Source organism: Elgaria multicarinata, chromosome 12 (genome assembly GCF_023053635.1).
Source record: "Elgaria multicarinata webbii isolate HBS135686 ecotype San Diego chromosome 12, rElgMul1.1.pri, whole genome shotgun sequence".
NCBI lineage: Eukaryota > Metazoa > Chordata > Lepidosauria > Squamata > Anguidae > Elgaria > Elgaria multicarinata.
Window position 1 is genome coordinate 21,213,123 of NC_086182.1, and position 58,551 is coordinate 21,271,673.

Here is a 58,551-nt window from a genome sequence, read left to right on the forward strand (position 1 = left end):
GACAATAACATAGGTGCTCTGTCTGTATGTGTGTTTATTATTACAATCTGTTATTACTATCACAATCCTATTCTTGAGGATCATTCAATAAATAGTCCATGTTTGGGCTAAAGAAGGGTCTCAAGTCTGAATCAACTGAGGGCTACTAAGTCTAATTGGGAGACATTTGCAGAAATCCCATTTCCCCCATTAATATGACTGGCTCGGGTGGGGCAAATTTGCCAATAGTAAAAGTCCAGGAAGCTACACAGAAACCAGAACCACCACTGTTAAGGAACACAATTCCTTTTCAAGGCCAGGGAATGCAAATGTCTCCCATGATTCCTCTCATTCGCCTGCCAAAACATTCACTTCAGAGAATCGTGGGTACAGCGTGGCATGGGTCAACATCCCTACGAACTGTGGGAGAGGCTATATAGGCGAAAAATCTGGAATTTTGAGCCTCCTTGTTATGAGGCCTTTGCTGTGGTGTTGCCTTGGAAAGTTGTTTGGGTATATTGTCTGCGTGTCTTCATTTTTTAAAGTATTTTTTTTAATCCCTTGAAACTGAGGATGTAGGGCTCATGAAACCAGAAAATATCAGGTCTGACCAAAAGAGAAGAAAAGGAGGGGGGGAAGAACCAAGAACCACCCCACCACAACACACAGAGCTCTGTCTATTGAAAGAGGACTTGGCAGAGTTCAGTGGTGGAAGAACAACTCCAAGCGGTACTAAGGGACGTGCCCGGAGTGGACAAATCATGCTAATTGTGTGCGAGAAGGATCTAAAACTAAACCCAAAATGAAGAGAGGAAGGGAAGTCTTGTCCAGAGTTCTCAGTGTTTCGGGTTTCGTGCACGTAGCTTGCCTTCTTATAATCTACTATACAGGTAGGAAACCAGCACTCTTCATAGGGCTGGAGCAGAGCTGTGGGATTTGGCAAATACTCCCGCAAGGGGATGAGGGTTCAGTTCAGATGCTGAATGCCTGTCGGGGAGCTGCGTAGCTCCTAGGCAAAGAGGTGAGAATAACTCAAGCGGCCCCTGAGCACCTTCTATGTCTTCTCGCAGAACAGGGTCTCTGGCAATGGAGAGCAATGCCTTCCCTTGCATTTCAATGGAGTGGTTCTTTATAGAGCAGGTTATTGATCCGCACGCCTCTGAAATCCGGGGGAAGCACTTTGAACCTTGTGCCTTTTGAATGCTCCTTCTGCTCCAGTGGGTTTTTTTTTTTAAAAAACAACTTCAACAACAGGCAGTTTGATCTTGCAAGTTCATCTGGAATGTTTGAGGGAAGGCGACGAGAGTTGCCGGAGAGATCCATCATTCAACAGTGGCTGTGTTGAAAAAATACTGTAACGCTCAAAGAAATTGTGAGTTCAAGAGCTGATGCTTTGAATGGCAGCCCTAAATTGTGGCTCAGGCTTTTAACACCCCAAAACATAATTGTAGGATCTGAAAGCAATTTTGTTTTCAGTAGTACCCTAGATCCTTTAAAGAATAATAGCATAACGTCCCCCCCCCATACCAAAGAATAAAAATCAGCGGAGTTGGTGTGATGTAGTGAGTAAGAGATTGTGCAAGAATCAGGAAGTTCTTAGATTGAATTCTGCTACTGCAGTGGAGTTACTTAAGGCACTGTCTGACGGCCTCCCATCCCATTCTCCACATCTGCGATAAAGGGACAATAACAGACCAGCCTTACAGAGTTATTGCAAAGATTTAGACAAGATGATACCTGTAAAATGTATTGAATACTCAAAATCAGTATATAAATACTAAGTTCTGTTATATTAATTTCTAATAAGCTGATCTGAGACTTAAATGTGTGGGGCACATTGCGATGAGATAGCAGTGTGACGTAATCCTCATTAAAAATGACGTAGCGGGACGTAGCTGTGTTGCTAACGCTTAACAGTGCAATCCTAGGCATATTTACTGAGAAGTAAGTCCCAGTGAGTTGAATGGAGTTGTCTCTCTAGTAAGAGTGCATAGGAGCTTTACGCACTTACTTGGTGTAAGGCTTAATGAACTCAGTGGCACCTGCTTCCGGGCAAACAGGCATAGGTTTGTACTGTTACTTGTGATCACCTCTTCCCGGATTGTGCCCATAACATAATCTGCCTCATTAAGGCTGTAAGTGCTAGTCCCTGAATATTTCCCAGCTGTACAGTGAGTATACTGCTGTGTCCTGGGTTTTAATGGTGCGCAACGCTGAATGAAGTATGATTTCTTCCAAGTAATGTGCTCATAATTAGGATGTAAGATGTTCACATGGGGATAGTAGCTCCTTTCTCCTAACTAACCAAATGATGTTACATTGCTCCTGTAGAATGACTGAGTTTACTCTTGAGTTGCGGATCACCACCATTATGACTCAGGGAGCTGTCCTGTCTTAGAGGTGGACGTCTTGTCTATTTCACCACTGTTGATGTCATGGAATCTTGTGCCAGACCATATACGTTCATGCATATTTCACGTGACTATATCCTCCAACTTAACATATTTGAATAGGTACCATATTGGCGTGTATGTACAAGGTGCTGCTGGTGGGTTTTCAGTTTGTACCTAATACTGAAATAGAGTAAGACATGAACTGTATTGTATGACTGGTGAAACACCACTCGTTTTGTTTTGATATTGGACTTAACCTTTCTCTTATGTATGGAGTTTCAGAATTCTGATGATTATGCAGCCTGATTATGCAGCACCTGAAACAATTAAAAAAACCAGACTGACTTGTGATAGCTGAAGGAAATAAATATGTTGTCTGAGAGGTAGGAAAATACCATCTTGCAGATAAGGTTTCAGTTTTTTAAAATGCAATGCAACCCTCTTCATGCTTACTCAGAAGTAAGACTACTCTATTCGATAGTGCTGACTCCCTACTAAGTGCAATTAGGATTTTTCCTCTTGCAAGGAATTCAAGGGGGTCCTCCTCTTCTCCACTTTATCATTACAACAACCCTGCGAGGTAGGTTAAGCTATGGGTCAGTGACTGGCCCAGTGGGCTTCATGGCCAAGTGGGGACTAGAACCCAGATCTCCCTAGTCCCAGGCCCACACTAATCGCTATACCACATTAGGGCTCTTCCACCTCATCCAAGCCCCACTTTCATCTGGCCTTCAGCTGGGGTTAGGATTGCTCTCTTACTTCCAAGTAAACATTGCATAGGGTTGTGCTGTTAATATCGCTTTCCCATCGTACTCCATCATCGCCCTTTTTCTATCATTTGCTCTTTTTTCCCATTTATGAAGATCGACATTCCCAAAGAACGTTATTGTGCTTTGTTTCCAACACCAATAAGACATGCAAGTTAACTAAATGGTTGAGAAATGTTAGCACTTATTATCAAAGGAAACATGGAGTGGGTGATGTAAGAAGTTATATCTGAATCTACAGGTAGATCTCGGGAGGGGGGGGTGGATTTGCAGAAGATCAGCGAAGGGTTTCTGAATCTCAGTAGCCCCAGCAAAGTGACCACTCTGCCCTAAATTATATTGGGGGGGGGTGTTGGTTGGTAACGAGGAATGGATTTGTGTGTAGAAGGACTGTGAGCTCTGTTCAGTTCTGGTATGCCAAACAAATTCCTGGGCTCAGAATCCTTTCATTCTAAGCGTATGTCTTTTGCACCAGCCTCCGGTTGGTGGATCACATGGTTCCAGTTAAAAACAAACAAACTAGATGCAACAAGCCTGAAATCTGCCCACCCATGATGTTATCCATATTTTGCTCAAAGCCTGCGCTGCGTTCAGCAATGTTGGCTTTCCACCCTGTCATTTAATTTACCTTTGAAAAGTGCTTTTCTTTGCACCATGGGGCCGTGCTCACTCATGCTAATCTTCTCCTCTCCAGGCTGCACAGGGGCAACTGTCCCCGCACATTTTCTCATGGCTTGTGCGGTGGTCATACTTGGGACGTTCTGTCCCGGGCTTTTCAGTTGCTCAAAGCTGAATGAAGAAGCTCTTCTGGTTTTGGAACAGCAAAGCCTCGGTGCCTCCTTCTGTTTGGAAAACAACTCTAAAGTAAAACCTCTTACTACAGGGGACATTTCCCACAGTAGGACGTGCTGACATGGATGGTGCTTCTGTACGGCAGGGGTGAGGAACTCTTTTGGCTGAAGCTCTCTGGGGCTTCTTGGGGAGGGCAAAGACGAAAGCAAAAGGGCTGATCCAAAAATACTAGCACAGTTTAGCTAAAGCTCTTACTGCCTCTGACCAGTTTCAGAGGACATGTTAAGCCACACTGGTTAAACATTCTGAGCTAAACATTATGGCTTAGCGTGTCGTGGAAGCCATAGTGGTTACATAACCACGGTTTTAAACATACTAACTATTTGCTGGAAAAGAATTAGCGCCCTAACCATGGCTCAGTGTGTTGTCCGAACAGGCCCTATAACTAAACTTTTGGAGAGACATTTCAACCTTTTAGAATGGGGGAGGAAAAACTGCACAGAAGTTGGGAAACTATCAAACAATTGATGGTTGGAGAAGAGGGGGATGAGGCCTTCTGGGAAATTTCAGGGGGTTGGATAGGGAACCCAAGTGGCCCAAAATAGGTTCCCAGGCCAGTGGTTCTGCAACCCTTGCTGCACAAGAGGTCAGTTATAACAAGGCAATCGCACATGCAGGTCTTCCTCTCTGTTTACTAGGGATGTGCTCCGCTTCTAATCGGACTGGCGAATTAGAAGCGGAGCGGGGTGCTTCGCCTCCCCTTAAGGCGGAGGCGAAGAGGATTGGGGGGCTGGCAGAGCGTGGCGAAGAGGATCGAGGTGAAGGCGGATCCTTCGTCTCGATCCGGAGCTCTGCCGGAAAGGTAAGTGGGGCTTACCGGGCCCTGCCACTGTCGCTGTTGCCCATGCGGCGGCAGCGTCAGGGCCCGGTAAACCCCCCCTCCTCTCCCTTACCTGCCTCCGTCCGCGGTCCGTTGGCTTCTTCAATTGAGCCCGCGGTTCAACCGCGGGCTGAATTGAAGAAGCCGACGGACCGCGGACGGAGGCAGGTAAGGCCCCCCTCCCCCTTGGTCCCTTACCGGGCTCTGCCGCCGTCGCCGCACAGGCGGCGACGGCGGCAGGGCCCGGTAAACCTCCGCGCCCTCCTCTCCCGGCCTTACCTGGCACCACTCCCCTCCACTGCGGAGCTCCGATTCGGAGCCGGAGCTCTGCGGCGAAGAGGAGCGGAGTATGGGCGAAGCGGCGTGGAGTGTGCCGATCCAAAATTTTTGGATCGGCCCACGGGGCGGAGCGGGGGGGTCCGTGCACACCCCTACTGTTTACATGTGCTGGGACGTGCCAACTTGTGTTGGTGGCCTTCTAGTGGATCATGCAGCCATCAAATGCATGCTGATCTGCATGCTCCAAGTTTCATATTCATTTGAGCACAGAAAGTGTCATTTATATAGGTGGTTTGTAATGTGTAAAGCAGTCTTAATGCTCATTGCAATGTGTTAGGAACCGAATGTGCTCCAGAGGGGCTTGCAGTGCATTCTGGGTGGTGCCTAGCCTTCCCTGGGCTTTTGTGCTATCCTCCTCTGGTGCAGCTGTAAGGAGCCAATCTGGATGTCTTTAAAAGGGGGTTGGATACATTCCTGGAGGCAAAGGCTATCAATGGCTGCTAGCCCTGATGGTTGTGTGCTATCTCCAGTATTCGAGGAAATAAGCCTGTGTGCACCAGTTGCTGGGGAACATGGGTGGGAGGGTGCTGTTGCACCATGTCCTGCTTGTTAATCCCTGGCCGATGGCTGGTTGGCCACTGTGTGAACAGAGCGCTGGACTAGATGGACCCTTGGTCTGATCCAGCAGGGCTCTTCTTATGTGATCAGAAGTTCTGCTTTCAATTTCAATTATCCAGAGTTTAGCTTATGTCCAAACCCTAAACTGTGGTTAATCTTAACTATGGTTGTTGAAACAGCTTCATAAACCATGGTTAGGAGCGTGACTTGTTTCAGACAAACCGTAGTTAAGATTAATCCCAGCATGTTGGGTTCAGATGACATGGCAAGCTGCAATTAACCAAAAATGGAGGCTAAGGAAGCAAGCACATGCATGTTTAGACAGGAAAAAAAGGACAGCAACTCTCAACACTTCCTAGATCTAGGACTTTTTTCTCTGTCTAAACAGGCATAGGATTGTGCCCTTAAGCTTCCAAACTCCTCGTGGCTGTGCCAGAGAAGGAAGAGGGAGGCGAGAACGTGCAAGCCCAGGAGAAGGCTGAACTTGTTTCTGTTGCCATAGTTCATTATGGTTCAACCCAAACTGTGAATTCATTCATAATCATAACCCCTTCTACCTCATTTAATATTGTAGTTTCCAATTCCATCACATATTCTTCTAAAAAACAAACAATCGAAAACTAATTTGAAATAATAGCCACATGCATAACAATAGAAATACAGAAGAAGGGGCAAGTTATTTTCAAACAGCCATATCCCTTCAGTTAGCTCTGATCTCTGCCGTTTCCCAAAATCAGCTCTTGACATGCCCCGCCTTCCAGGGCTTACTGTTGCCTAGGGAACGCCTGGTCATTTGCCTCTTCTGCTATTCAAGGTGCTAGCCTTGTGTGTTCGTTCCCATGAAGTCATGAATAGGTGCGGCTGGATGCGTTATGGTTGCCACTCAGTATTAAGAACTCTTGGACCCAGCGGTAAAGAAATAAGCAAGGAAATGCCTTCTTGGTGAATAGAGCCATTCATCCCTTGGGATGGCAGTCCGTTGCACTCAGATTTGGGACTGGGAGGGGCGGGGATGAACAGGCATGTGCCATCATCCAATTCGCTGCTCATGGAATATTTATGGAGGACGTTTGGTGGGAGAGAAGAGGCTGGGGAATTTTAAGGTTGAACTGGAGTGCGATTGCACTTGGATTGAAGGATTTAGGAATTGTGGAGCATTGCTCCCTAAACCTACCCAGAATACCAACACAGCAAATTTAGTTAGTGTATTACATTGTATATATTGCCTCTCCAGCCAAGCATCTCCCAGGATGGGTTGCAGTAAAGTAGAACTAGTTATAAAAAAACCAAGCAATACAATTGATACAACACAGCAGGAACGAATCAATCACAAAACAATCAGTAAAGCAAATAAGTAAAGATACGGACATTTTATGAAAGGCTGGGAAAATAAAAAGGTTTTTGCCCGGCCCCAATAAACAGTAATGGAAGAGGTGCCTAGTGACCTTCCCAAGAGAGGGAGTTCCATGAGTGGCATGTCACTACTGAAAAGGTTCTCCTCTTGGTTGTCACTAGGGAGGTATCCGAAATTTGTTTCAGTTCATTTTTGATCAAGATTTACCCAGTTTATCCTTCCAGACCAAACACGGACTTGAACACAATCCGTGGTCAAAGTCTGTACAATTCTGAGCTTGCAGTGTGATTCGCAGACCCAAAGATGTGCACAATTGATGGATACATTTGGAAAAATGCACACAAAAATGTGCATGAATGTTCATGTGAAAAGAAAAGAACCCTCCCCCCCCCTGGAAATATCGCAATCTGATATGGACCTGAGGTGGAGCGAGCTTTGATATGGAATTTGGAGAACTTAGGCAAATTCAGGTTTTGATTGTACACACATCCCTAGTTGCCACCCAACTCACTGCAAATGATGAGGTTGCCTTGATGAGACCTAAAACTCAATTATAACTGAAGACGCAGTAAGCTTTTCACTGATTGGAGGTTTCCTGCCAATGCAAAATTGATGATGATGACGATGACAGCTTTGGAGGAGGAATTTTGTAAGCATTCTCTTAATTAAATTTTGAAATCAAACTTTGAAAATCCAATTCTGAAACTTTTCCAAAAGAATGCAAAAATGTCTTTACACACAAATGGAAAAGTTGTCCATCAGCCATTAGCACCTGGACAGATGGAAGGGCAGGCACACAGATCACAAACTTCCCCAATATGGTGAGATGTGTTGTGTTTCCATTTAAACCGTAGTCAACATTTCTAAACTTCCACCATACTTACAAATTAGCATGTGTACACATTATACAAATCTGTATCTTTTGTCCTCTTTTGTGTGTGTGTTGCGGGGGGCATGATATATGACTTCTTCTTTTTTGTGGCTACTCTATTAGAATTGAAGCCTCATTTTAATTTCCAGTTTATGATTCAATTATTTGTATGTGAAAAGTGCCTTCTTTTCAAGTAACCATGGGGGATGTGGATGGAAGGAGGACTAGCTACTTGTTCAACTGTTGTTTGCATGAACACCATGGCTGAATCAAGCCACCATGGCTTATTTATTTATTTATTACATTTTTATACCGCCCAATAGCCGAAGCTCTCTGGGCGGTTCACAAAAATTAAAACCACAGTAAAACACCCAACAGGTTAAAACACAATTATGAAATACAGTATAAAAAGCGCAACCAGGATAAAACCACACAGCAAAGTTGATATAAGATTAAAATACAGAGTTAAAACAGTAAAGTTTAAATTTAAGTTAAAATTAAGTGTTAAAATACTGAGTAAATAAAAAGGTCTTCAGCTGGCGACGAAAGGAGTACAGTGTAGGCGCCAGGCGGACCTCTCTGGGGAGCTCGTTCCACAACCGGGGTGCCACAGCGGAGAAAGCCCTCCTCCTAGTAGCCACCTGCCTCACTTCCTTTGGCATTTACTCATGCCAGCATATGCCATTTTCCTAACCACTCACCCAGACGTAGGTTGTTGCATCATCTGAATCCAGATAGTAAGGCTTATTGGAGTGGAAAACAACTCTCAACCCAACAACAGTCCATGGTGCTTGTGCAAACTGGTCCACTGTGACTGCGTTCGGATAACACAATAAACTGCACTCATGGGTTTAGGTTCAGTGTGGGTTGTCATTGAACTGTGGCTTGTTGAAATGTGGGTCATCATGTCCCAGCTGTGCTAACAAACCATGGTTTGTCAACCATGAACAACCCATGAAGAGAACCAATGGTTTGTTGTTGAGTTGTGAACTTTGGGTTGTTCATGGTTAACAAATCATGGTTTGTTTTCATTTAGACAACAAAAACCAGTTTTCAACAACAACCCACAGCTCAACAACAACCTACACTCAATCTAAACTTGACTTTAGAATGTGGGTTATTGTGTTGTCTGAATCCAGTCAGTGTGTTTCCTCCCCTCTGGCACTGCCCATGATGCGGTGGTTGGGGGTGGGGAGAATGTCCATCCAAGGTGCCTGGATAGTATACGAACTGACCCCCAAAACTCCCCAAAGTGGATTACAGTTTGAACTTGCATAAACTCCTTCAGATTTAGTTGATTCTGATTTAGAGGATGGGACCATTTCAGCAGCGCTTGCCAAAAATGGTGGACCTTCAAACCAAACAAAAAAGCCCACCCACCCACACCCCAGGTGTGTTTCTAAGGAGAAGGTTTGTTCTGGGTTATACCGTGCCAAACCAGAAGCGCCACTATTTGAGGCTGGGAAGGCTCAGCCGTCTCTGCTGCCTTTGTCCAGCTGTGGATTACTACGTTTGCCAGGTCCTCGATGCAGCCCGGAGAATCACAAATGCCGATGTTCCTTACACTGTGGCCTTTTAAACTTGCGCCAGGAAGGAACTAAGCTTAACAACCAAAAAGCTTTGTCCTCGGCTCCCGACAGTCTCCTTTCTGCCCCCCAAAAGCTGGAGCTGGTGCCTAGGAGACCAATCTCCCCTCCCCCCAGCCCACTCCTTTCCTGCAGAGAGTTACTATACCCAGGATACAAAATGTACTGAAAGAACCCGGCTTTCTAAACAGTCGTCCTGAACGATTGCCAACACCTACCGCCCCGTCCCACCCCACCCCTTGCAAGGAACAAATGTTTTTGATTCTGTTCGTAGTGTCCTAGCAGTGGAAGAGCCCACAAAAATAGGGTGACCAACTGTCAGGATTTCCCCGGATTTGTCCTGGTTTTTGTTCTTTCCATGGTGTCAGGGGGGATTTTCTATAATTTTCAATAATGTCCTGGAATGACACACCTTCCTCTTTAAGGCTGCCATTAGCATGGCAGGAGGGAATGACATGCTTTCTTGAGGCACGTCATTCCCCCACCCCGAGCTCCAATTGAGGTCTTAAAGTGGGTCATTCGTGGACATTATAGAAAAGGCCCCAATTGGAGTGGATGGTGGTGGTGCAGAATGAAATCCTTTCCCCTCCTCCACTCCAATCGGGTTCTTTAAGGTGGTGGGGGAATAACGTACTTTCTGCAGGACTCAGAAAGCTGCTTCCCCCCCACACACTAGGTGTCCTCTTTTTTGGTTTCCCAAATATGGTCACCCTACACAAAAAGAACATCGAGTGTAACCCACCTTCTAGGAGGCAAGACCACCCATCCACTTTTTCCATCCCTGTCTGCTTAAGCAAGGCCTGGTGTTGCACTTAGCACCTATCCTGGCCCCGTGAGCTGCCATTTTAAGTCCCCCCCCAATTCCCCCATCCCGATGTGGCTCAGGCCTTGTTACGTTTCACATAATGCCCTGAAGTAATTCTACATCAGAGGCATGATGGGAAATTTTAAAAGGGAGCTCATGGCTGCCTACCTCACCCAGCAGGTAAGTCTTTGGACAGGGCCCCAGCAACCTAGGAAGAGGCTCACCAGAGTGTACCTTGCCACACAAATCTAGCTGATCTTGTTCCTGTTCAATAGCTGTTTGACAACTGTGTAAACAGAATGCTGTAATAGATGGATCCTTGGTTTGATCCAGCATGGCTCCACTTATGTTCTGATGTTGAGGCTACCTAACTGGAGAAGGTTACATCAAAAGCAGGCATACCACCACTCCCTCGGAAGCTTAGTAATAACATTTAACATTCATACAGCCCTTTCCAAAGAATGTCACTACCATTAACTTGGTATAATTCTCACAGCACCCCTGTAAGCTAAGTGGGGATTATTAAACCCACAGTGTAGATGGAGGGAGGAGCTAAGGCTGAGAGGGAGGGGCTTGTTTTAAGACAACCTGTTTTGTTCACGACAGACTTGTCTTGGGTCAAACTATATTGGAATCAGCCTTACCTGAAACAGGTGTAAAATATAAGAAAAATCACCCACTAATGGCTGAACACACAAATGGAAGTAAGAAAACCCTATTGGTCACATCTGTTATAGACCTTCCAGGACATCTATTTGAGTATTTATATCCTGGGTCTAGTAGTTGTTTCTTTTTGGGAAGAGGCTATTACATAGATAAATTTTGTACTGGAACAGCCTTTAATATTCACTGATGTACATGCTCTTTTCAGTTATTGACCAACTTCTGGAAATTAACAAATGGTCAACGTAAATGGATTCTCTGCGGCCTTTTGACAACCCAAAGACTGATATGACAATATTGCAAGGATAAGTACTCACCTATAATGCAATGCATTGAGGACCCTACAGCACTTTCAATATTTGAACAGGTGGCATATAGATGCCACCTTTGAATAGGTACATTTGGATATTTGGTCTGCTTCAGGGTCCTGCTCACTCTTCATATGCCTTCCAGGAGGGACCCTAACCCTTAGAGATATTGGTGGCTGCAGGAGTGGGGGAAGAGATGGGGCAGATTCCCCCCACTTATTTATTTATTTATTACATTTTTATGCCGCCCAATAGCCGAAGCTCTCTGGGCGGTTCACAAAAATTAAAACCATGAAGAACATAAAAACAACCCAGCAATTTAAAAACACAAATTCAAGATACAATATAAAAAGCACAACCAGGATAAAACCACACAGCAAAAATGATATAGGTTGAAATATGAGATTAAAACAGCAAAGTTTAAATTTAAGTTAAATTAGGTGTGAAAATACTGAGAAAATAAAAAGCTGGCAACAGAAGGAAAACAATGTAGGCACCAAGCGAACCTCTCTGGGGAGCTCGTTCCACAACCGGGGTGCCACAGCAGAGAAAGCTTGGTAACTTCCTTCCTTTATTTATTTGTTATTTACTAAAACATTTGTATCCTACCCTATATCGTTGGGATCTCAGGGTGGCATACAGATAAAATCAAACAGTATAAAACAATGAATAATGTACACAGCTAAAAATGTATCAAACCATTAATAAGCTAAAACCAGTAGAAATTTTAAAAGCAATAAAAACAATTAAAATTACGTGCAGCTTTAGGCAAATTTAGGCCTCAAAGGCTTTGATGAAAGGCCACGTTTTAACTTGGTGCCAAAACGAAGCCAGCGTCTGTGCCAGTCAGGCCTCGGAGGGGAGGTCATTCCACAACTGGGGTGCCACCACAGAGAAAGCCCTTCCTTAAGTTAACTTACAAGTCAAGCCAATGTTGATGTTTTTAGTAATTCATTTTAGGTTCTTGTTTCCCTGAGCTGTTGGTCACATGGTTGGTTTATAGTGCCCATGGCAATCAGTAAAGCAGGGTCGTTGTACCTCAGGCCTGCAGGCTCCCCTAAAAGGCCTCTCACGCTTTCCCCTCATTTCCTCAATCATTTGGAGGGGTTTCCCAGCTTTTGCACGGGCCTTTTCCCCATCTTAAAAAGTTGAAACGCCTCCCCTAAGGCTTAGTTATTGACAGTGAGAGCTTGAAGATCATAGGATCATAGAATACTAGAGTTGGAAGGGGACTGTATGGCCAAAGAGTCCAACCCCCTGATCCACCTTAAAGCATATCTGACAGATGGCTGTCCAGCTGCCTCTCAAATGCCTCTAGGGTGAGAGAACCCACAACATCCCTAGGTCTTTGATTCCATTGCCGTACTGCTCTAACAGTCAGGAAGTTTTTCCTGATGTCTAGCCAGAATCTGATACCTGTAACATGAGCCCGTTATTCTGTGTCCTGCATTCTGGGATGACCAAGAAACATCCTGGCCCTACTCTGTGTGACAACCTTTCAAGTATTTGAAGAGTGCTATCATGTCTCCCCTCAATCTTCTCTTCTCCAGGCTAACATGCCCAGTTCTTTCAGTCTCTCCTCATAGAGCTTTGTTTCCAGACCCCTGATCATCCTCATTGCCCTTCTCTGAACACGCTCCAACTTGTCTGCATCCTTCTTGAAATGTGGTACCCAGAACTGTACACAGTACTCAAGATGAGGCCTAACCAGTGTCGGACAGTACCTCACACAATTTGGAAGCTATACTTCTATTAATGCATCCACATATATATATATATATATATATATATATATATATATATATATTGCAGCCACATCACACTGTTGGCTCATATTCAGCCTGTGATCTACAACAATTCCAAGATCCTTCTCATTTGTAGTATTGCTAAGCCAAGTATCCCCCATCTTGGTGACTTTGCATTTGGTTTCTTTTTCCTAGGTGTAGCACTTGGCATTTATCCCTATTAAATTTCATTCTGTTGTTTTCAGCCCGGCGCTCGGTGCTCCAGCCTATCAAGATCACTTTGAAGTTTGTTTCTGTCTTCCAGGGTATTAAAAGATGCTGCTGGTTTTGGCCACACCCTTTTTGCCTCCAGCCCTGCCCGGCACTGGAATTCTGTCCCTGAGACCTTTCCCAAAATTGAGTTTTAGCCCTTGGACTGAAAGGGATTTGACACTGTTGCGGCAGAGCTGAGAAACTCTTCCTTTCCCATGAACTGAAAGCTGAGTTTTACGACTGAAACAAGATGCATAACATTGTCTAAACTTCATGTCCATTTCAATAAATGGGATCTGGCCGCACAAGCGCTCCATGGCTGCTGCGCGGAGGGAACTGAGTGGAATTTCTTCCTAGGCAGTGCCAAGGCTGCCTTAATTGGGGTGGGAAGAGCTTTTATAGATGCCAGAGTCCTGAGAAGAACGGCGCAAGCGGCATTATGCAAAGTGTAAGGGGATGGCATTAATCACTGAAAAAGGACATTGAGAAGTGACTCCATTACAGTCTATACACCCTCCAACTTTCACAGCAGAAAGCAGATCTATTTGCATTACGCAAATGGCAACATCTCATGCGACGATAGAGAAAGGCTTGTAAAGTACCAGGGGTATTGATTAATTTCAATGGACCTCACCTTAAAAGGCCTTTCCAGACAACAAGAGCAGATGTTTTATTGCTTTCATGCCCTGATTTCTCAGCAGGCTGGCCAATGAGGAGACATGATAGTAAAGCGCTTACTTTTACGTGAACTTCAGCCATTTATACTTTACGACCACAAATGGTGGAAAATAACCAATTACAGCTGTAATTTTCCTGCGATAGGCTAACGATAGCTGCCATTAGTCTATTGCGTCTTTTAGAAAGCTGGAAAGCTTCTCCGTAAACTCTGGCGGACACAGCAGGGCTCCAGAGAAATCCACAAGGCCCCAAGCGGCCCAGATTTCCCCACGCTGCAGCCCAACCCCAGACTGGATGTCCCTAAACTTGAGTGGATCTCCCAGGTTAAGATCCTCCTAATATTTTTCTTTGCCTAAAAATAGCTGCTGGGGTGAGGGTTGGATTGGGGCTTTTACATTGAGAGGGGGGAGGTTAACCTTTTGCCTGCCATTTTCCTAATAGAAATTGCTTCTCTCCCTAATCCAAGATGGGTGTGGAATCTTCTTCTTCTTCTTCTTCTTCTTCTTCTTCTTCTTCTTCTTCTTCTTCTTCTTCTTCTTCTTCTTCTTCTTTAGATTAGATTTTTATTATGTGGTCACAGACCCAATAGAAACAATACCAACAATCATTAATTTAAAACCATAAAATCACAGTCATTTGTTTATTATATGAACAGGCTAAAAGAGTTATTTAAAACATACACATATCTAAAATATATATGCATAGTTAGTAAAATTAGGAAAGTAGGTCCCATGCTGCAGGTTGGGAATCCGAGGTGGGTCATGGGTCTGGACCGGTTGAAGACCACTAGCACATGAAATATTCTGGCCCCTGACCATTGAAGGCAGGAGCGTCTTCTTCTTCTTCTTCTTCTTCTTCTTCTTCTTCTTCTTCTTCTTCTTCTTCTTCTTCTTCTTCTTCTTCTTCTTCTTCTTCTTCTTCTTCTTCTCCTCCTCCTCCTCCTCCTCCTCCTCCTCCTCCTCCTCCTCCTCCTCCTCCTCCTCCTCCATGACAGGTGCTCCATGGAGGGAGGATTTCCACTGAGGAAAGGGCATTGTAAAAAAATGGCTAACCCCATCTTTCAAGTTCCATGGCCTTGATCCACCCCCCCCCTTCCCCCTGACGCCCAGTGCATCACTGCTTTTATGGACAGAAAAAGACATCAGAAGATCTGAACATAGACACACACACCCCACACGCACACGTTACATCCAGGTTGGCCCCGCAAGTATATAAAAATCAATCAGAAACATTTCTTTCAACTAGTTGTTTGTTTGCCAAATCATTCTTGATAGGAGGTTTTCTCTTCTGTTTGCATCAGTCAAAGGAAGAGAGAGATCAAGAGAGAGAGAGAGAGAGAGAGAGAGATCTTTGCATACTAATAGGTCTCATGACTTTGGGACTTGTTTAAGCTCTTTCTTGTGCTCCTGTGCACAGCTCCTAATCTAGCCCTTAATTGTCACCCAGATGATTCATGTTCCCCTCCGCTGCATATCAATACTGGTTTTGTTTAGATCTCGGCACCCGGGCTGCAGGCCGAAGCCGTTTTGGAGGCGGCTCCTCTGATACTGGGCATTTGTTCTCTCCCAACCTCGCAGCCCAAGGGCACGTGTCCTCTTTTGCCCTCGGCTGCGTGTTCACAGAACCTGCATCCCAGGCTGCAAATTGCGGTGCATTACCCACAAGAATCCCCATCGGCAGCGATTCATCTACAGGAGACAGCCCTCCGTAAGCCCAGAAATGTAGGGACGGTAATGAAATTTCCAAGTTCCAGGGCAAATTCAGTCATTCCGCAGCTGTGTGAGAAGATATGTTTATTTCGTTTGATTTTCTGAATTTGTACGCCACCCTTTAATAGAACATAGGAAGATGGTTTATACTGAGTCAGACCCTTGGTCCATCTTGCCCAGTATTGTCAACACTGACTGGCAGCAGCTCCCCAGGTTTTCAGGCAGGCGTTTTTCCAGCCCTACTTGGAAATGCTGGGATCGAACCTGGGATCTTACGCAGGCTACGGCCCCTGTTATCCAGGCCTGTTTACAAATAAAAGGGGGAAAAAACAACAAAGCAATAAAATCATTTTATTTATTTATTTGTGACATTGATATCCTGCTGAATATAATAAAATCTCTCAGCGGTTCACAGTATTAAAATACAATATTAAAAACACAGTATTAAACTCATGATACGCAATGAGTTATAAAACAGCAGGAAAGAAAAAAAACCGCACATTATCATTGAGTCATTTGGATATTTAAAGGTGGTGGTGGGCAGAGTCTCTATATAGAGATAGAGTTCAGCACTTTGGACAGCTCCTTTAGAGATCTGACTGAAACCCAGAGCAAATTCACTGCCACCGGCCTCCACTGTAGTTGTTTAATGCATAAATGTGTGAATAGTTCCATGATAAAACATGTATTTAAAAAACCTCAACAGTGGTTACGTTAGTGATACATTTCACAATAATACAAGCTGTAGAAATGACCAACCGTGGCTGATTCAGTGTCGCACACCTTGATATAATCGCTGTTTGTGTCAAACAAATCCATGTATCTTGCAAAAGCACTATCATATTCACACAGTGAATCTTGCCTCTTTAGGATAGCTTCCACATTAGCCATTGACTCTAGAAGTGCCATCCTTTCTTCACAAACTATTTATGGAGAATCCAGAGACAATGCTGCTACCAAAACATTGCACTCCCACCATTTTTTGTGTTGGCCTCCCATGTCTAGCAGTTCCTTCCACTGCACTTCAAATACAATTGCAATGCCAGCCAGTGCAACGTAGACTGACAAAGCATGACCCAGATGTTACAGGACTCCTATACCTTGAATTAGAAGCTTCCTCCTTCCAGCCTCTGCCTCTGATTGCTTCCTGTTCAGTGTGGCATTTATAATGAATTGCCCCTTAGTTGTCCCCTTAATTGGTCATATCCTGTTTCCTGCCATCAGGGAAGGGGGTGAGTAGGGAAGGGCTCATGGGAAGCCTTTGAACCCTATTGTGCTCCTGACAGGAGCATGGCAGGTTCATACTCAGAAAATGTGATCAGAACCCTCCCACTCAACAAATGTACACACACTTTCGGGAGGAGGGATACCTTGAATTTCCGATCCCAGATCTTCTTGAATCAACCCGAGGAGATCTCATGCATCACCACTTTTCCTGTGGTAAGCATAATGTGTAGCCCAGCTTTCTCTTCACCAAGAGACAATAGACATTGGGACAAGCCATAGCTAAAGGTAGACCCTTTAGTTTGCCTACAGAAGGTCTCAGGTTCAATTCCTGACATCCAGGTAGGACTAGGGAAGAATCCTGCCCGAAACCATGGAGAGATCCTGCCTGTCAGTGTTGAAAATACTGAGCTCGATGGACCAATGGTCTGACTCAGTCAGTATAGGGCAACTTCCTATGTTCCTATGAAATTAATGTGATCTCCACAAGAGCATGTGTGCTAGCTGGCACTTCCAGAGAACATGGAGTATGTGCAGGAAAACGTTATTGGTGTGTGATATCCTTTGGGCTCTTGATGCTAGAAGTAAAAGCTTCACTCCTTTTACACTAAAGTTACTCCCCCCCACCAGCTGAAACCTTTCTCCCTCTCTTTTGCATCCCTGTCCGCCCATTCCTCATTGTCCCAGTGTTAGTCTAAATGCCAATGAATTCATTCCTTTGCATGGAGACACATTTTCTGAGTCAACAACATGGGACTATAGCATCCATTCACATTCTTGTACTTCTGGGTGCCAAGGAAAGGAAAGGTCGGGCAAGTTCTATCTCTCATCACTCTTTCATCTGTGTCTTTCCCAAAAGCTCGAGAGATTATTTGAGGGTTCCTCCACTTCCAAGATCACCACCATGAAGCCCTGATCACCATCAGCCTTATCTCATGTCCTTTAGAGCCAGGGCTGTGAGCTTTCATCATGATGTGCTTGATGTTCAGTGAGATGTGTTGTTTTCAGGCACAGTGAATGAACTGGGTGTGCTGTCCCCATAGGCAAAACCTAGCCTCCTGGCCTCTTTTCCCCTGCTGTAGAAAACCCGCTGCTGCAGGCTCACATTAAGGGTTCTGGCAGGGAGTTGTATAAAACCCTGTTAATAAGTCAGTGAAGTTATCAACATTTGTATGGAGCTTGGTTAAATAGACAATGCATACACGAAACGCAGTGCAAACCTAAGTATGTTTACTCAATAGGTTTACTGGTATTCAAGGGAGGTTACTCGCAGGTAATTGTGCAGAGGATTGTAACATAAACCTTTGAATGTTGTTAATTAATTAACTGATCAATCGGTAAGGCTAAAAATAGAGGGTTTCAAGAGTTGGGCCTACTGACAAGAGCCCCCTGGACCTGCTCCTCCTCCTCCTCCTCACCATGGCAACCTAGTTGTTCACCTTCCTCTGCCTTTGGCCCAGACAATGGTGGTGCTGAGCAGCAGGAGCAGTAGATGCTGCCGCCTACTCCCTGGTTCTCTGCCTGGCTAGCAAGCAAGTGGTGTAAATGATAAGGAAGAGGACCAGTTGTGGCAGCTGCTGCTGCTGCTGCTTTTAAGAATGTAGACTTACTGAGAGATAGTGGGCGAGGACAGGGGGCGGGGCATGATTTCCCCCCTGCTGGGTCTTGGAAATTTCCCCCTTTTCATTGATGGCCCACATTCCATTGGAACTCCTCTCTGTTGGTGCAAGGGGACCACTGTACCATTCTAACTCCCTTCAGAGCGCAGATCTGGGGGCTAGGATTGCTCTCTTAGTCATGACTTTTCCCCATTAATTTCAAGCCAAAATGTGATTAGCTCCCTCTAGATCTATGCCCAAGTCTCATAGTATTTTCTGTTATTGTATAGTACCTTACTCTGTTACCTTATTCTTCCTTCTGTTATTTACATCGAACAATAAATGGTGTGTTTTAATATTACACATGCCGTGGGCATTATTTTCCTATTCTTTTGTCCTAAATGTTGCTCCATAAATAGTGCAACAAAGTTGCACAACTTATAGCACTATTTTATAACAGTTCCGTGCATTTATTGCTATTCCAACTGTTGCCCTCACATTTGTTGGGTGTATGGAGATCTGCGTGTGGACTTCCCTAGTCCTAGTCTGAAAAATCTAACCACTCCTCCTCCCTGACTCTTTTGGCAGAATCCTTCTTACATTGTCATCTGTTGGATCATTATCACTTAGACTATCATAAGAACATAACAACATTCCTGCTGGATCAGAACAAAGACCCGTGTAGTCCAGCATTCTGTTCCCACAGTGGCCAACAAAATGCCTGTAGGTAGCCCACAAACAGGACTCTCCAGGGTGGCCATTCATAAGTCCTCCCCAAAAGAGGACGTGCATCACCAAAAAAGAGAACAAAAGAAGACACAGTTTTGCATAAAATTTGCATATGGTAATATATATATATATATATATATATATATATATATATATATATATATGCATATACAAACAATTATTATAATTCAAATAGAACATAGTGGAGAAGATTGCTGAACAAGTGACTTGTTTGCTTGCCTGTTCAGTCTGAGGGCGACTGGAAGGCCCAGATCTTCTTTCTGATGGTTCTTTATCTCCAAATTGAACAGCCCTTCTTATAGAGGACACCTTTGAAGTAGAGGGCAGTCCTCTGTAAAAAGAAGACACATGGCCACCATACATGGCGGGCAGTCCTACACCAAGTGGGAGGCTCCGAGTTTCAGCCCTGTCTTCTCCGGACAATGCTGTAGCTGTACTAGCCAGTTCAACCCATCTACTCCTTATTGGTAACAAGTGTTATTGTTGGCTTCTTCTCACTAGATCTGCTTGAGGGAGTCAATATCACCAGCCCAGTGCTGTTAATTCACGGGACTGTTGGCAAGCCTGCCCTGCTCTCTGTGAAATACACCAGCACCAGCAGCGACAAACCCGTGATCAAATGGCAAGTCAAGCGTGACAAGGCCGTGACCGTGGTACAGTCGATCGGCACCGGGATCATTGGTAACCTGCGCATGGAGTACCGGGATAGGATTAAGATCTTTGAGAATGGATCCCTGCTGATCAATGAGTTGCAGCTGTCCGATGAAGGGACCTATGAAGTCGAGATCTCCATTACAGACGACACGTTTACCGGGGAGATGAACATTAACTTAACGGTGGATGGTAAGTGCAGTCTTGGGAAAAGTAACATTTTGGAATATCTATCTATCTATCTATCTATCTATCTATCTATCTATCTATCTATCATTTTTGAGGTCTGTAGTTAGTAGTGCAGTGATTTAATTTAAGACTTTATTATTATTATTATTATTATTATTATTATTATTATTATTATTATTTATATAGCACCATCAATGTACATGGTGCTGTACAGATTACACAGTAAATAGCAAGACCCTGCCGCATATGCTTACAGATTTATTTATTTATTTATTTATTTATTTGTATTTTTTTATTTATTTATTATATTTGAATACCGCCCCCTAGCAGAAGCTCTTCACAAAATGTAAAGCCTCGAAGTACAGCATAAAACAATATACAATATAAAACAATATACAATATAAAAGTACAACCAGAATAAAACCAGGGAACAATGCAGAGATTTAAAACATAGATTTAAAACAGCAGAGTTAAAAGACTAGAATGCTTAAATGCTGGGAAAACCAAAATTTGTAATGGTCATGTCCCCACCCCCTTTGGATGACAATATATTTTTAAATTTATTATTACATTTATATCCCACATTCTTTTCTTGTGCATGGAATCCAAAGCAGCTTGCTTAAGCCAAGGTGTCCATGCAAACTGGTGTTGTGTTTCTCAGAAAACTCCTGCTTTCGATGGGAGGCAAATGACGAGGCAACAAACGTCTCAAGTCTAACCTCTTGGAAACATCCCCCTAGGCAAAACTATGCAAACTAAGCAAGACAACTGTCTGCTCAAGAAGAATAGGAAGCCACTTCCCAAACGCCCATAACTTCAGAGAGCCTGGTGCGGAGGCAAGTTATGGCATAACCTAACCGACTTTCTCATGCCTTCCTTCCGCCCTGTGCGTTTGGGCTTCTGGCGCGCCCTAGCACCAGCTAGCTTGTCGCGCCACTCACCTCCGGAAGAAACCTCACTTCCCACTGAGTGTGTAGGATTTGGCCTTGAGGAGATAAGCTCTGGAGAGGGCTGACTCCCAGCTGGGGAATCACCTGTGAGAGCTTCCTCCGCCACTGGTAGAGGCTGGCTGGTGTCTGGCGCTGCGTCTTCTAGTTCTGAATCTGATTCTGATTGATTACCTGAAACATCTCCCAAGACAGGGGCAGTAGGGTTAGACATGACAACTGGGCCATTGCCTCTGATACTTAATCATGCCATCTGACTTGGATTTCAGTGCAATTATCAAATACACAAGCGTTTCTTTGCTAGGGCTGCCTTCCCTATCCTTCAGCCTCTGTCCTATTCTGCCTTCTTTAATTGGCTGTACGTCCGCCCGCCTGTACCTCACACTTTTACAACTCAGGGGCTTAACTCGTGGGGTGTATTGTTCTAGAGAAGGCAATGGGAGAATCTAGTTCAACCTTGGCTGATGTCAACTATCTCCTCCCCTCATTGGAATCCTCTATTCCCCCTGAGCTTAGCTGCAATATTCACTGTTGGTAGTGATGGAGAATGTATCGTCTCAGCAACCCTATGTTTCATGTGTTGTGATCCAAGTTATTTTGGGGTGTCTTGGTTTGGAATGGGCAATTAAGACCTATCAGCTCTACAACAGACTTGGTTCTGTTGGAGATGAAAACAACTATAACTGGGAAGGGTCAACACAGCTACATGACTTTTGAACTCTTCCTGGGGACGTGGCTATGGGGATTGCCATGATGAACATCTGCACTTCAAAGTTTTCCCACTACACCACTGTTTAGTAAATCAACATTTTTAGTTTCCCAGCTACCTGTCGTGTTTCTAAACCCTCCCACCGAGATGAGAGACAATAAAGAGGTCTGCCGTACAACCCACAAAGCTTTATTCAGTAAATAGACATTTCTTCAGATGGGAAGGGAGTGTGAATGCTGGGAGCTACCCTCTAAGCTTAATGAGCCTAACAAAGCAAGGGAGTTATCAACTAAAATGAACAGTTTCTTCGCAGTGCCCAACAGGGTTTTACTGAATCCCTCTTTCAGGGAGGATCTTGGAGTCGAAACTTCTGGCTACCCTAGTGGACCACCTCCCACCTCCTCTCAACTCTGCATGCTTGACCCTGCAGCGGGCTCTGGGATCTGCCAACACCAATGTTCCCTGCCTCTCTGACAGAGTGGAAGATGATCTCTGAGCCTGGGCAATCCTGTCCGATAAGCTCCTGGGAAGATTCATCCTTGGCTCCTGAAGAGTCTTGGAGAATCTCCTCCCCTCCCTTCCTGTCTTGGCCAGTGTACTTCTGGTTCTGCATCTTCTTCAGTCTCCAAGTCCGATTTAGCCACCGAAACCCAATCCTGTTCCTGACACCACCCAGCTTCTTACTGGGTAGTCAAATTGCACCTGATGAATTGAAATGGACACAGACAGGCTGATACTGTTGGAAAACTTCATGAAACATTGTTTCCCATTTTTTCCCCACTTCCTATTTGATAGGAATGAGCAAAGGGTCACCTCATTTGTCTGTCTGTTTGTTTGCTTCCTAGTTCCAATTTCAAAGCCACACGTTGCCCTGGCCTCTTCGACTGTGCTGGAGCTCAGTGAACATTTCACCCTAAACTGCTCCCATGAGAATGGCACAAAGCCCACATACACGTGGCTAAAGGACAGCAAACCCCTCAGCAATGACTCCAGGCTGATCCTCTCCCATGACCAAAAAGTGTTGACCATCACCAGAGTGCTTATGTCTGATGATGACACGTACAGTTGCCTAGTGGAGAATCCCATCAGCAATGGCCGCAGTGTTCCCATAAAACTGACCGTGTACAGTAAGTATGACAATGCAGACGTCACACACAGGACAGAGAATGTGGAAAACCCAGAGAGGGGGAAAGGGGAGGATTTTCTTTCTGTTTTATTTATTGTGTAATGTGAATTTCTCACATCTAGAACCCCAAAACAGGTGCTCTCTGAACCCAGTATTCCATTTCTTATTTATTGAAAGCTTCCCCTCTTGCTCTTCAGCTGGAAAGGCAGCCTTACAATATAAAAGACACAACACAAAAGGAAAAAGGGAGGAGGTGGGAAGAGGAAAAAAGCAAACTCAGACACTGGTTCTGTAAATTAAATTTTAGTTCTTATAATGACCAGCTGGAATGGAAATGGGGGGTGGGGTGGGGGTGAAGAAGGAATGGTCCTGCCTTTCATCTTCCACCAGTGGCAGCTTGATGGAATTACTGCTGCGAGGTGACAGGTGATTTTCTGAAACTTTCTGGATGTTCTAGATTTTAAAAATAATACCTGTGTTGTTGAAACCAAGTGATTTAAAGAGTAGCAGTTGGAGGCATGTTCCATCATATTAGAAGTTCTGTTGCCCCAATTATTCTTTGTTTCCATGTAAGGAACAAACAGGTGAAATCTAATTGGAAATCACTGGCTCCTTCCAACTGTATGTTTTTATAATCTACAGCAGAAGGGAGTGAGGTGAATGTGCTATGGGTTAGGTTTGGCTGCTGGGAAATGACGTATATATTTGTTTAGCATTGTCTGTGGACATGGTGCTTTTAAAAATAACAAAATGACAGGTCCTTGATATTACTCTCCAAGCCCCCACACCTTCTAGTGTGCAGCAGAGGATTCTGATGATGGTGATGCACAGGCTACTTCCTCAGGGGTAGGACAGTTACTGTCTCATTCAGGATCCCCCCAGCTAGAGAACATACCCCTGCCATAGTCCACTGGCTCAGAGGATGAGTCCTAGGTAGAATCTCCATCTCTCCACCCTCACAAAAGTCTCAGACTACAAAGTCAGGTGAGGGACCTTTAATAATCCAGCTAGCTCCTCCAGGGGGCAGAGATGACCACACTATAGGCCTTGTCAGCCTACATAAGGGTTCAGATGGTTTCAGCTCACTGCTGAGACAACATCCTCCTATTGTGGTAGTGGCATGTACCCCATGACTATCACAGTTTCTGGGGAACAAGAGTGAAAGGGTGCTATTTCACTCATGTCCTATTTGTGGGCCACTGTGTGAACAGAAGGCTGGACTAGATGGACCCTTGGTCTGATCCAGCAGGGCTCTTCTGATGTTCTTTTGTCGCATTCCCTCCGTGTGGTGGGAGGAGCACTCTGCTTGTTGCCGCTCTCTTCTTTTTGCTCACACTCCCTTTCCTGGAGTCAGGAAGTCACCCTCCCTCTTCCCACCCAGGCACTAAAAGTTAGCACTCAAATGCCTGTGCTGCCTGTGGTTTGAGAACTTGAGCTAACCCCAGGGCAAAAGCCCTGGAGGCAGCAACATGTGAAATGGGTCAAGCTCAGCAGGACTTCTCAGTTCCAGCTGGCAGTGGGCGCGTGATGCCAGAGACGGCAGCAAGGTCTCCATGGCTCCCGTATGGAAAGTGCCCATAAAAACTCAAGACCACAGTTATAAATCACTAGATCTGTGCAGAACGGCATCCAGATGATGGCGAGTGTTCCAGAATCCCCTTCATCGGATTCTCAGCACGGTGTTGCTGAAGGAAAAGCTACTTTGGCAGAAGCTTCTACAACAGGACAGGGATGAACAGTGAAGGCAGGGATGGATAACTCCCCCCATCTTTTGAGGGTTGCATTTCCTCAAGGATAATCTGTTGGGGGCCGCACATCAGTAGCAGGTAGGGCCAGAGCCTACACATGGCAAAGTCAACTGTGGGTGGGTCACCCTTTTTCTCTTCATGCCACTCTCTTTCCCCTTTCTTTTGGCCACTCGCTTCCCCCGGCCCTCTCCTGCCCCAGGCGGCAGGTTGCCAGGGAAGGCACAGATTGCTTTTGCCAGAGGTGTGAAGTGATCACTTGCAGAGGGCTTTTGAAAATAGGCCAAGGGCCGCAGGTTGCTTCCCCAGCCCCCCTCCCATATTCAGGAGTTAAGGCAGTATCCTTCTGGGGATTCAGGTGACCCCTCTCAAACTGAAAGAACACAAGGAAGGAAGGAAGGAAAGAAGGAAGAAAGCAATTCTATGCTCCCTAGACAGAGTCTGGGTGACAACATAAGAAGTTCCATGCCGGATGAGACCAAAGGTCCATCTAGTCCAGCACTCTGTTCACACAGTTCCCAACCAGCCATCGGCCAGGGATGAACAAGCGGGACATGGTGCAACAGCAGCCTCCCACCCATGTTCCCCAGCCACTGGTGCACACAGGCTTGCTGCCTCGGATACTGGAGGTAGCGCATAACCATCAGGGCTAGTAGCCATTGATAGCCTTCTCCTCCAGGAATTTATCCAACCCCCTTTTAAAGCCATCCAATTTGGTGGCCATCACTACACCTCATGGCAGAGAATTCCATAATTTCACTATGCGCTGTGTGAAGAAGCCCTTTGTTTTATTTGTTCTGAATGGTTCCGATTCCTGGATGGTTCCAATTCTTGGAACAGAGGTCAGACTCAGCGCTCAGACCCAGGAATCTCCTCTCCTCCTCGCAGCGAAAGGGTCGTGCTGGTGGGTGGTGAGGGCAGTGGACTGGGGAGGCCGGCTTACACCGTATCCCCCGGCCTCCCCAGCCGTGAGAACCATATACACTGCCTTGAGCTCCTTATAGGAAAGTAGGTTATCAGTGTCATAAATAAATAAAAATGAATAAATCTTCCAACAACTCAAGGGAGGAACCTCCCATCTATGAAGGTGGAGCTCACAGCAGAAGTTCTCATTATCATAAACCTGGCCCTTGTAGCTAGCCCCTTCCCCTAAAATTGAACTACTTTCTCCAGAGACCCTCTAAAGGAGGCTGAAACCATGAAACCAGGTTAATTCCCAAGACCTGAAGCCACCCCAGTGCATACCTTACTGGCTTAATAGGTTTAACTTAACCTCTAATACCTCTCTTATCTTTTGTGTCTCTATAGGAAGGAGCTCCCTCTATATTATTCTCTCCACTGGGGGGATTTTCCTTCTGGTTACCTTAGTGACCGTCTGTGCCTGTTGGAAACCATCCAAGAAGTATGAGCCTTAATATATAGATATCTGTATCTATTATATAAATAGAAAAACAACCAAAAGTCATGTGGCACCTTAAAAGCGGACTATTTTATAAGCTTTTGTGGACTACAGCCCACTTCATCAGATGCATGAAGTGTTATCCTAAGTTACAAGTTTATAGACACAGATTGGCTCAGTTCAGACAACACTTTCCTCTACTCAGTGGGAAAACTCCACTCAACGGTGGAGTTTGTAGGGGGTACTCACCACACAACATGTTCCAATTCCACCGTTGGTTGGGTGTGGCCTCCTCTGAAGTGGGGTAAAAGTAAATGTAGTGTTTGATTCTGCCTTCTCTCCTCCTCCAGTCCTCCCAATGGTATCCCATCAGCCATTGCTGCAAAAAAACCAAACCAATCCCAGCGGCTCTCCTAGAGCGGTACTCCCTGCTTTCACCACTCTTGCCAGGGCACTCTATGGCCACTGGGAAACTCCACTCAACAGGAAACTTCACGGAGCCCTCCAGACAACACTCAACACAATAGTTGTGCAGGAACTCTCCTTTACACAGCGTGGAGATTCAGTTGGAGTGTTTTTTTAAAAAAACCAAAACTCCACCGTGGGGTGGAGTTTTCCCTCCAGATGACACTTTTCTCAACGGTGATTGTTACACCACTGTTGAGAAAAGTGTGTGAACTGAGCCATTGTTGGAGGCTGGGGTTGGAATAGAAATTGTAAACAGTGCAGAAGGAATTGAAAATGGAGAAGAGTGCAGATAGTGATAATTCTCTAAATAACGTTGGCCATTCACAAAATGGTTGTTGGATGTCCACACAGAAACGCTTGCATTGGTAAGCTGATTCACACATGTTGTGTGATATGAAATAGTCTAAGCCACGGGATATGCCTGAACACCTTGGTGAATTGTAGCTCATCTGTTCTGCATTGCAACCTCCCTTTGAACTTCCTTAGTTCAAATATTTTTGCATATTTGCCTACGATGAAATTTGCACAAAATTCCCAAAGGTTACAATAACGTTTTGCAAGTTTGCGGGATCCGCCCAATGGAGGGAGAGCCGTTCTGCTGTGGAACTCACAGGTCGGATTCATAAAAATCTGCCCTCATTTGGTTCTGTTGCAGATTTCATTGACATCCCTACCTGTGTCTTGTCTAAATCCAAGTCTTCTTCAGGGTAATGCAGATCTTCAGAACCACAGGGGATATGCCTGAACATCTTGGTGAATTGTAGCTCAGCTGTTCTGCATTGCAACCTCTCTTGGAAGTTGCAATGCAGTACAGCAATAGAACCAGTTACCTAGGGAGGTTGTGGGCTCTCCCACACTAGAGGCCTTCAAGAGGCAGCTGGACAACCACTTGTCAGGTATGCTTTAAGGTGGATTCCTGCACTGAGCAGGGGGTTGGACTCGATGGGCTTATAGGCCCCTTCCAACTCTACTATTCTATGATTCTATGAAGTTCCTTAGTTCAAGTAAGGCCACTTTGAGTTCTACCTCCTCTCCTCAGGGGCAGACCTCAAAGTGGCCAGCTTTACTGTGAGATGATAACCTACTGGACTTTGTTGCAAGCTGCCAAGTCTATGCGGTGATGATCCCAACCTTGCCCATGGACTGACACGATGCCTCTTTCCAAAACTGAGGCTGTCAACTAAAACAACCTTTGGGACCTTTTTTGTTTCAGGAACAAACGGAAAATGGAGAAGCAAAGTTCCTCCGAATACGTCGATCAGAACGATGAGCACTTAAAACATGACGGTAAACAATGCATCTTTCTTCAATTTCTGAATACCGAATCTCGGGCTGGCATCTTCTAGGAATTGCTCCTGTGTTATCTGCAGAGCATGGTGTATGATTCTCAGGGCTGCATTCAGCAGGGAGCCAGGAGTGGACCCAGGAGCCAGGTCTTAGGGGCCTGGAACAGGGGAAGGCAACCTCTTTGCACCACTGGGCACATCTGGTCATTTGAGTAAGTGTCCTGGGCACCAGCACAAAATGGCTGTCATAGGCTGCCTGTCATAATACCTTGGTGGATGCCAAGAAAAGTGTCTCGGGGCACACTGGTGCCCATTGTCACCAGGTTGCCTAACTTTGACCAAGAACTTGGATGCACAGACTTCAGGCATGCCGGACCTATTGTGTTGGGTCTGGAAGGTGCGAACTGGGAAAAACCTGATAAAAAATGAACTAAGATACGATTCTCATGCATACCTAGTCTTGTAACTTTTTTCCAACCAGTCAGATACAAACGACATCCCCACTCCCCGCCTAAACATACAAACAAACATATTCCTATAGGTTTCCAGAGAGGAAAATTGAACCTGACCAATCAATAACCTGGGAAGTTCATGCATCCTCCAGGTGTTTCCAGCAGGTATCTAGTTAGCATAAGGTAGAGTAATGGAAGGAGGGTAAGGGTCAGCTAGAACGTATAGAAAGGGATGCTGAGGACTCTCACTGAAGTGGGGTGACCTGTAATTAGGGATGTACGGATTGTGTAAAGTCCATTCCACCTGTATTTAATGGATTGTTGGACTCCTTTTGGTCTGTTGTTCACCCAGTCACGGGATTGGATTTCCCCCCAGTTTCTGAATTTGCGCAAATTTGAATATACAAAAATGCACAATTTCCCCCCAAATGTGCATTTTCATGCTTTATCTTTTGGGGGAAATGCACATTTTTGGCTGTTCTTTTAACGTTTTTGTATATTTGCCTATGATGAAGTTTGCACAAAGTTCCCAAAGGTTAGAATCCACCCGACAGGGGGAGAACAAAGTCTGCTGCAGAATTCACAGGCTGAATTCATAAAAGTCTGAACTCATTTGGTTCTGCTGCAGATTTCACTGACATTCCTACCTATGTCTTGTCTGAATCCAAGTCTTCCTCAGGATAATGCAGATCCTCAGAATCAGGGGATATGACAAGAGCTGTCTGGCTATGAGCTCCATCAGACGGGGGCAAAATCACGATTCCCTACTGTCGCTTCTCTGCTGCTGCTTTTGTTGCGCAATACTTCCTCTTCCTCAGGGAGAAGAAAGAGGAAGTAAACAACGTCCACATGGCCCACTCAGTGGGCTGTTTTTATCGCACCGCTTCTCCTGCACACAGCAGGAGATAGCGGCAAGTGCCATCTCAAAAAATGAGTAGGACTTACTGGAGTCTTTTTTTTTGTCACGGGAAGAAGGCCAGAAGGGATGAGAGATACACAGGAGGCAAACGAAATCATGAATATGACCTGTGAAACTCTGTGAGTGCCCAATAATGAGCATTTCCTCTGATGCCCCAAGGGGTTGACTTAGGCACAATCTGCCTACCTCTTTCTCCAAACCTGTCTCCTTTGCTTCCTCATGGGAGCCTTTTGCACATCATCCTCATCATCACCATCATCCTCATCATATAAAAATTGATTTCCTTCCTCCTTTTAATGCAGTTGAGATTATCCCTCGAAGCGGAGAGCAGGAACGCAAGAATCCAGTCGCTTTGTACATCCTGAAAGACAAAGTAAGTTTCACGGGTCAGGCTTTGGATTCAGTGTTAGGCCTTAAAAGAACTTTGAAGATGGGAGGGAAGGGGTCTGCTTTCTGAACTTTCAGCACAGTGCTGGCAGAATGTGAACTGGCCTCTGCTCTCTTCTACTGTGTCAGTCTGGAGCACTAACCCTTAAACCGCTGTGCCACAAAGGACACAAAGAAATTGGTGGCACCGAAACCAGAGTCATGTCTTAACACTGCCACAAGGGGGCGTGGTATTCCCATATACCAAGAAGTGTTTGTTTATTTTTAAATATTTTAATCCCTTTGGACCGTATGATCCCTAAAACGGCTGAAACAGCAAAAAAAAATTAAAACAGTATTATTAAAACCACCACCAATCAAAACAATGGACTAAAAATATGAAACAAACCGCAGCAGACAAACAAAAAAAACCCTGGAAAACAGGAAGATTCGATCAAAAGCCTGGAAGGCTAGGCCAGAAACAACAGTTTTCATTGTTGTCACGGATGAATGCTGGCTCAAGTATTCCATTGGTAAGTTTCAGGGGGATGGGATGAAAAATGCCCCTTAAAATATTGGAGCAACCTTTGGCAGTGAGCAAATTCTGAGAATGTTCAGATTTGTGGGTGGTGGTGGTTTACCTTTAAACAGAAGGTGGGTTTGTTTTCGTTTTTGTTAAGCCATGGGGGCAGCCCTACTCCTCCACTAATGACCCTAGGAATGACGCTGCATCATGACGTAGCATCATTGCCATGGGACATCCTGTCCTATGACAGTTGCTGGGTTGCTCAGGGCAGCCAGGCTGCCACTTGAAGTGGAGGCAAGACTTTTTTTAAAAGAAGAAGGAGAAACACCCTTGGCCACTTCAGTTTTAAAGATAAGACACCCCCACCCACCCCACACACAATGTTTAGAAATTGCCTCTTTTGCAGGGCATGAATGGTTCCATAAAAGGGAGGGGAATATTTGGCCAGTTTTTTTGCTGGATTCTCTAAGCTGTTGCCTGCCTAGTATGGCGGCTTATTGGAGCTGTTTGCAAGAGGTGTATATTTCTGGACATGTGGCCAGACATAGACTCATAAGTGACACCGTCAAAGGATGGGATAGAATGTTAGGGTCCGGGCTGCGACCTGGGCAGCAGCCTGTGGTGAGCCAAGATCTGTGAGACAAAGCAGTAGTTTGGAACCAAAGAGCTGAGAGACAAGACAAGAGCAAACCAGAAGTCCAGGCTGAAGGATAAGCAAAGATACAGAAACATGCCAGAGCTAAGGAAGACCTTGTAACTCAAACAAAGCTCAAGTAGAACAGTAAGTCCTCTTATACTCCTTGCTGTTGAGGAAGATCCAATGGCCAGGCTTGGTGGGTGGAGTCAGTCAAACACCTGAGGATACTTAATTGAGGGTCCTTCACCGCGTAGGGCAACTGTCCACAGATCTTAGCAACTTCTGACAGTGAGATGTCACCACTGTCTTTACAATGCTTGCATAACCCTGTGAAGGCACCATGATATGGCAAGTATATGTTTTCACTGCCTTGTGGGTTTGTCTCTGAAGAGAGGATGGTAGAGAAGCTCATCCTGGCAAACCTGGAAGGGGATGGTGGACAATCCATATACATTCTTCCAACCAAACTGGCTCCAGAGGTATCAGCAGAAGATGCAGTCAAGAGAGGCCCAGTATCTGAGTCTCCATATCGCTTCCTAAGGCTTATTGTAGCAGAAAGCAAAAGAGGACATTTCGGACTTTGCTTTCACCCAGAGAAATGTTGCAATCCTTACAAGGATGGACAGGAAGATAGGAAGTTGAGGTCAAACCATTGATCCATCTAGTTCAATGCTGTCGACACTGATTGGCAGGGACTCTCTAGGGTTTCAGGCAGGATCTCTTTTCTAGCCCTACTAGGAGATGCCAGGAATTGAAATTGGGAAAGTCAGCATGCAAAGCCCCCCTGTTGCCCCCCCCCCGAAGTGTCTATCTTTATCATCAGATGATAGTGTCCTCATCACGCTCTGTTATGCACTTCTTTGGGGGATGGGGAGTGACTAGTGGTCCAATCAGCCTAACCCTCAGGACTCTGCTTTTGCTAGGAATGATGAGCCCTTCTTCACATGGATCTATGGGGCCATACACAAGATCGCATCCTTTAACTTTGCCCTTCGAAGTGGCCGTTGCAACGCATCAGAGTTGGTTTCGGTTCTGCGGCTGGCTTTCTAACTGTGGGCTCTTGCTTTCTCTCGCTTCCCCGAAGGACTCCCCGGAAGCCGACGAGGAATCCCTTCCCGATTCCCGCAACACTGCCGAACCCTCTCCGCCCAGCTACTCTAACTCTCCGCCTCCTCCCGGAAGATCCCCGGGACTGCCTGTCCGGTCTGCTCGTCGATACCATCGCTCCCCAGCCAGGTCTCCGGCCGCCTCCAGAACACACATTTCCCCCACCAGGTCCCCCAGCTCGCCAGGGCGTACCCAAAACACTGCGCGTTTGGTGCGGACTGCTGGAGTTCATATCATCCGGGAGCAGCAGGGGGAGCCCAGTGCCGTGGAAATCAATGCCTAAAGGCAGCTGGCAATGCGTGTATGTGTGCGCTTACGTGCGCATATGTGTGTGTGTAGCGAGGAAGCCTCGTTGTGCCTGTACGTGTGTTCGGGGATAGCAATGAGCTTGCTCTGGGCGTGTTTTTGCACATGCCAATGCCCGTTTCCTATTCTAGGAAAGACGCCAGAGCTCTGCTTGTAGAGAAAAGTGAATCACGCAGTGTTCCGCTGGTTGGCTGGAGCCGCTTTACAAGGTTTACAGTAGGTTCAGTGCTCCTGCTTCTGTACATTTTAAAGTCAACTAACTTTGCTATTTGTAACACCCAAGGGACAGCACACCGTTGTTGCCGGAACTTTTGCTTTAGAGAAGGATGCCCAGCTAAGGGACGTCAAGCAGGCCGTGGTACCTTGTGCCTCTACAGATGTTTTGCCCTACAATTCCCATCAGCCCTCACCATTGGCTATGCTGGCAAGGGCTGATGGGAGTTGTAGCCCAAAAGATCTGGAGGGCCAATAAACAGCCCACCCCTGCCATAAAGCCTGGTGTTTGCATGCAAGCACCTTGAGACTTTTGTACACATTGGTAATTAACCCAATGGGAATGGATCCACAAGTCGTATATCTCAGACCACACCAGTAACCTTCAATAGGGTTGCCCTAAATTTCAGGTTTTTTTTTTTTAAAAAAAAGGGGTTTTAAGACTTCCTTAGGAGTCTTGCAAGATCCCTGTTTTTTTTCCACCATGCGCCCCTATTCATTAGGAGATGCCTAGCTGGTGGCTGCTACTGTCTCTTGCAGTTGTACCATCAAACTGATATGGGGACACCTTCACAAGTTTCCAGGTCCATCCCATCCTTATTCAGAAGTTTAAGACGGTTAAGGAAATGTTTCCTATTTCAGCAGGTTCTTGAGCCACGGACTAGAGGTGGCTCTATCCTCTTGAAAGAGACGCCACTGATTCTCATGCGCTCACACTTCTCCTGCAAAGGATATCCCATCTGTTGATTGGGGAGGTCGTAGCTCAGTGGAAGAGCATGCAAATCGCATACAGAAGGTCCCAGGTTCAACCCCTGGCATCTCAAGGTCTTTTTTTAAAAAAGAAAAGAATGATCAGTTGATTGGGGGAAACATCGGCTGGAGCATCAAGGGTGCTGCCAGTCAGAGTAGGAAAACACTGGGCTAGTTGCTATCGAGGAGTTCTCCAGAACAGGTCTCTAGTTTTATCCTCAAACAATCCTGTGAAGTAGGCTAGGCCAAGAGGCTAAGCAACTAGGCCAAGATCACGCCATGAGTGTTGACGTTCTGTTTGATCCTTCCCCACCTGGCACCATATTGGCTGGGAATGATGGGAGCTGCAGTCCAAGACATCTGGAAGACACAAGGTTGGGGCAGGCTGCTCTGTTCGCTACCCCATACTGGGCTCTTTAATGAGACCTCATTTAAGGACCGAACCTTTCAGGGGGAGCCTTTCAGGCCAAGGACCAAATTCCATCTCCGAGAAGCTCTCGAGGGCTTTGTTCCGGTGGTGTGTGGGGCTAAAGGCCAAAGGGGTCGGTCCAAAGTTACAAAAATACCAGCACATTTTAGCTCAAAGCTCTTACTCCCAGCCTTAGAAGAGACATTTTGGCCTTTTAGAATGGCAGGGTGGAGTGGGGGAAGGGAATACAGATGCTGGAAAAACAACCCATGGTGGGTGTCCAGGGGAAAGGGGATGTGGCCAGGAGAAGGGGGTGTGGCTTTATGGGGATGCTGGAAAGACAGATTGAGACCCTGGGTGGTGGGAGATTTGGCTCATAGGCCTGAGGTTCCCCACTTCTGTTGTAGAGTCTAGCAAGAGCTATTGCACATTTCTGAAAGTCTGGGGACAGAGATCAACCTGAGGATGCGCATAGATCCAGGAGTCTGCATGCGGGCAGGTCTTGCTGGGCTGCCTGTTTGTGCCTCTGTGTTTCGAAGCCTGCTTCTGCAGCTGCATCCACGCCCACGTGGGCCAATCTATTGCAGCGGACCAGGCAGACTTTCACGAAGGATTGGAGTGTGGATTTCCGAGCTAGAGACCTGCAAAGAGGAGCTGTCGCTTCTTTCTTTGCAAACGTGGGAGCACAGTGGTGGAGCCTGTGCTCTGCATGTATAAGGTCCCAAATCCAGAGCCCTCATTTGTCACTGCATTTCTGTAACAAGGCTAGGAAGAACCCTGCCAGAGACAGCGGAGTCACTTGCAATCAGAATTGACCAAACTAGGCGAAATGCATCAACGGTTTAAGGAACTTCAGATGTTCATATAACCGTGGTTGCAAAACCTCTGGCTGAGGGTCCAATCCAGACACCCAGGGTTCCTCAGAAAGCTGCAGTCCCTTCCCCTGACCTCCCCCCCCCCCCATATTACCCAGCCACTGTATTTTGGGTGGTTTCCTGCTTTTGTGGATTTTTTCCCCATTCGAAAATGTTGAAATGCCTCCCCTAAGGCCTCGTTATAGGCAGTAAGCATTAAAGAGCAACCCTATAGTCCCTAGCTAAGCACGGAATGGCTTGGATTCCCCCCTCTGAGGTCAGAGACTGTTCCCCGACCTTGGAAAGGAGAGCCGGGATCCACCAACCCCTTGCAGCCAGTGCAGAGAGAACCACGCCAGCTGCCTCTACGAAGTCAGGAAATCGACCTTGGAGAAAGGAGGCAGGGGGCTGTTCCAGTGGGTGGGAAGGGGAGGAGACTGCAGAGGCCAGGATAAGTTTTATCCCAAGCCTCCTCCAGTCTCCTTCCCCGGGCCCCTCCAAAGCACCCTCGCTAGACAAGGTGTCAAGGCTGTCTAGTTAAAAAAAAGAAAGTTTGGACGACAGGGAGACAAAGATTGCCTCTGCCTGCTTCAGCCTGGCAGGGTATAGAAATCTTGGAAGCCTCTGAGTCCAGGGGCTTCTGAGCAGCAAGGCTGCAGTCCATAGGATTGCACCCCTAAGTTAAACTCATAAAAACACAAACTACGGTATTTTGTGCCCTGCTTATCTTGCCTCTGCCCGCTTCAGCCTTCCAGGGCATAGGAATCTCGGAGGCCTCTGACTTCAGCTAGCCTCTGCCCACCACTGCAATGCCAAAATGGAACTTGCCCTTCAGGCTGAAAGAAGTTCAGCACCCCTGATCTAAGCCTAGCACTGCAAAGTTTCTGTTGACACCTATGTCATGGTGGTGTACCTTGGATGCCTTGCAGTGGAGGGGAAGGCTGGAATCAATTTGTGCTTGCAAGACAAGGGTAAGAATCCAGAATCAGTTGGACCCTAAAGATTGCTGGAGTTCCCAAGCCTAGGGCCCTTCTGGTTTCCCCACAATACCAAGCTGATACATGCTTTGCAGTATTTGACAGATGAAAGTAAGTTATATACCACATTAAACCTTAGTGAAGAAAGCGCTGTGAGATCTTGTCTTTGCAATTGAATGGTAACAAAGGAAAAGCTGACTTGTGTGGAACGGCCCTGACGCTTCCACTTTAAAAGGAAATGTAACCTTGGGAGGCTATGAGCAGGCATGTAGAAGGAGCAGAGGGGAGGGGAGTGCTTAATGCTTTCCCCATGTCCACCCCCCTCAAGTTTTCCTGATGCTGCTGCCTTCCAACCTGGGCAGAAAGATACAAGAAACACCCCCATGGCATAGATGGTACCTTGATAATGTAGGTTCAAATGAATCTGTGAAAGTTCAGCATGGAATGAAAGGGCTGTGTGTTTCTTTCAACTCCAACCCAAGTCGACCACAGCACCCTTTCAACCCGCTTTTTTTTTCAGGTGAGAAGACAAAATGTGGATTCAGCTGCATTATTAAATGGGCCGCTTCCCCACCTGCTGAATTCTGGGTAGATCTTCTCAACCCATATCCCCCAATGCCAGTTTTGGTCATGTGAGTTTGGCATAGCCCCAGGCTGCTTATCATCCGCAAGAAACAGGTTCAAGAGCGGGTGAGCACCCAAGGTGAAGCCAAAAAAGGAAAAAAAATCCTCTCAGGATGCTGGACGAGGTTTTATTAGTAAAACACCTAATGTGTTTCAACCTCTTTCTTGTAAGGCCTTCTAGGGGTTATAGAAAGGTCTGCGGAGATCCCTATAACAATGACTCCTGCTGAGTTGCCAGTCGAATTACAGCAGGTGACATTTTGTTATAAGAATCTCTGCAGAGCTCTAGTATCAGAGCAGTAAGCTTTTGGAAACCAGTTGCTGGGGAACATGGGTGGGAGGGTGCTGTTGCAGCCACATCCTGCTTGTGGGTTCCTGGTCAACAGTTGGTTGGCCTCTGTGTGAACAGAGTGCTGGACTAGATGGACCCTTGGTCTGATCCAGCATGGCACTTCTTATGTTCTTATGAGCTGTAGTCCACAAAACCTTATACCAAACAATTAGTATGTTGATCCTTAAGATGTCACAAGATTCTTTCTTATTTTTGTTGCAACAGATGGATGGGTCCTAGCACTACCATTCAAAAGGTACTGTGCAGTTATTCCTTCATGAATTTGTGTTCGTGGTGTGTTAAGAAAAATTAACTAGTGGGAAAATATGGGAAGGATATGAGTGGAAGACGATGACATTTGAGCCTCCCCTTTCAACATTCTGTGAATGGGACAGATTCCAGAGGGGCAGTCATCTTTTGAAGCTAAAACAACAGATATTTCAGGCCCTAGAAGACAAGCAGGGTTTTTTTGGTGTGAATTTGAGCCCTGTTCATCAGATGCATGAAAATTCTTCCTCTGTTCTTGTATTCTCTGTGTGTGTGTTCTCTCATGCACATCACATGCATGTTTCTCTGTCTAATTGATTAGCACAAACACACACACACACACACACACACACACACACACACACACAGAGTGGCCCATTCTCAGTAGTTCATCACTGATGACAGTAGGTGGCGATGTTGTTCAAACGGTTGACAGTGTTGGACAATCTCCAAGTCCAGACAGAAGTATGCTTCTGAGCTCCTGTTGCTGAGGTGGCAGATCCATTGCCTTCAGACTCTGCTACCTAGAGGCATCTGTTTGCCCACTGTGGAAAACAGGATGCTGTTGGACCAGTGGACCTTTGGTCTCCTCCAGTGGGACGCTTCATTCTTTATATAAAGATGATACAGGGACTTGAGAACATGCCCTATGAGGACAGGCTGAAGGAACTTGGGATGTTCAGTCTGGAGAAAAGAAGACTGAGGGGAGACATGTTAGCAGTGTTCAGGTACATAAAAGGGGGCCACAGGGAAGATGGTCAAGAACTATTCTCCATGGCCACAGAAATTAGGACCCGAAATAATGGATATAACTTACAGCTACCTAGATTTCGATTAAATATTAGGAAAAACTTCCTGACGGTAAGATCTGTACAACAGTGGAACGGTCTACCTATGGAGGTTGTGGGTTCTCCATCTCTGGAGGTTTTTAAGAGGCTGGACAGCTACCTCTCATGGATGGTTTAATTGCAGAGGGTTGAACTAGATGGTCCTGTGGTCCCTTCTAACTCCATAATTCTGTGATTCTTATGTCCTAAACTGGATTTGTGAGGCACATGCTCTAAATTCCATTAGCATGACGTTGGCCGCTGAGGGAAACAGAATGTTGGAATGGATATACCTTCGGTCGGATCCAGCAGGGCTCTTCTTCTGACCTTAATCTTCTCACAGCTGCAGGAGTAGCTAGGGTAGTTGAATCAAAACTGTGGGCAAAGTCAGGCATGTCACACACAAGCCACGTCCAAAGTAGTGCCACTCTCTAGTGTTCACATCAGCAGCTGTGCAGCTCCCTTACGCCTTAGTGCAGTTTTTCCTTCTGTTCTGTTGAGCTGGGGACCATAGGACAGGTTGATAGCAGCACAGGCCTGAATGTGCCCCAGCCTCAGATTATTGCATGCAGGCTACACATGAGCTAGGCCAGCCTCCTCCAAGAACTTGTGGACTTCTGCTCCCATCAGCCCCAGCCAGCATGGCTATTGATTGGGAGTGATAGGCGTTTCAGTCCGATGCATCTGGAGAACACAAGTTTAGGGAAAAGATGAAATATAGGAGTGGTGCAGGACCATTTTTGCAGCCAGAGCTCATAACGTGGGAAGCATTCTTGACTAGCCTGGAGGCTTTTACTTGTTGCTGCTGCAGGCTTGAGAAATCTTTATGTACCTTTAAAGAGTGTTGGAATTGGAAGATGATGCCTTCAGTAGAATCCTATTAGCCAAAGGGCCAGTTAATTTTTCCAGAAATTATTAGCCTGCTGCCAAAGAAGCCAATATCTTACTAGCTTCTGTGCAAGTTCCCTCCACCCCCTTTTTTTTAAAAAAGTAAATAAATAGAAAAACGAGCATCCATGAAGCCGTAATAGAGATCAAGATTATTTGCACTCAGTGCTGATGGACGAGAGAGAGAGAAAAAGTAATACATAGATATCATGGTTACAGGTTTTACTGATGGATTTACATCCGGCTTCTTTGCAGCTTCAAGGTGACGAACAGTCAAATACAATAAAACCACACAATAAAAATCAATGGATGGGCCATAACTCAGGGGTAAAGCACACCATCTGCATGCAGAAGCTCCTACCAGGTTCAGACCTTGACGTCTCCAAATTGCACTGGGAAACCCCTGTCTGAAACCCAGAAAACATGTTACATTTGGAAACCGTTTCAAGGCTACCCTGACAGTAGCTTGGGAGGTGTTTTTAACAGCCCTGTTTCGCTTTGTGTACATCCTTGGCTATGATACCAACACCTCACCTGCTGTTCATCTCATTAGAATTTCCTGCCTGGCTTACAAAATGTTTCGCTGTGAAGAGCAGGAACAACAAGGGGATTTTTTAAAACTACTCCTGAAAAGGCTGCCGTGTGAGAGAAGGGAGTATCAGAATGGGAGGAGGAAGAGGAGGGGGCGCACCATTTAATCTTTTCCTTTTTTAAAAAAAACCCCACAAACCTCTTTGCAGACTTGAGTGCCTCCTTTCCTGTGCCTCAGCTTGAGGAGTGTATTGCCATTCATATTAGCTCATTGCATTTCTTAATCCATGATAAATGTTGGGAAAGATGGTGTTACGTGTGGTGGAAATCCAACCAGACCACATGAAAGGGAATTAATGAAACAGAGTCAATCCTATTAGTTCCGGCCTGTATGGCTTTGAGGTAGAGATGGAGAGACGGAGGGGGGGAGGGGCATTGCCAGTTCTGGAGGTGCAAGGAGCGGGGGGGGGGGGGAAGCTGAGCCGTTGCTTGGTGCTGTGCTCAGGAAAGGCAACATGGTCCAGTGAGTAAGGTGCTGGTTCTGTTCTCATGTCTGACACTTTGTTGCTGAGTCGCCTTAGACCAATCACTTAACCTCAACTCCGTCTCTGTTCCCCACACTTGTTTTAAAGCACAGTGAGACGGCAGTTTCCCATTCATTTACTTTAGTGCTATAGCACAGTGAATGCCAAGTTTCCTACCCTCATGGAATCATTTGCACAATGATCCTTCTGCATCCATGGCCAGCATCAGGGGTTGCCATTGTTGGTGACCTGCCAATGCCTTGATAGGGGACCCAGTGCCATCTTTGGAAGGCTTTTGGCCTTCCTCCTCCTCCTCCTCCTCCTCCTCCTCCCTTTCAGCTTGCTTTCACCTGTCCTCCCTCAGGGCTAGAGGTGGGGTTCAGCACTTTGGATCATAGAATCATAGAATAGTAGAGTTGGAAGGGGCCTATAAGGCCATCGAGTCCAACCCTTCAGCTCCTTTAGAGTTCTGGCTGGTTCTGACTGAAAGCTGGGGCATGTCTAGACAGGGCGATATCCCGGGATCGTCCCTGTGCATCCACATGATGCACAGGGCATCCTGGGAGCAGGGAGGGAAGATCCCTGCATTTCCCTGGGATATTGCCCTACACTTTCCCCCCGGGTTTTCCTGTGGTCCCAGGGTGGTCCCGAGACCATGGGATGTGTGGGGAGCTGTCCCGTTTTGTCCTGGCTCCTTGTGACTAAATGTGAGGAGCTGGGCACGGGGCATGGAGCTCTTTAGGAGCTCCGTGCCCATCGGGGGTGGGGGTGGGGAGTGGGATTTAAAAAACAACAACACCTGACCTTTTCGGTGGAGCACTCCTGCGCTCATTTCCATTTAAAAAAAACCCACCAAAATGATGGGTGCAATGTCCTCTTCCTCCCAGGACATTGCACGCCACGTGTATACTGAGGGGTAGGATCCTGCGATTAGCATGTTGCGAGATCCTCCCTGCTCCCTCCTAGAAAGCCAAGAGGTCTTGACATGCCCCTGGAATGGATACACAGTCCCACCAAAATTGGGGTCACTGGGCCTTCACTGATTGTACCACTGCTGCAGGCATCATATGGGAGAATCAGATGACTGATTGCTCCTCCAGGTCAAAAAGTCACAGCTGTAGAAAGCTAGCATGTTGAGAAGAAGGGGTGTACCCTAGGCATCCTCAGGCAGCTGATTCTGGGCGCTCTGCAAGGGCAGGAAATCGTAAAATTATTTAATCTTTTATTATTGTTATCAGTACTTCCAGGGGATTTGGAGAGGTGCTTCTGGGAATGCTTGCCTATCTATATCTATACTATCATTTTGGCTCACAAAACGTGAACGTTTACTTTAATTTAATGTGTTCTATTTCTATACTGCCCCATTCAAAACCATTAAAATACATTAGACAAAGTGCAAAACCATATTAAAAAACCCATAAATAATATGAGCACAAGTTCTTGGCCACTGATTTTGTGATCGAACACATGCTCATGTTCATCATGTTCCCAACCCCCAGTTCAATTTGCATAGTTTCCTTGGTAGAGTAAATCAGCCCCGCTTTAGAGGAAAATTGCACAAATTAGGACATTGGCACACATTTGGGAAGATTTGCACAAATTTCCCGTTGGATCGCTGCTTGATTTGCACAAGTTCCCTGTTTGTGCAGTGACTGCAAATGCAAATGGGAATTGAGGATAGGAGAAGCTGTGAGATGTCCAGAAAACCTTAGTGATCCCAAATGTCACTTGTTTGCCCATCCCTATGCAACTAAATTGAAATTACCCTGTTGTTACTCAGTCCAAAGGGACAGAATCAAACTTCTTGATAAGCCCTGCTTCAGCAGTTGCATGCTGAAGTCACCATTTCCATACATGGAGGTTAGGGTTTTTTTTTATTGGCTTTTAGCTAAGATAGCTAAGCAGAACCTACGCGTGCAGAAGCAGTTTTAACTGATGATCAGATGTTCAAAATAGAAGAAGAACGTAAGAAGAGCCATGCTGGATTGGACCAAGGGTCCTTCTAGTCCAGCACTCTGTTCACACAGGGGCCACCCAGCTGTCAACCAGGGACCCACAAGTAGGACACGGTGCAACAGCACCCTCCCACCCATGTTCCCCAGCAACTGGTGTATATAGGCTTACTGCCTCTGATAGAATCATAGAATCATAGAATAGCAGAGTTGGAAGGGGCCTACAAGGCCATCGAGTCCAACCCCCTGTTCAATGCAGGAATCCACCCTAAAGCATCTCCAACAGATGCTTGTCCAGCTGCCTCTTGAAGGCCTCTAGTGTGGGAGGTAATATATAGCCATCAGGTCTAGTAGCCATTGATAGCCTCCTCCTCCAGATATTTATCCAACCACCTGTAAGCCAGCTCTTTTATTCCTGACTTGTGAATTTGCGAAGATGTCTGGGTTAGCTGGTCACTCATATAGACAGAAAACTGAACTACAATGGAGTTTGGTCTGATTGGAATTCTATGCATGTTTAGACAGAAAAAGACCTAAAAGTCCCAGCATGCCCCATTGGGACATGCAGGACTCCCCCCACCCATCTAAACATGCATAGGATTCCAACCAAAGTTAGTTAAACTTTTGTTCCCATTAAAATTAAAGGGACAAATTGTGACTAGCATCTCTCGCTGATTTCAATGGAAATGAAGTTCAACTAGTTGAATCGACATACCATTTAGGAAGACCTAAACATGGTAGTGCACACACTGGAAACTTCGAGGCTCGACTTCTGCAATACGCTCTACATAGGGCTACCTTTGTGCCTAGTCCAGAAACTTCAACTACTTCAAAATATGGCAGCCAGGCTGGTCACCGGTACACCTAGGGGTGACCACATTACACCAGTTTTAAAATCATTTCACTGGCTGCCAATTAGTTTCCAGGTAAAGTATAAAGTGTTGGTTTTCACCTTTAAAGCTCTACATGGTTTGGGTCCAGGCTACCTGCGGGATCTCCTTCTCCCGTACAATCCACCCCGCACACTCAGGTCCTCTGGGAAGAATTTACTGCAGCCAACAAAAACAAGCTGACAACTATTACCCAGAGGACCTTTTCTTCTGCCCCTCCCAGTTTGTAAAATGGCTTGCTGGGAGAGATTCATCAACTTAACAGTCTTCTGAAATTTAAGAAAGCCATAAAGACTGATCTCTTCCAGCAGGCCAACCCAGTTGAATTTTAAGATGCCTTTTAATAACATATTAGTTTTAAATGTTTTAATTAGTTATATGGTGTTTGTATTTGTGTTGTACCCCACCTCGATCCAGAGGGAGAGGCGGGTAATGAATAAATTCTATATTATTATTATTATTATTATTATTATTATTATTATTCAAATCTATGGGACACGTTAGTCTCAAATTGCTCCCATTGTTTTCAGTGGGGATAAATTTCAACTAGCTTAGTCTTGTTCCAACCTAAACTTATGACGTGGTAAGTATAGTAATGCACTTTTTAAAGCTAGTGCAGAATGCAACTCACACAAGCAGAGTTTTTCAGGAAGTCCAGTGTCAAAACAAAGAAGCTGATCTCAAGATGAAAGACCACACAGACAAAGATCAGTAGTGCTCAACTAAGTCCTTTACTGTGCAGTATCATTACAGCATGGCAGTGCAGCAGTAGATATTTACATCAATATACACAATGACTTTTACTCTAAACCTAACCCTTCTTCTCCACACCATCCATAGTCCATATTCTTCTTTATAGTCCTTTGAGCCAATCAGTTAGTGGCTTTCTTACCATGTGGTATTATTACATCAGCTTTACCACACTCTTTGTGAGTCAGCAAACCATTCCAGCTGCTCTTAATTAGTCACCTGACTGTAGGTGCAATAATCACTTTGGCCATGAAAATACCACCAGCTAATCTGGATTTCTCCTTATGTGTCATAATGGCAGAAAAACCTCTAGTCACTTTTTGGCTCACTCACCCAGAAACCTGACACCCCTCCTTTTTTCTGTACATTTGCACACTTATGCAACCTGCTCAGCCATGCCAAGCTGTTTGACAAATTTTCTGTGCTTCAATACTGTTAGGGGTTTTGTCATGATGTCTGCAGTGTTATCCTCGCTTGCACAATAAGTTAAATCAATTAACCCCTCTTGTACAGCCTGTCTAACATTGCAGTATCTGATATCTGTATGTTTACTTCTAGTGTTAACTCTTTCAGAGTGTGCCATCTGAATACATGTTTGATTGTCTTCAAAAACTGTCACTGGATATTCTACATCCAATCCAAAATCTTTTAGCAATTGCACAAACCAAATCATTTCAGTGCACAATTCTGAGACTGCAGCAAATTCAGCTTCAGAAGTTGATAATGCTACCACATTTTGTTTTCTAGTTTTCCAACTAATTAATACATTTGCATATTTAATAACAAAACCTGAGGTTGATTTTCTATCCTGAAAATCTCCCGCCCAGTCGCTGTCTGAAAAACATTGAAAAAACAGTTGCTCTGTGGGCTTGATCATCAGAGCTGTGTCAATAGTTCCTTTTAAATATCTTAAGATTCTTTTTACACCTTGCCAGGCACTGTAAGTAGGTTTTGATGAGAACCTACTTAAAATACCCACTGCATTCGCAATATCTGGTCTAGACCACTGTGCCAAATATAACAAACTTCCAATTGCAGATTGATACAAATCTGTTTCCTCAAATTCTGCATCATTACTGTTGCAAACAAAACCTGATATCATTGGTGTCTTTACAGGTTTACTTTTTTCCATGTTGTATTTGGCTAACAGGTTTTTTATCTTTTGCTTTTGGCTTATCACATAAGCCCCTTCTTTCTTTGAAACTTCCACCCCAAGATACTCTTTCATTTTTCCCAAATTCTTTAACTTGAAGTGCTTGCCCAATTGTTTCTCAAATCTTTCCATTTGATCTTTTGTTTTGGCCACTAAACAAATATCATCAACAAATATTAACAACCATATTTGTTCCTCATTTTCATTTCTAGTATACAAGCATGAATCTGCCCTGCTATTTTTGAACCTCATAGATTCAAGAACCTCATGTAAGCATTTGTTCCAATTTCTGGCAGATTGCTTCAGTCCATAAATTGCCTTGTTGAGTTTGTATACTAAACCTGGTGTTGGGCTTTCATAACCAGGGACCTGCGCCATGTAAATGTCTTCTTTCAAATCAGCATTTAGATAAGCTGTTTCTATGTCAAAGTGATATACTTCACATTTTTTAATTGCTGCAACCGTTAAAGCTAGCCTCATCGATTCAGGCCTGGTTGTAGGACTAAACGTTTCATCATAATGAATGTTCTTCCTTTGTGTAAATCCCTGTGCCACGAGTCTGGCTTTATATTTTGTCTCTCCAGACCCTAACACCTTTTTCTTATACACCCACCTACAACCAATGGCTTTTTCTCCCTTTGGTAACATAGTTGGTGTAAAAACATCATATTTTGACATACAGTCCATTTCTACTCTCATGGCCTGAACCCATTTTTCCCTTTCTGCTTCAGGCAGTTTCTTAACTTCTTCAAAATTCTCAGGTTCATAGGAGACTTGACAAATTCTGATTTGGCCAGCAGTAAATCTATCTGGTGGAACACCCTTATTGCTCCTTTCTGAGCGTCTGGGTCCTAATAATGTGCCAGCTTCCTCCTCCTCTTTCTTGGAGCTTGCAGTAGAGTTACTACTGCTACTCCTGCTGGAAACATCTCTTTGCTCCTCTTCCCGTTTTGGAGTTTCTAAGTTCTTTTCTTCAGTTGGCAACAAAACCTCAGTTCCATGAAGCCTCCCCCAGCTGCTGTGCTCTTCAAAGCTTGCAGATCTGGAGATAACAACATTGCTGCCTCCTGCTGAGAATCTGTATGCTTTGGAGCCAGGTGCATAGCCCAGAAACCTCAACCTTCTGGCTTTTGCCAGCCCCTTTTTCCTTGCAGCTTTTGGGATGTTAACCCATGCATAGCTGCCAAAAACTCTCAGGTGTGCTAGAGATGGCTTTTTTCCAAACATGAGGTAATAGGGGGTGTTGTTAATTGAAGAACTCCACAACCTATTAACCACATAATTGGCAGTTAGCATTGCTTCACCCCAGAAGTGGGCCTGAAGCCCCGAGTCTGCCATCATTGAATCTTTCATGGTTTGAAGAACTCCATTTCTACGCTCAGCCACTCCATTTTGCCATGGGGAATGAGGTGCAGTTCGCCTGGCTGAGATCCCTTTTCTTCTTAACCACTTCTGGAAAACATCAGCCATGAACTCACCTCCTCTGTCTGACTGCAATTGCTTAACTTTGGTTGAGAATTTTCTCTCCACCCAACTCAGCCAATTTTGGAACACCTTAAAGGTTTCACTCTTATTGTGTAGCAAATAACAAAACCCATATCTGCTATAATCATCTACCAACACCAGGACGTACCTTGCCCCTCCTAGTGTCTTATCCAATGGCCCAATTAAATCTGCGTGAACTAATTCAAAAATTTGTTTTGTGACTCTATCACTCTTCTTTCCAATAGGGGCAACTTTGGATTTCGCCAATTTACAGGTGGTGCAGTCAAGAAATTGGTCACATGCTTTTACCTTCAAACCAAGACACGCATCTGGCATCTTGCTTAACACTTTAAAGCTAGCATGCCCCAAGCGTCTATGTAACAGGTGCACACAGTTATCATGCATAGGCTTATTTTCAAAAACAGATTTTACATCTCCAGAAACATTAGAACCTTTTTGAACCATTTCATACAAATTGTTTCTTAATTCTCCTTTAGCTAGCAGATTATTCCCTTCTAGTACTTTGCATTGCTTGTCAGAAAACAAAACAGTATACCCTTCTTTATCCAAACAAGATACACTAATCAAGTTGTACTCTAAAGACGGTACACAAAGCACATTATTTACATTTTTACCAAGACAAGGGATAAATAAAGAACCTTTACCAAGGACATTGGAAGGTTTTCCATCTGCCAGCGTCACCGATTTCTGGTGTGGAGAATGCAAACTTGCAAACAGCTCCTTTCTGTTTGCAATGTGCTGGCTGGAGCCACTGTCCATTAGCCAAACGTCATTGGGCTCTTCTACAGCAATCTTAACCACGGAGATCTTGGGCCTCACTTTCTTCTTTTGCGGTGCAGGCTTTTTCTCCGCTGGTACTGGACAATCTCTCTGCAGGTGCTTTCTTGATCCACAACGAAAACAACACTTAACAGCAAACGCCTTATTTTCATCCTGGGTCGCTGCCAATTTGGTGGAAGAATACTTTGGTTTGGCAGACTGCCTCACGCTCCCGTTACTGGACTCAAGCCGCTTATCATCTCTCTGACTTTGCTCTTCTATCAAGCGCCCAGTTAAGTAATGGAGTGTGAGCTGAGCCTCTGGCATAGCCTCCAAGGCTAGGACAAAATTGTCCCACGAATCATCTAAGGAACTGAGTACTACATATACTTTATGTGACTCTGCAAAGTTCATGCCTCGCTCCTCCAAGTCCATAAACAGCTTCCGCATCAGGTTGATGTGGTCAGACACACTTGACCCTGACTGCAGACGTGCTCTATACAACTTGCGAGTTAGCAAGACTTTACTTGCAGCAGTATCTTGCACATAGATTGCTCTCAAGGCGTTCCAACATGCTTGTGCTGAAGTTAGCCCTCTCACATGGATCAGCTGGCTGTCTTCCAAGCACAGAATAATATTTGCTAACGCCTTCTCATTGTTCCTTTCCTCCTCTTCATCTGGCTGGGCTGGGGGATTGCTTACAGCATTCCACAGATTCTCCCTCCGGAGATAGTGCTCTATTTTGCAGCTCCAAGCCAGATAATTAGTCTCATTAAGACGATTCAACGGCATGCCTGTAAAAGCCATAGCTGCAACTTTCTCACAAACTGCTCTTGAGATGCCTTGCTCCTCAACCCCTCGGCACAGCAAACGACACTCACCAGACCGCAGTTTCGAGATGCCACCTCTTCTTTGAGATATCACCAACTCTCAGTCTTCGCACTGGAAGCGGTCTGGGCCCATAACCCAACACTGACGTGGTAAGTATAGTAATGCACTTTTTAAAGCTAGTGCAGAATGCAACTCACACAAGCAGAGTTTTTCAGGAAGTCCAGTGTCAAAACAAAGAAGCTGATCTCAAGATGAAAGACCACACAGACAAAGATCAGTAGTGCTCAACTAAGTCCTTTACTGTGCAGTATCATTACAGCATGGCAGTGCAGCAGTAGATATTTACATCAATATACACAATGACTTTTACTCTAAACCTAACCCTTCTTCTCCACACCATCCATAGTCCATATTCTTCTTTATAGTCCTTTGAGCCAATCAGTTAGTGGCTTTCTTACCATGTGGTATTATTACATCAGCTTTACCACACTCTTTGTGAGTCAGCAAACCATTCCAGCTGCTCTTAATTAGTCACCTGACTGTAGGTGCAATAATCACTTTGGCCATGAAAATACCACCAGCTAATCTGGATTTCTCCTTATGTGTCATAATGGCAGAAAAACCTCTAGTCACTTTTTGGCTCACTCACCCAGAAACCTGACAACTTATTCAGGTAATACATCTGTTCATCATATTAGACTTCCCTCTAGAGTCTAAAGGAACCCTGAGGAAACTTAGGATGCTGCTGATTAGCTTTTCATTGGGAAGGTGAAACAAATCCCAATGACAGCCGGGTGGTCTAACAGGGTGCCAAGAGGAACATTCACTAGAGTTGTATTTAACGGCAATGGTGATAGGATAGGACAGGCATGTCCGCTCTCACAGAATATGTCCCCTGGGATCTGGCTGGCAGGCATGTCTGCCCTGAGAATGTGTGTGCCATTGCTCCTGGAATCCCCCCAAAGAAATGGATCTGGATCAAGACAACAATGTCACACATAAATAACAAAAACGCAGTGCATGTTAAAAGCAGACTCACAAGGGGTTGAACCTTCAAATAAAGGGGTAAGAAAGGGGAAAAACAGCCTTGCTTCTATGCCCATATACTTAGGGGGTGGAGATACCTTGATCCATTCTGTTTTTCTCAGTATGCAATTTATATTCCACCTTGTCCATCAGTACAAGCTTACATAAGGATAACAATATGTCAAAATAGAAGAATTAAAAAAAGCCCTAACCCAAGGCGCGTTCTCCAACCATTCAAATGTGCAGTAATTGGACCGATCACTAACTTTTAGCCTAACTCAGCTCGCAGGGTGGTTGTGAGGATAAAAGGAAGGACTTCTTCACACACAGCATAGTTAAATGATGGAATTTGCTACCGCAAGATGTAGCGATGGACACCAATTTGGATGGCTTTAAAAAGAGGGTTGGATAAATTCCTGGAGGAGAAGGCTATCAATTGCTACTAGTCCTGATGGCTAGGTGCATGCAGAGGCAGGGGGCTGTGTCTGTCAGGTAGCATTGTAAATGCCTACAATATAGCATCATTCCAAGGTATTGTGGGTAGAGATGAGGAAGAAAACTGTTCAGTTTACATGTTAATGAGAACTTACCTGATTTCAAACTTCTGAACCACTGTGCGAACTGAAACACAGTTATCCTTCGAAATTCGAAATTCTCCGAACTTGGCAGTTCTCCAATGAAAGAAAGACATACAAAATGCATATATGATGGAAAAAGTGCACAGTAAATAGATAGAAAATAATTTTCTATTTTTATTTATTAAAAACCTGTTGTATTGTATTGTATTTCTTTATTTACAGTCAACAGACCAATATAAAACAAGAAGATACACCATTATATAAAACAATACAGAGTAGGGATAAAAAAGAAGGAGTGTTACAAAATCACTAAAGATACTTGATTGTTATTTGTTGGTTTCTGAAAAGGGAACAGAATTGGGTTATTGGGGCGTAGCATAGTGAAAAAGGGAGGGATATATAGATAATAAAATTGCTAATCTGTGGATTTAAGATTAGCACGGGCTAATCTGTTAAAAACCTGTTAATTATGGTAATAATAATTATAATTTTATTTCTTACCCGCCTCTCCATTTTGATTGAGGCGGGGAACAACAGTAAGCAATAGAATACATAAAACTGAATTAAAACATAATAGACATTTTTAAAAACATCCTTAAAAACATCCTAAAACATCCTAAAAACATCTTAAAATTCCACTGGATAGGCCTGCCGGGAGAGATCAGTCTTTATGGCTTTCTGGGAAATTGATTGCAAAAATGTGCAAATGTTGTGAACTGCCCAGAGAGCTTTGGCAATGAGGTGGTATAGAAATGTAAAACAAACAAACAAATAAATAAATAAATAAAGCCAAATTTGTTACATGAATGCATGTAAAATGGATAGAGAGACATTCTCTCTCTCTCTCTCTCTCTCTGATTGGTGGGAGATTCAGGACAGGAAGGACTTCTTCACACAGCGCAGAGTTAAACTATGGAATTCACTTCCTTAAGGTGTAATGATGGCCACCCATTTGGATGGCTTTTAAAATGGGTTGGACAAATTCCTGGAAAAAGAAGTCTGTCAATGGCTTCTAGTCCTGATGGCTATATGCATGCAGAGGCAGTACATCTATGTATACCAGTTGCGGGGGAACATGGGTGGGTGAATGCTTTTCCACTTGTGTCCTTCTTGTGGATTCCTGGTCAAAGCTTGTTCTCCACTTTGTAAACAGAATGCTGAATTAGGTGGACTTGATTTGATCCAGCATGGCTCTTCCTATGTTCTGATGTACTAGGAGGCATTTGGGTGCCCGGGCCTGAGGTACTGCACCTTGGTATACAAGCCTCTCCAAGGGTTCCAAGGATAGTTTGCTGTCAAAGTAGCAAACTTTGGGGTTGCACAGAGCTCTCACGCAGGCAGGCAGACAGGCAGGCAGGCAGGCTTCAATGTAACATGAGATAAAATTGGCGTTGGTGCCTGCTTACCCTACCCTGTACCTGTTTGCATTCTCTTCCCCTCCTTATTGTTTTACTATGATTTTATTAGATTGTAAGCCTATGCGGCAGGGTCTTGCTATTTACTGTTTTACTCTGTACAGCACCATGTACACTGATGGTGCTATATAAACAAATAAATAAATAAATAATAATAATAATAATAATAATAATAATAATAATAATGGTGACATTTGCTCTGTTTCTGGACACAGCTCGTTCAGCCAAGTTTTGATTCCCTTTCTATCATCGAGTAGGAAACGGGTCCCACTTGTCCCGGCTAAGCTGAAAAGCAGCTCCTCTTCCCTGTTCCTCCCCTCGTCTTCTCCCCCCCCCCTTCGACCCCATCATTCCTCACAGAGTGGGAAAATAACTGTAACAAAGCAGGCCTGGATCAGTATTAGATGAGGGATTCTGAGCAGCCCCCCTTTTGTCCAGGGCCAGCTGGGAACGAGTCACAAAGAGAAGCCCCTTCCCCTTGTAGCCTGAGCCACCTCCATTGAGCGGCAGTCAAGCAGAAGCCGGCTCTGGTCTCACCACATTTCTTTTCTTCTCCCGCTCTCCTCTCTTCCCTTAATGCAGCACAACAAAAACCTCCTCCCCGGGGCCTGCTCTTTTTTTCCCCTTGACATGCTTCCCTTTTATTGGGCCAGCCCCGCAAATGAGATGTACTTTCTCCTTTAACTAACTGGGGGAAACATCCGTAAGACTCTATCTTTCTTTTCACAGGATGAGACTTGCTTGGCAGCCGAAGGGTTGAGAGAGCCAGAGGAGGAATGAGTGGGTGGGGGGGGGGGGAGAGAGAGAGGGAGGGAAGCATGGTGGTAGGCAGTGGAGGTGGTAAAGCAGTTGCTATAGGGATCGTGCACAGGCTGCCAAGAGGTGGAGGGGGGGACCGCCAGACTTCGAGACAGCCGTGCCCTCCCCGGCATTGCTCACCTGCAGGGAGGACGTGGTGGTGGTGGTGAGGTGGGGGGAGGGGCAGACGGGGGGGGCACAAGGTTTCCCCCCCTCTTTTTCTCACCGCAGGCCTCGATGTGCTCCGCTTCCCACTTTGTTGACTTCGCAGGCCTCTCGGAATGCAAACCAGGCCCGACAAAGGGTTCCGCGGCGGGGCGAAAAATGGCTTCTCCTCAGGAGGCATTTAAAAAGGCCCGTCTTCCCCGTTGGGATGATTAGGGACCAATTTAAAGGTCACTTTGGGAGGAAAAAAGGCCCACGCTGCTCGCAGTTGTGCGGAGACTACCTGCCTGCTAGGCCGGGAGTGTGTCTCCACAGCCCCCACTGGGCTGGGGTTCACAGGTGAAAAGCAAGGGGAGGTAAAGAAACCGCACGCACAGCCAGAAGATTGCCAGTGGAGAAAGTGGAGGAGCTGGAATAGGCTTACTGAAAGGCCATGGTTCAGGGCTTATTTATTTATTTAATGCATATCCCGCCTTCCTACCCAAATGTGGTGCTCAAGGAAACCCTTGATTGAAACACCATCAAAATAAAAGAATTAAAAGCACCATAAAAACTAGGGGTGTGCACAGACCCCCCGCTCCGCCCCGCGGGCCGATCTGAAAATTTCGGATCGGCCCGCTCCGCTCCGCGCCGCTCCGCCCATACTCTGCTCCTCTTCGCCACGGAGCTCCGGCTCCGAATCAGAGCTCCGCAGTGGAGGGGAGTGGTGCCAGGTAAGGCCGGGAGAGGAGGGTGGGAGGTTTACCGGGCCCTGCCGCCATCGCCACCCGTGCGGCGACGGCGGCAGAGCCCCGTAAGGGACCAAGGGGGAGGGGGGCCTTACCTGCCTCCGTTCGCGGTCTGTCGGCGTCTTCAATTGAGCCCGCGGTTCAACCAGGAAGCAAGCGGCCCAGACTTCCTGGTTGAACCGCGGGCTCAATTGAAGACGCCGAGGGACTGCGGACGGAGGCAGGTAAGGGAGAGGAGGGCGGGGGGGGGGGTTTACCGGGCCCTGCTGCTTTAGCCGCCCGTGCGGCGACGGCGGCAGAGCCCGGTAAGGGACCTAGGGGTCCCTTACTGCTCCGCTTCTAATTACCCGCTCCGCTTCTAATTCGCCGGTCCGATTAGAAGCGGAGCACATCCCTAATAAAAACACAAAAATACAAGCAATAATCAGCACCAGCCATTAAAAACCGTCTTCAGCAACTGGCTGGCTTATATGCCAAATGCTGGCCTGAATAAAAATGCCATTGCCAACCAATGGAAGGACGATAGAGAAGGAGCCAACCTCACTTCCTGCCGATGGGCATTCCAGAGCCTGGGACAGACACCTCAATGGTTCATGCTTGCTCGAGTCAGAGTTACCTGTGGAGCACCTGAGACCAGCACAATGTTGTGGTTGTTTTTCAAAGTTAAAACAACCAACTAATTTTATGGGAATGATGGGGGTTTGGGAGCTGCAGGTCCATAACTACCCAACCATGTTCCCCACAGTGGCGTTTTGTCCCCCAAATGCTGGCAGTCCAGTGCCAGCAGAACATCTGCAGCCATGGAGATTTCCGTAGGTGAACCTGCCATTGGACCTCCTTCCCCTTCTGTGAAACATCACTTGCATCACTTTGTGGGCTTTTCAGCCAGACTTCTGACAAATGCACTTCCTTTACTTCCAAGTAAACATGCATAGGATTGGGTTCCCATTACCACCTTGCATACACTGTTTCTGGAATGTATTGAACCTGTACACAACGGTGGAAGTGAACAGCCAACTTTACCTAGTTGGGGAAAGAAAGAAGAAATGACATGACCAAAGTTGAATAAATTTCTGACGTTCTGAATGTGAAAGTGTGTTTTCCGGCTTGGCTCGTGAGGAAATAAAAATAAAAATGTTGAAGGACTATCGTAAAAGTCCTTTGTTAAAACATGCCCTTAGACTGGATGGAAGTGGTGGATTTATGGACAGCTATTATCATATGAACCCTTGTTCACACACAGTATAAAAGGAGAATACCTCTGTCAAATGTTAAGGATAAATGCAAACGGTTGGGGAAAGTGCTTGAATTGATACAGCTCCTTAGGGAAAAAGGCAAGGAAGGAAATTAGCAGGTGAGGTTGTAAGGGGGTTAGCAAAAAGAGAGGCGATGGATTGCAGAAAAAAAGAAAAGAAATTAAATCCAAGGAACAGCCCAGTGCTAAACTGGAGGCCAAAGAAATGTAAATGCTTTTGTCACTAGCGTGCCCAAGCTGTAAAAGTCCTACAAAGACTGTAAATCCTTTACGGGAGCAACCTCCTTTTGCTACGGAAAAGGGCTGCATTGTGCATTAGTAAAGGGGCCCTCTGCACGGTGGAAAGGCAACGGGACTCTGGTGAGCGCCAGGTTACTTTGCAAAACTGAGCAGTCGTCACGTTTGCTGCATGGCGGAAGTGTGGCCTCACAGAGATATCCTGAAGGGCCGAGAGAGATGTGCCTCCAAAAAGAGGCTCACACAGCACAGTGCTGGTGATCCCTGGGCAGGACACCCTCCATGGGTCCCCTCCTTCAGTGAGTCTATATTCTCATTGCCATGATCATAGAATCATAGAATCATAGAATAGCAGAGTTGGAAGGGGCCTACAAGGCCATCGAGTCCAACCCCCCCGCTCAATGCAGGAATCCACCCTAAAGCATCCCTGACAGATGGTAGTCCAGCTGCCTCTTGAAGGCCTCTAGTGTGGGAGAGCCCACAACCTCCCTAGGTAACTGATTCCATGGTTGTACTGCTCTAACAGTCAGGAAGTTTTTCCTGATGTCCAGCTGGAATCTGGCTTCCTTTAACTTGAGCCCGTTATTCCATGTCCTGCACTCTGGGATGATGGAGAAGAGATCCTGGCCCTCCTCTGTGTGACAACCTTTCAAGTATTTGAACACTGCTCTCATATCTCCCCTCAATCTTCTCTTCTCCAGGCTAAACATGCCCAGTTCTTTCAGTCTCTCCTCATAGGGCTTTGTTTCCAGACCCCTGATCATCCTGGTTACCCTCCTCTGAACATGCTCCAGCTTGTCTGCATCCTTCTTGAATTGTGGAGCCCAGAACTGGACGCAATCACCAGCTGCTCTTCCTCCTCCTCACCACTTGCTTGCTTGACAGATATCGACTTCTCCTCCTTTTCACCACCACCATTGTTTGGACCACTGGGAGGCCGGTGAACGTGGTGAATAGAGGGTCAAGTCCAGAGGGCTCTTGTCAGTGGGCCCCTATTGGGGCACGGCCCCATGGCAGCTGCACAACCATACCTGCCTTTGATGCTGGCCTGAAAGAGCCCTAGGAATACACTTTGAGCCTTTTTTTTAAAAAAGTAAGTGTATCTTCCATAGGCAAGTGGTGGATCCAATGAAACTATTGTTTGCCTGCTCTGCTGCTATCAATGCGCCGTTCAGACAACACGCTAAACCATGCTGTTTTGTGGTTAAGCAGCATGGTTTAGCGCGTTGTCTGAACTGGGCCAATGCCATCTCACCCTGCTCCTGTTGGGAACGCAGTGCTCTACAGTGCTGACTGGCTGCAGCCATGGGGGCCTTCCTTTCCCAGGAGAAGACTAGCGGTAGCCAGGGAGCAGGTGAGCGAGCTGTCTCTTCGTGTGCTCCCCGTCTTTTGTCACCTCAGATGCCGGGAACTCACTTGCCTGCTCCCTTGCTTCCGCTGTTGCCTCCTCCTCTTGCGCTTAAGAATGAAAAGGCCTCATGGTCCACAGCCGGGTTCCCCAGCCTTTTGGGGGTTTGTGGGCACATTTGGAACTTTGACACTGTTGTCTGCACTCTCACAAAATGGTTAGAGCTATGGGGAAAAACCTGGGTTAGAAAAAAAAATCATCTGGAAAATGACAAATATCTCACTTTCATTTAGTCTCCAGGGTTGATGTCGGGAGTAGGCATAGTTGGGCACCTACCAAGGGCCCACACTCCAGTAGCCCCACCCATCCCAACAAGAGCACCCCCTGGAATTGCTCCTCCTCTTCATCATTGCAACCTGCCTCTCACTCTTGATCAGACGATGGTGGCAATGAGCGTTAGAAAGGTAGACAGCTTCTCTACCTGTCAAGCAATGGTATCGATGATGAGAAGGAGGGTGAGGAGCAAGATCAGCTGGTGACATTGGCAGTGAGATGGTAGAGTCACTGAGAGAGGAGCCCCAGGAAGGCTGCTTTGTCCAAGGGCCGTCCAAAACCAGGAGCTGGCCCTGGTAGTCCCCCTTGCTTGTTCACTCACTCTCATGGCCATTGTGTTGACCCCAACATTACCCTAACATGAACAAGGGCTAAAGCACTTAATCTTTACTGGGGTTTATGGGTGCCTCTTTGAAATGACAGCCCTCCTCCATCCTGCCAGGCCCCTGTGGATGATCTGGAGCGGTTGAAACCTGGCCTTTGTGTTGACCTTTCCACTTGATGCAACCCAGCTGGACTAGGAGGGCTGGCATAAAAGGAAGGGGGTCATCTCAAGTCCGTGACTGCAGACCCAGTTCCCATGCCTGTCAGTCAGTGGGGGTCTGTGAGGGACAGAGAAGGGCCTTGAACATGTGGTCTGTAAAGAAATGGCAAAAGCTCCATGATCCTGACATCCTTAGCTGCAAACGAGAATTTGTTTGTCACTCAGTTTGGTGGCTAGTGTGTCCCTGTGTCTGGCTTTAGAATAGGGATGGGTGGGAATTTCCTTCGGTTCATCTTTTGAGAAGAATGTAACCAGATTCACATGTTCTTTTCTAAGCAGGATGGAAAGAACTTGATATTTTATTTATTTTTAAAAAACGGGGTGTGGGAGAAACAGAAACAGACAGACTCGTCCATCTAGGCCGAGGGGTTTGAATGCTTAGCTCTTAAAAGTCTATCTTTGAATTCCTGTGTATCCAACCATGGGGCTGTTCAGACACTACACTAAACCATGGTTAGGCTGTGAACACTTTTGCAGCAAATGGTCAGTGGGCATGTTTAAACCATAGTTATGTAGCCACCATGGTTAGGAATGGTCACACAACATGCTAAGCTATCATGTTTAGGTCAAAATGCTTCACCACTGTGGCTTAGCATTTCGTCTGAACAGGGTCTATGTTGGTTGTGCTGAATCAGGGCTTCCTCCTCCTCCTCCTCCTCCTTCTTCCAGGGTCTTCATTGTTAAGCAGTTGCCTGGCAGGCAAGGTACAGCATGGTCCTTTCCAGGTTGGGAATAGCAGTAGCCTTTGAATTCGGCCAGGGCAAATTTTGTTTTGGTTCGTTTTTGATAAGAATTTACCAAACTTTGCAAATTTATTTATGTACAAGAAAAGAAAGAACTTGAGATTTTTTTTAAAAAAAAATCTAAATGTGAATGAAAGTCAAACTGTAAAATTTGTCCAGCACTGCTGTTCTTTCTGTCATTCTTTCATCAGCCCAAATGGTTTCATAGCTCAGAGAGGGCTCTTTAGAAGAGCGTTGGGCAACTTGTGGTCCTCCAGGTGTTTTGGCCTATAACACCTGTCATTCTTCACCATTGGTTATGTTGGCCGGGGTTAAAGTGGGCACAAAAATTGCCCAAAAGGAGGCAATGCATCACCAAAAATGAGGACCCAAGAGGACACCTATTTACATAAAAATGACATATGTTAATTTATATAAGTAGACGCAAAGTTAGAAATAATGGTTACAAGTTAAATAGACATACAGTAGACCTCCCTGTAGCATGGAAGAGTGAGACGGTGACTTGTGTGCCTTCCTGTTCAGCCCTCTGCCCAGGTGCTTAGTGTTGATGGGTAACAGTCCTTTTGATTCTTTATCTTGAAACTGGACATTGACTGGACAACCTTTTAAACAGAAGACACCTTCAAATAGTAGGTATTCCTCTGGCAACTCTTCAAACAGCAGAGTGCCCTCTGTAAAAGAGGACCCATGGCCAGCCTAGAACTGTATTACCAGCAAAAAGCCAAATTTCAGTCACATGCAATGCTTAGAGGAGACTCAAATTTGGCTTTCAAAGGGGGCTAGACAAATTCCTGGAGGAGAAGGCTATCAATGGCTGCTAGTCCTGATAGCTATGAGCTACTTCCAGTAGCAGAGGTTGTAAGCCTATATACTCCAGTTGCTGGGGAACATGGCTGAGAGGGTGCTGTTGCACTTGTGTCCTGCTTGTAGTTTCCTGGTCAACAGCTGGTTGGCCACTGTGTGAACTAGATGGGCCCTTGGACTGATTCAGCATGGCTCTGGTTATGTTCTTATGTTCTTGTGATCCAAACTTTCAAGAGCTCTGGTTGAAAGTCTGGCATGGTGGCTCTTAGGAGCAGGAGAAGGTGATTGTCTCCATGTCCCACTGGTGGGCTTCCTGCAGGCATCTGCTTTGCTACTGGATTCTGGTTGAATCACACAAGACTCTTCTTATGTTCTCGTTTACCATGCTGTGAATGCCATTAAACTAGAGAGGGAAAGATGAAATGCCATGTTTGTTTGCTTGGGAAAGAGAGTTCTCAGCACTGCTCCTAGAAAATAACCGATCCGGCTAGCCTGGGTGTGTTTGTTGGGGGGTGGAAGAAAGGCTGTACTTAATTGGAAGATGCTAAACTGGGTGGATGAGAAGGCTTGGAAGGGGGAGAATGGCTAATAAAGACTAAGAATGATAGATGGCTTGTGCATTCATGAATTAAGTGGGAACAAATTTCTTTAGGCTAATTAAGTTCGTTAAATCTGGTCGAGTCAATTAAAAAAAGTCCCAGAAAACAAGTAAAAGTGGGGGGGGGGAGAGCAGAGAAAACGGGGTGCAATGGCATCAACGATAACAATGGCGACATAAGGATTTTCTGCACTGAAATGATGAAATAATTGGTGCTAGTGCAATAAATGTAATTGTAACCGTCTCGGGCGCCTTGTGCCTTTGTGACAAATGAAAATGTTTCAGGCCCCCTTCAAGGCCCGCGGTTTCCCGACCAGGTTGACAAAGGAGCAGGCGACAAGCGGTTAAATCTATCAGGGGATGGTCAATTTTGTTTGAAAACAGCCTTTTCTCTCCCCACCCCTCCCTGAAAAGCGGTGAGCCTTCTTTTATGCAGTCAATCTCCCCTCACCAGAATGGCTGGAACACAACTTTTCCTTGCTTGCTCCCAAAGAGAGAGAGAGAGAGAGAGAGAGAGAGAAGGCATTTTGCATGGAGGGCAAATAGAAAGGAGAAGAAAAAAAGATGTGGTGGTGGGGAAAGAGAAGGATGAGCACAGGGGTGTTGTTAAAATGAGAAATGTCTGGCCTTCAGGAAGGGAGCCACAAAGAAAGTTACCCTTTTCGCCATTGATCATTTAATTTAGTTCTTCGCAATATTGCCTGGCTTGGGTGTGTGTGTGTGTGGTGGTGGTGGGGGGAGAGACATCCTAGTGCCCCCTCCCCGCCTTCTGATGTCACAGATGGTGCAGAGCAGCAGTCTGCTCACAGCATGGTGCCTATATGCTTTCCTCCCCCATTGTTCGCCAAGTTAAAAAAGA

General features: G+C 45.6%; 1 protein-coding gene across 1 annotated transcript; it reads left to right on the forward strand.

Annotated features, from left to right (window-relative positions):
- Nucleotides 1-290: 290 nt before the first annotated feature.
- On the forward strand, nucleotides 291-32,665 carry HEPACAM (hepatic and glial cell adhesion molecule). Its single transcript, XM_063139262.1, has 7 exons — nucleotides 291-869; nucleotides 19,753-20,094; nucleotides 22,593-22,874; nucleotides 25,927-26,020; nucleotides 27,699-27,772; nucleotides 29,445-29,515; nucleotides 31,756-32,665. The coding sequence occupies exons 1-7, from the start codon at nucleotides 782-784 to the stop codon at nucleotides 32,059-32,061; spliced, it is 1,257 nt and encodes a 418-aa protein (XP_062995332.1). The 5' UTR covers nucleotides 291-781; the 3' UTR covers nucleotides 32,062-32,665.
- The last annotated feature ends 25,886 nt before the right edge of the window (nucleotides 32,666-58,551 follow it).

Bases quoted from the DNA above. Each gene is read 5' to 3' on its own strand.
- HEPACAM (XM_063139262.1), top strand. From the start codon at position 782: ATGAAGAGAGGAAGGGAAGTCTTGTCCAGAGTTCTCAGTGTTTCGGGT. The intron at 22,875-25,926 runs GTAAGTATGACA...GTGTCTCTATAG, and splicing joins CATAAAACTGACCGTGTACA to GAAGGAGCTCCCTCTATATT. The intron at 29,516-31,755 runs GTAAGTTTCACG...GCTTCCCCGAAG, and splicing joins TGTACATCCTGAAAGACAAA to GACTCCCCGGAAGCCGACGA.